This window comes from Lolium rigidum, chromosome 5 (genome assembly GCF_022539505.1).
Source record: "Lolium rigidum isolate FL_2022 chromosome 5, APGP_CSIRO_Lrig_0.1, whole genome shotgun sequence".
Taxonomy (NCBI): domain Eukaryota; kingdom Viridiplantae; phylum Streptophyta; class Magnoliopsida; order Poales; family Poaceae; genus Lolium; species Lolium rigidum.
The window spans coordinates 155,212,234-155,284,322 of NC_061512.1; the positions used below are offsets into that span (position 1 = coordinate 155,212,234).

Consider the following 72,089-nt stretch of genomic DNA (forward strand, 5'->3'; position numbering starts at 1 on the left):
TTCTTAGATAGCTTTAAAGCAATGAAAATTATACTTCAAAGTTCATTTATGACTTTCTGCATCATGACTTACTGCAAGCCTATGTAGTAGGGTTCATTTGGGCAAATGAACATTTGCTACGTTGGTCATGAAAATTTCTATCTGTTTTATTTAACATCCATATCTCTTGGTGCTTGCTTTGCAGGAGCTTCAAGGGCTGGCAAAAGAATGCTATCACAAGCTATTTGCAGGAGCAAAATATTAAAATAGGAAAACCTAATGATTTCCTCTAATATGCTGTAGCAGTTCTCTACACAAAATTACATTGGGCATCATGATATGGTTTTGCATTTGCTCGCATCGAAGTCACTTCAGTTCTAGGATCTGGCACATACAAACTGAGTAAATATAGAGCACTGTATTTTAACAATCCTATTTCAGATGTGATCCAAGCGCAAGAGCCACGATTTTGATGAATTGTTGTTTGTCCCAAATTTGTTTTTTTTTTTTTTCCTTTTTTGTTCCTGGAGTGTGCTAACCAACCGTTATATCCATTTTGTGTGTTGCTGTCTTCTTATATGCAGTATTCATTGCTCGATGTGTGCAAAATAAGGCAGTGTTTGATTGACATCATTGCTACCCTTTGTAAGTTTGCCGAGTGGGACACGCCTATCACGGTGTCATCACTTTGCATCCCCACCGTCAAATCGGTGAGCTATCTTTAGGGTAGGGCAGAGATCCGCATAGTTGGCCTGCTATCTTTGCCGCCACGGATCCAAATAGCGTCACTGCCTTGGGCCACTGGCTCACACTTCACCTGTCAACCGCTCCGCCGCAAGGAGATAGGCCCAGGTGCCCGCAGCCATAGGATCTGGAAATCCAGCTCCATGTCGTCGAGGCGTTGAGGCCAAAGCTATATCCCGTTCCCAGCCGCCTCCGGGCATGTCTTGGACGATGCCTCTGGTTGCCCTATCTGTCACAGTAGGAGGATCTTGGGTATAGTACTGTTGAAAACCGTACGGAGTTTGTCGATGGGGAGCACGGACCGCTGCCACCGTCCGTGGTGCGGGGTTTTCCCCCATGTCACTCGAGAGAGGACGGGCGGAGGACGCGGCTTAGTTTTTATCTCGTTGATGCCATGTAGTCTGGTCTAAGATATGCCATTATATTTTCAATTGCTTGTCATACAAGAACTGCGCAAATAATTAGTACGAGAGAATATGTCAATCCAAAAGAAAAAGGTCAAGGGCAAAGGTTGATATTGCTTGTAAATGACACGTCTGTCTGCAGCACCGTTGACGCGTGCGCATGAAAAGTGAGAAGGCAAGAATTATGGTTACGGAAGTTGACAGGCCATGATCAAGGGCTTGGCTATATCATTATCCGTATTTTATTTATGTTATCTAAATAAGGGCATGTACAATGGTAGAGAAGACATGCCTTTTTTTATCCCGCCACATCAGTTAGAGAAGACATTAGATATAAGTCATACAATGCATTATCTCTTACAGCCTTCTCTAGCAATTAATATGAATAATTAAATTTTGGTATGAAATTTGTTGCTAAGGGAAGATATATGTGATACAATGGAGAAAATAGTCTTCCCTTATTTACTAAGAGATGATCCCTTAGCTAAGGGAAGACAACCTTCTCTCTCTTCATTCTCTCTCCTCCAACTAAGCAAAAATCCGACGTGGCATCTCTAAGGGAAGGCTGACATCACCGCATTGTACGTGCCCTAATGGTTGACACTGGTACGTGCGCTCCTGCTGGTTAAGGCGTGTCAATCAATCGCGGTCACACAAGAGAGTTCGTCAAGTGAACTGTTAATTAATCGCCGGTTCCCCACACGACAAGCTACGGAGAAGTGTGGGCAAGTTAAACGCGCTGCCAACTGAACACGTTGGGACGTACGTGTAGTCGCTCTCTTCCAGGGTCTCTTCATTTCGGCCCGGTGCCAGGTAGCAATCGTGTCAGTACCAAAAGTTCGATTTTCTTCTTTTGAGAAACGGACCTTGATCTATTAATTATCATCAAACAACGGTATAAGAACACCAAAGATAATAAGAATTACAAATACGTCTTTAGACCACCTAGTGGCTAGCAAAGACTACGAGCACTGAAGCGAGCCGAAGCCGCACAACCGTCCTGACCCCTCCTTCACCGAAGCCATGCAAAACTTGTCGAAATAGAGCTTGCTGTAGAATGGAAAGTCATCGTGCTAACGTCCCAAAGGACCAACGCAAGAGAGCGGCAATCATCGCCACTAATGAGAATCATAGATCGGAAGGGCCAAATTTGCAACCACACCGAACACGAAGGCGGACCGGATCCCAATAGATCCGCCGGATACAAAACTCCACGCGCCCTCCGCTGATGGTAGGCGCACCACTGGAGCAAGGATAGGACGGGGATGATCTTATCCTGTCATCAGAATATAGCCACCGTCTCATCATTCCGAAGAAGACACTAAAAACAACCTAAAAAGAACAGGAAACCACCAGCCGAGAGGAGCAATGGTCCACCACACCTCCAAGATCCCAAGGCCACTGAAGACGGAATAGACTGGCAGCGTCCTCGAAGAGGGGAAGAAACCGTAGACATGTTTCACATAACGCCTCTCTCCTAGAGCCGTTACTAAAAATTGAATTTAACAGCTAGACCTTCGCTCTCTTATAAGAGGCAAATAAGGCTCTTAGTATTGTGAGGATTTGACCCATAATTGGACATTTCTTTTCGCTCCGTAGAAACAAAACTTCACGAAGTTCTTTCAGCTTAAGGAAAAATGATTTTATAACTTAAGGAATGATTAACGAACATGTGGGGAAAAGGGTGGTATGAACCATATCCAAACAACAACTCTTGCAATTTCTTACTCTTTAAAAAGTGCAATTTGAACCCAAAAATAATCGACACTGTTTTTTTCTCTTGAAGTGGTGCTTTTAGGCACGTGTAATTAACCTTTTGTTCCAATTGTCATCTTTTACGAAAAAAATCCAATTATTGACCATTTTTTGGATCAGGAAAAGGTTGAAATTTGTACTGTTAGCAAATCACATGCATGCAGTATGAACCAAATCTATTGTGTCATTAGTTCACATTAAGTTATCTGGCACTCAGTAATTTTGTGTGCCTATATATGCAAGAAACGTTGATTTATTTGTACCCCAATCAAAATAACAGAATACCATAAGCATTTCAGCAGAGATGTAAGCCCAAATTCATATGAGCGCCATGCGATGTTGCTATATGATGGTGTTGCTAGAGCAGATTCTTAGTTGGCCAATGTAGGCCAACAATTCTAGCAATAATTATTATTTTTCCACACTTTAATTTCGTGTAGTATTAATTGACTTGCTGGTCCAAAAAATGCTGTTTCGAATTTTACAATTGTTGGGGGGAGACCCCGGGTAGGGCAATGGACCCGGAGCGGCCGGCTTGAGGTCGGCCGGCTCGCGGCAAAGGCCGGCTGAGGAGCAGCCGGCTGGAGCCGTGGCCGGCTGCCTCGGGAGCCGGCTGATAAAGGATTACTTTGTCAATGCCTACAGATTGTAGACTAGGGTTTTGTTAGAAGTAGAGGGCAAGTAGATCTCGAAGGTTTCAGCCGAAAAGTACTCGACGATTATGAAAACTAGGGTTCTGTTGACAATAGATTCGATCCTTTCTTTGTTCCTCGACTCCCCCTTATATAGGAGGTGGAGCCGAGGGTTTCGTAATACACAAGTTTACAGAGTCCGGGATGGTTTCTAACTCATCCCGCCAGATTACAAATAACACTTCCTATTACAACTCTATCTTTCCTTAATATATCTTGGGCTTCCGAATCTTCTTATTCTTCGAATAGTGGGCCTTCATTAAACCCCGGGTACTATCTTCGGCAGGCCCATTTGGGATGCCTATGTCAGTAGCCCCCGAGATTTTGCTTGAATCGTAGAGTCAGGGAAAATCTCCACTGTTTATTTTTATTCGAGAACTTTAACTTTATACTTCCTCACATAAAATTCTATATTGTACAGGGATAATGGTAGTTGGGGCTAGTTCATCTGACGGATCAGGTACTAGTTAACTGCTCTAGTGGCAATCCGCAAAAACCTACTTCAAGATCACGTCCCTGGACATGATCCCGGGATACTGGTGTAAACTTCGACAGGTGCCGCTTAAGGTCTTACCATTCTGTCGAGTCCCAGTCAAATTTATCGAGTACCTAACGCGTCCGTTAGGATTTTTCTTCGTATCTGTTGATACGGATAAAAGTAGCAGAACGCAGTCTTTGGCGATGCCACGCCCAGCGAACGGATCCGGGGTCTTACCTTCGCAAATTTGCGGCATTCAGAAATTGATCGCAACTTTGGTGTTCTGAGAATATATTGTCGAGTGCTTTTCGGCTTTGGAATAGCACATTTTATCGAGTCATATTTGATGACTTATTTTGTCTTCCCGATGGGAGTATATGTAGAGTTATTGTGTAACTCGAAATATACTCACTTCTGTTTCTTTATTTTGATAAAAATTCATCGGGCACGCGAACAGCGTTCCCGATGGGAGTAGCCCCCGAGGCTACATCCAAGGACTTGTGCTTGGGTGTAGGCTCCACAGATTAGTATCCGTTGTCGCTATATTTATGATCCTTCTCGATAATTTTTTATTTATCGGGTGCGCGACCAGCGCTCCCGATGGGAGTAGCCCCCGAGGCTATGAACAAATGCTTGCATTTGGTCATAGGCTCTCGCCATTTTTATCTTGCCATACTCGAAATTTTTTATTTTTTCTGAAAGTAGCCCCCGAGCATTTGGGCAAAAACTTGTATTTGAACAAAGGCTCTCGAGATATCCTTGCTTGTCGATAATCTCTGCAAATTTGGTAGTCGAGCTTTTCTTTCACTTTGACGACGTCACTTCGCGATGATAGCCACGATTTCTATTTTGGAAACCGACCATTGCCGCCTCTTTCACTCGCCTTGTGGGTCCCAATTCCCGATCTAACGGACACGTCGTGCAAGTGGGGGACACATGTTCTCCCCTTTTTCGGCACACGATCCGTAACCTCGTCGATGTTAAAATACTTTTTACCCTCATCTCCACGTGGTTATCATCTCTCTCATATTTTTTCCATCCAACGGTCCGCCGCTTCACCGCACCTCTATATAAGATCCCCTTCTTCTTCCTCGAGCACTTCCGCTCGCGCCGTTCTCCTGCTTTCCTCTGCAAAACTGCCTCCTGCGCTCCTCAGCTCTCAAAGCTCCTCTCCTCGCAAGCTGCACTTCTCCACCATTGTTGATGCCACCGCGTCGCTTGACGAGGCACAGCACACCTGATTCGTCAATGGCTGCCGCGGATCTAGGAGCCGCGGAGTGGGAGAGGTCCAAGATCACCAACCAGGACCTGAATCTCTTGAAGAAGCTGGGGATCAGCACGAAGCCCCAGGCATTACGCTTCCCCAGTGAGGAGAGCTACCCTACCCCTCCAATGGGGTATCGGGTAAGTTTTGTTGACCATCTCATCCGTGGTCTTTCCGCCCCCATTCATCCTTTTCTTCGGGGATTACTTTTTGTCTATGGTCTCCAACTTCACCACCTCACGCCCAATTCTATCCTTCACATTTCCATCTTTATCACCCTCTGCGAAGCCTTCCTTGGTGTCCAGCCTAACTGGGCATTATGGAAGCGCATTTTCTTCGTCGCCGTAATGGCTCTGCCAATGTCGCCTATAATATAGGCGGCGTTGTTATTTCCGTGCGCTCCTCTGTCAATTACTTCGACGTCAAACTCCCTGATTCCGTTCAAGGATGGCGCAAGAAGTTGTTGTATATTCGAGAAGAAAACCATGGGTGCGCTGAAGACAATATCCCTCCCTTTGATGGTGCCGAGAAAATCTTTCGCCGCCGTTCTTGGGACGTAGAAGCCACCGAGGAAGAAAAAATTTCGACTGAGGCCTTGATGACCCGCATCCATGAATTGCAGAATACTCGCGGAAAAGAATTATCAGGCATCCAAATTACGGCGTATTTCCTTAAGACTAGGGTGCAGCCTCTTCAGGCTCGCAAAAACCCTTTCTGGAGTTATGCTGGCGATAAAGATGTAGATCGCTTGTCGACGAATTTGGAAGTCAAAGATTTGGATAGGCTTATCCGAAAGATTTCATCTCTCAAGAAGAAAGATTCTATCCCTTCCACTTATCGCGTACAACCATACAGCGCCGCCAATGCGCTTCCGAAGGTAAGAATTGTCGCCGTAATTTGTTGTTGTCGTGATATTTGTGTTGTTTCTCCTTTCTGACATTCTTCCTTCTTTTATACAGGACCACCCAAATCTTGTCTCACTTCCCCCTCTTCCTGAAGGTGGGGAAGTCGAAGAAAGGGCTGTTATCTCCGACGATAACCAAGATGCTCCGTCTTTTGCAAATGAACCCGCAGAATCTCGAAAATCTACGGGATCTGACGAAAAGGATGATGCCTCTGAAGCCACTGCGTCGGCTCAATCTCCTCCTCCTGCTGTTTCTCCAAAAAACAAAAGGAAAAGGAAAGACGCCGAAAGTTCCGGCACCTCCAAGGCCGAAGAAGCTGTTCCTTCTCGCCAAAAGGCAGCTTATGATCCATACCTCGAGACTCTCATCAGCTCGTAAGTACCTTCTCTCTGTTTGTTTTTACTTGAAGATTTTTGTCTATCTTGCTTTTTATGTTGTCGACACTTTCTCGTAGTGATGATGAAGAAGAAGTACCAACTGCTGATGTGGCTGCTCGAACGAGTACGTCTCATACATTGGTCGCCTCAGAGACGCCAGTTGAAGGAGAAGAAAATTCGCCTCCTCAACAGAACGTCGGCGCTGCTACTCCTCCTTCAAGCCCCCTTGTCCCTTCACCAAAAAGGGCAAGGGTTGAATCGATCCCAGAGCCTACTCTTCAATCGAGTAGCTCTTCTAACCCTCTCTTGGATGATGTAAGTTCTGAATTCGCTTGTTACTGTCTATATTTACTTCTTCGTGTCATCCTTTTTCTCATGCCGACATTTCCTTTCTTTTTCCTTCTTTGATAGCCTACGATCAAAGAACTTCTTCGCATTGGTGCTCAATTCATTGGGTACCGTGAATATCTGCGACAGAGTCGAAGGTAATGCTTCATTACTTCTTTTTTTGCTTGTGTTGTCTTGCTATCTTGTTGTCGACGTTTTTAACTTTCTTGACAGAGAAACTGGCGGAGGTCAATGAACGTGCCAATACACTTGCTCAAAAATTAGAGCAAAGTGAGGAGGCTCGTAAGAAGGCCGAGTCGGATCGTTGTTGAAGCTAGGCAAGAAGGCGACAAAGCTAAAGGCTGATGCTTCGTTGGTGTCGAAGATCTTCGGAAGCGTACGCAAGATGCCGAGACTTCGCTGAGCGATCACATAGCTGCGCAAATCGCTCGCGAAGAAGCAATTACGAAAGCGCATAAGGACGCAAAATCGTCGCTTTGTCGATGAAGTATCCGAACCACTTCATATCCTTTGAATTTTTCCTGTCTGCACTTTTTTGCTGATCGGGTTTTTATATTGACAGATAAAACCTCCCAAGAATTTGAACTTGAAGATCCCGACAATGATCCTCTTCTTGACGACGTTTTGTTCCTTGAATTTCATGGGACGGAATCGCGAGAGGGCATTGATGAAGCTAGGACAGGGTTATCGAAGCTTTTCCCCTACTTCTTCCCGAAGAAAGAGGAACCCGCAACCTTCCTTGGTCTTGCCAAGTGCTTTAATCCTCCCGAAGATCTTGGGCTGAAGATGCGCCATGAGAACATGAAAGTTGCCGTTGAAAGCACAGTCGCCCTAGTTGCCGACAGCCAACGGTCCGTTGGTCGGGCCAAAGTTGGCGACACGGAGCAGATAGAGCAATCAAGGTGGAGGTCGCTGATTAAGGCAGCCAAGCCCAACTCGAAGAAAATCTTGGCGTATCTCGGGATCAAGCCAGCTTCGACTCCTAGCTCATCGAGGCCGGAGGTCTAGTTTCATATTCTTTTGCTTTGTTTTTAGTTTGCCTCCTCCTTTTGGTATTGTCGCCATAGTGCTCCTGGCGATGATTAGATCTTCTAGAGGTCCTTCTGCTGTAATGGACATGTATATATTATGAGAATGAATGGAAGTCTATCTTTGTCCCAATGATTGATGTCGACGTTTTTCTATTTTTCAGTTGATTTTTGACAACTATACGCCAGTTCCTGGTCCTTCCGAAGTTTTTCCTTCGTCCCTGCCGAAGAAATTCGCTGTCCCCGTTAATCTTATTGATGATTCTGCGAGTAAGGATCTGGCAGAAGAATTGAAAGACCTTCGAGTACAACTCTAGTCCGTGAAGAAGCAATCGCTTATGCTTATGGAGCAATCTCGAGAATCCTCTGAAAGGGAGAAAATTGCACTTCAACAAGCTCGAGATGCCATGACTGAAAAGGACACCGCTGTTGCTGAAGTTGCCGCAGCCATCTCCCGCGAAAATGCTATGCTTCAACTGCTGACAGATGCTAGCTTGGATATGGCAGGTATGTTTCATTGTCGTGCTTTTCTTTTCCCTTTTGCTTGTCTTCTCATTGCGCACTGGTTCTTGAAGAAAAAATAGGTTCTTTTTTGGATGCTGCTACTGAGGATGAACGTGTCGAAGCTCGGTCCAATGTGCTTCTTCGTCTTGCCAAAGAGCATGGAGTACTATTTTGGGGCACGCTCGAACGAACTCGCCAAATTGTCAGATTTCAAGATCGCGCGCTTCAGGTTCGCAAGTATCTTGACTTCTGTACCAAGACCCTGTCTATGGTTTATAACTCTATGTTTCCTCGGAACATTCAACCAAAAACTCTTCCCGAGTTAATGGAGAAGTTTAAGGATGCCCACAGGATCCATAACTTTGTCCGAGCTCAACTCGTAGCTGGCGCCAGATTTGCTCTTATCATGCTTCAGATCTGCCACTCAAAACTTGATCTGACCCAAGTTGTTGAGAAAGTTCACGAGAAGGTGCGGCGCCGAAGAGTTGGTGTTGATCGAATTAACACGAAGGTTACACCTATAGCCAAGGAAATGATTGAAGACCTTCTTCGGATGGATGCCGACTTTTTTGCAGATGGTCATTATGCTGATTTTCTTGGCGCTGCTCCTGAAGAAAACAGAGTTACCCTTGATGATATATTGAATCAAGACTGATTATTTTTCCTTTGGTAGATAATTTTTCCTTGTAAATCATGATTGTGATTATACTGTGAAGCAAACATCATATTTCTATATTTGTCTAGCCCCCGAGTGTTTTCGGTGGCTATTCGCTGTATTTGTATAATGCGAGATTTTGAACCAAGGCATTTATTCAATATGTAGTTTTGGCTAACATAAGCCCCCGAGCTGCTTTGTTGGGTACTGCTTTGTATTTTTATTGACTCGCGAGGTATTTTAATACCAAGGCGAGGCTTTTTCTTTTTTCGAGCAACTATATTGGAATTCGTCGGGTCGGAGACTTTGAGCATGTCGATAAAGAGAAATTATATTGACACTATCTTTATTATATTGCAGCACCACGAGCCCGCCTCATTAAAAACCTTCTCCGGCCCCACTCGGTGCCCCGAAAAAGGAAAAGAGTGCGTCTGAAAACTCGCGGGCGTTTCAGTACATTGTATGTTTACAAAGTAGACTATATTTCGGCATCTAGGCGTAAAAACGCCTGAGCTGTGCCACGTTCCAGGGATTTGGCTCGGCAATCCCTGTCTTCTTGTCTTTGATTACGTATGCTCCTCCTTCGATTACCTCGTGACGATGTAGGGTCCAAGCCATGGTGACTCGAGTTTTTCGTGACTTTTTTGGTTGAGTCGCAGAACTAAATCACCAACTTGAAAAGACCTTGGGCGCAATCGTCGACCGTGGTAATTCTTCGAGTCTCGTTGATATTTGGCGACTCGTGACAGGACTTCATCTCGAGCTTCATCAAGTGCATCGACGTCGTCCTCCAAAGCTTCTCTCGAGGTTTCTTCATCATATTCTATGACTCTTGGAGAATCGTGCTCTATTTCTATCGGCAGAACTGCTTCGGCGCCATGGACCAGAAAAAACGGTGTTTCCTGTGTCGCCGTGTTTGGTGTTGTTCGGATACTCCACAATACACTTGGCAGTTCCTCCGGCCAAGTATGCCGAGCTTTTTCCAATGGTCCTAGCAGGCGTTTCTTGATGCCATTGCAAATAATGCCATTGGCTTTCTCGACTTGTCCATTGGTCTGTGGATGTGCGACAGACGCAAAACTCAATTTGATGCCCACTTCACGCGGTATGCTTTGAACTCCTTGGACGTGAAGTTACTTGCCGTTGTCTGTGACAATGCTATGAGGAACTCCAAATCTGAAGACGATGCTTTTTATAAACTTAATCGCCGATGCGCCGTCCGGTGAATTTATCGGCTTTGCTTCTATCCACTTTGTGAATTTGTCGACAGCAACCAGCATATATTCATAACCTCCTGGCGAAGCTTTGTGTAGTTTTCCCACCATGTCGAGTCCCCATTGAGCAAAGGGCCAAGATAATGGGATTGGCATAAGTTCTGCTGCAGGAGAGTGAGGTCTGGCGGCGAATCTTTGGCACGCGTCGCAAGTTCTTACTATTTCCTTTGCGTCCTCGATTGCTGTTAGCCAATAGAATCCTGCTCTGAAAACCTTAGCCGCGATAGCCCGGCTGCTCGCGTGGTGACCGCATATCCCTTCGTGCACATCCTTCAGGATAATTCGTCCTTCTTCGGGCGTAACGCATCTTTGTAGCACGCCCGAAATACTTCGTTTGTACAACTCCCCTTTTACCACAGTGAAAGCTTTTGATCTCCTAATTATTCGCCTTGCTTCAACTGGATCGTCGGGTATCGTTTTCCTTAGGATATATGATATGTAAGCCTGCATCCATGGAATTTGCACCATCATGACTAGCTCTTGCTCTTCTTCTTCTTCTGCTGTATCTTTGGTGATACTCGAGGTTTTTTCTTTCTTCTCCTTCTTTGTTTTTGCTGGCTTTGTTGACCTTTCGCTTATCTCTTCCCAAAACACGCCTGGAGGTATCGCGAGACACTGTGACCCGATGTTTGCAAGAACGTCGGCTTCATCGTTACTCATCCTGCTGATGTGGTTTACCTCACAACCATCGAATAACTTCTCCAGCTCATTGTACACCTCTTTGTATGCTATCATACTTTCGTTGACTGCATCGCATTGATTCATGACTTGCTGTGCCACCAATTGTGAGTCGCCGAAAATTTTCAATCTCGTTGCACCGCAAGCTTTCGCCATCTTCATCCCGTGTATGAGAGCTTCATATTCTGCTTCGTTATTAGACGCGTTTGGGGATGTCATCCGCAAAACGTACTTCAACTTGTCGCCTTCAGGTGATATCAATATCACGCTCTGCTCCAGACACCTTCCGATCTTTTGGACCCGTCGAAGTTCATAGTCCAAGTTCTCGATAAATCCGGGGGTCCCGTGTTTTGTAGCTCCATCCACTCTGCAATGAAATCTGGTAAGACCTGCGATTTTATTGCTTTTCTTTTTTCGTACGTGATGTCCCGAGGGGAAAGTTCTATTCCCCAAAGGGAGACACGACCCGTAGCTTCTGGGTTGTTCAGTATATTTGACAAGGGAGCCTCGTTGACCACTATTATTGGGTGCACTGAAAAATAGTGTCGCAATTTTCTTGCTGTCGTGAATACTCCATATGCCAGTTTCTGGTATTGCGGATACCGCTGTTTTGAAGGCGATAGTACTTCGCTGATGAAATATACTGGCCTCTGAACTCTATGAAGCTTGCCTTCTTCTTCTCTTTCGACTACTAGGGCCGTGCTGACCACCTGAGGTGTGGCTGCAATGTACAAGAGGAGAGGTTCTTTCTCTTTAGGCGCCACCAGGATTGGTGGTGTCGAAATTGCCCGCTTGAGATTCTCGAAGGCCCTATCTGCTTCTTCGTTCCATTGAAATTTTTCGCCCTGTTTGATCAATGCGTAGAACGGCAATGCCTTCTCTCCTAGCCTGGCGACGAATCTGCTCAAAGCTGTGACTCGCCCCGTTAATTGTTGTATTTCTTTTAACTTTGTTGGTTTTCTCATAGTAACGATGGCCTGGATTTTTTCGGGGTTGGCTTCAATCCCCCTTGCTGATACCAAGAACCCGAGAAGTTCTCCTGCGGGAACTCCGAACGAGCACTTTGTCGGGTTCAGCTTGAGACAGAACCTGTCGAGGTTGTCGAAGGTTTCCTTCAAATCTTCGATCAAAGTTGACCCCTTTTTTGACGTTATCACGACATCATCGATGTAGACTTGTACATTTTTTCCAATCTGTGTTGCTAAGCACTACGCATCATCCGTTGATATGTTGCTCCCGCGTTTTTCAAACCAAAGGGCATTGTTTTGTAGCAAAACACGCCGTAAGGTGTGATGAACGCTGTTTTAGCTTCGTCTTCTTCTTTTAATCTGATCTGGTTATAACCAGAGTATGCGTCCAGAAAGGAAAGACGTTCGCATCCTGCCGTGGAGTCGATGATTTGATCGATCCTTGGGAGGGGAAAGTGATCCTTGGGACAATGTTTATTGAGACACGTGAAGTCGACGCACATGCGAAGGACTATTGTGTGTTTTTTCGGCACCATCACTGGGTTAGCTACCCATGTGGCTTCTGTAGATATTTCTCTGATGAAACCAGCATCTTTGAGTCGATCTATTTCTGATAACATGGCTTTGCGGCTAGGCTCTGAAAAACGCCGCAAAGGTTGCTTTACTGGGTCTTGCGAGAGGATCCAAATTGAGGTGGTGCTCGGCAAGTTCCCCAGGTACTCCTGGCATGTCAGTCTGGACACCATGCGAAGATTTTCCGGTGCTCACGGAGGAACTCGACGAGCGCGCTTTCCTATGCGACATCCATGTTTGCGGCAATGGATGTTGTTTTCTTGGGATCCGTCGGGTGGATCCGTACCTCTTTTGAATCCTTTGTTGTATTGAAGGTTGGCTCCTTGGAAGACCTCCCTACCTCCGGCAACACATCATAATCGGTGAACCTTGGTGCCGCATATTCGCTTGCATCCCGAAAGTTTCTGATAGTCGATGAAAATCTTTGTCGCACTTATCAGATAACGCGAAACTTCCTTTGATTGTGATAGGTCCCTTAGGTCCAGGCAACCTCCACAACAAATATGTATAGTGTGGTACTGCCATGAACCTGGCGTATGCTGGTCGTCCCAATAAAGCATGATATTGTGATGGGAAATCCACAACTTCGAACTCCAAATTCTCTATCCTGTAGTTTTCTCGGGTCCCAAACTGAACGTCGAGGTTAATCTTGCCCAACAGATAACTTGGCTTCTCTGGTGTAATCCCATGGAAACGTGTGTCAGTCGGTTTCAAGTTTGCCGGGGATATGTTCATCTTCCTCAATGTATCTGCATACATGAGGTTTAAGCTGCTGCCGCCATCTATGAAAACTCTCGACACATCAAAACCAGCAATTACTGCGGGTAAGATGAGTGCTGATTGTCCTGGTCGAGGAACTTGCTGCGGATGGTCTGCAATTGTGAAGCCGATGTCTTGCCCCGACCAATTTAAGTACTCGACTGTTGGTGGAGGCATCTTCTCTGCCATGAACACTTATCGCGAGATTACCTTCTGCGCCCTGTTGGATGGCCTAGCTTTCTGAATCATCGAGACCGCACCGTTAGAATTAGGATCAACATATGGAGGTGGGTGTGGTGCTGCCGCTATTCTGAGCTGGTGTCGATTTTCGTCGGTAATTGCGGGAGGAGGTGGAAGGTGGATCTCGCTCCTTGGCTCCCGAGGGTTTCGTTGTTTGCACTGGGCATTTGCAATTCCTGCGGCTCGCAACATTGCCCGAAAATTACGGCGATCTTTACCGGAGATGTCCGATCGCCTCTTTCCATTGTTGTCGAGGTAAAAGTGCATTTGACACGGACCATTCATCATCTCCTCGGGAGACACGTAAGGTCTTGGAATCCTTGGTCCACTATTTTGCCTGTTGCCACGAAAATCACCTCTATTGTCGCCTTGTTGCTCATTACTCCTTTGATAGTCATCTCGACTATTTCCTCCAGGTTTTCCCCGAAATCCGGCTGATATATGGCCGGGAGCATCGTTGTTGTAGAACTGGCGAGAAAATCGCCTTCTATTTTGATAATTTCGACTACGGTCGTCTTCTGGCGACCTGTGTCTTTTATTATATATTGTGTCTTCTCCATCTGCCCATTTATTGGCTATCTCCATGAGTGCTGATATGGTCTTAGGGTTAGTTCTCCCCAAGTCCTCGACGAAATCTCCTCGCCGAATTCCTGCCACAAATGCATCTATTGCTCGCTCGTCAGATATATCTTCTGCCGAGTTTTTTATAATGTTCCACCGCTGTATGTATTTCCTCATCGACTCATCATGTTTCTGTCGACACGCTCTCAGCTCTTCCAATGACGCAGGTTTTTTGCAAGTGGATCGAAAGTTTTTGACGAAGATATCTTCGAAATTATCCCAGCTATCGATGGAGCCTGGGGGAAGTTTCTTGACACTACAAGAAAAGTTCTGATAGACAACGTCCCAAAATCGTCAACTAAGGGGCATTTTTCGTCGCCTATGGGCCTAACCCGACGATATGGGTTCCGTTGTCGAAACTGCGTCAGGCAAAGTCAACGACGATTTTTTCGGTCCGTCGCGCTTGGGCGCCCTTCCGCCACGGAAAATCGGACCGTTGCGGAAGTGTTTTCGGGAGCCCGTTGACCGCCGACGTCATGCAAGCCGACACGTGGCGGACGCCGTTAACCGCCGGTTAACGGCGTTAACCGGCCGAAACCCCGTGGTAGATGGTAGGCCCACACGAGGCTCGCCACGTCTTAAGCGGGCCGGGCCGGATGACATAGTTTGACCGGTCAACTATATAGCCGGGCTGGTCCATTAGTTACGTGGGCCGGGCCTAACCTCTAAGGTTGATCGGTCAAAACTTAAATGGGCCGGCCCATTTAACATGTGGGGTCCACCTTACGACGAATCGGGCCGGCCCAAGAAGCAAGTGGGCCGGGCCAAAAACACAGTGGGTCCCACATTCTCGTTAAAAGGCCGGCCCATTTAGTGTGTGGGGTCCACCGTATAGCAAGTGGGCCGGCCCACCAAGCTAGTGGGCCGGGCCAAAAACACGAGTGGGTCCCACTTTCCGGCTAAAGGGTCGGCTCGTTTAGTTTGTGGGGTCCACCATATAGCAAGTGGGCCGGCCCAACAAAACAGTGGGCCGGGCCAAAAACACGAGTGGGTCCCACTTTCTCGTTAAAGGGCCGGCCCATTTAGTATGTGGGGCCCACCATATAGCAAATGGGCTGGCCCACCAAGATAGTGGGCCGGGCCAAAACACAGGTGGGTCCCACATTCCTGTTAATGGGCCGACCCATTTGGTATGTGGGGTCCACCATATAGAAAGTGGGCCGGCCCAACAAGATAGTGGGCCGGGCCAAAAACAAAGGTGGGTCCCACCTTCCTATTAAAGGGCCGGCCCATTTGGTGTGTGGGGTCCACCATATAGAAAGTGGGCCGGCCCAACAAGACAGTGGTCGGGCCAAAAACACAGTGGGTCCCACCTTCCTATTAAAGGGCCGGCCCATTTACCATGTGGGACCACCATAGAGCAAGTGGGCCGGCCCAATAAGCATGTGGAGCCCATTATCGTGTAACCGGGCCGGCCTACTAAAGAAGTGGGCCGGCCCAAAATGAAAGTGGGTCCCACACTACTGTAAGTGGGCCGGCCCAATCGTTGTAGGGCCCTACTTGTTTGACTAGTCAACTTGCATTAAATTTCATGAGCCTAAAATCTGATTTCAATGATACACACAAGTACATACACAAATAAAACAAATAGGAACATTACAAGGCAATTAATGTGCCCAAATAAAAAAATTACATAGAATCATTGAGGACTTCTATTAGCATCATCAATAACACGTTGACATTTGGCAATCGCCTTGATTGAATCTTGTGTACTCTTTGTCAACATATCGGCTACGGATCTTAAAGCAACGAATACCATGTCTTTTATAAAGTACAGCCTTGAGATATTTACTTGTCCGATGAAAGAAATGGTCTAGGTTGACGGCTATGAGAAGATGCATCGGAAGAAAGATCGGAACTTTTTGTGGGCCTCACTCGGTAATGAAGATTGCTTCATCACAATCGCATTCTGATAATAATGCAAAAAGAGTTAAACGATGAACTATGCAAACATTTATTATGCAATGTAGATATAAGATAATAACAAGTTGCATAAATAAGACATGTATGGAACTTGTACTAAGCACAAACTTACATCATAATGTTGCACAGGGTCGCTACAGATCCTTTTTTGGCGACTATCTTCTAATGATGACTGCTTCATTAAAACTGCATTCCGGTAACATTGTAAACATAGTTACAACAATTAACTATTCAAACATGTATTACGCAATGTAGAGATCGGATAACAAAGCATGTAGCAGAAATAAGCACAAGATAAGATAAGATGCATGTACTAAGCACATACCGGCTCACTTGCAGTCCTTCTCTTGCGTGCACTAGTCGTGGTCAACATGCCTATCATTTTATGTTCAGCCATCAAGTGAAATGCTAATCCTCCTGCTCCATTGTCCTTAATCTGTGTTTAGATATCACATTTAAGACCAAGTCAGCTGGTTTCAAATAACAAAAAACTTGAGCTGCCAAATGAATAAGCCAATATTTACCAGATATCGGATTAAAACCAACTAGATGTTGCTTTGCATGAGATACGAATTTCGGACATTCGGATTTAGAGTAGGGTAATGCCAAGGTTTTACACATAAAGTAAACTGGCATTAAGAATGACCAAATGTCAGGTTCAAATCACCCTCGAAGTTTCTCCAAGACAAGCATATCAAATAGGCAGAAACATAGTAAAGCATGAATGGCATTGCTATGGCAGGGTTCTAAGTGTTAATCTCTTGCATAAGGAACAATGCATATAGGTTATAGATAATAACGGAAGTAAACTGCCAAAATTACCAACCACGAACTCAGATTCCAACCTTACCTAGCGTCCCCGCTGTTAATGTTGGATGTTCTAATAAGTGTTTCGCATGATCAATCCCTAGGAAAAATAACATTGACAAGTCGGTCTACGATAATACAAAGACCGGACATGCACGCAGACAATAACTATATAAGCTAAAGACGAGGTATAAGAGCAAGCAGATTGGAAATGCACATAGCATGATTATAAAAGGAGTGTGAGAATAGCAGACACGAGAAAACAGCTAGCGGTGAGCTAATGGCGTGGTATAAGAACAAGCAGATTGGAAATGCCCATAGCACGACTATAAAAGCAAGTGCGACAATAGCATGCAGTACAAAAACAAGTTGGCAGCAAATGAATGGGTACAAGGCTATAAATATGTGGATGCACACAGGTGTCAGTAGAATGAACAGGATGGTAGCGACCGGATAATGCTTTTGTACTCGTACAATATTTAAACAAACTTCATGCGAAGCAACACATCAAGAAAGTTAACGGCATATGAGATCTGCAAATAACTACACAAAACATGGCTAAAGAAACACCGCGATCTAACGGGCCAGCGTACTAACCAAGCCGCGGCGGGGTGGACGGGGGCGGCAACTTGCATTCCGGCGGCGGCGAACGCGGGAGACGATGAATCGACCCTGTTTCGGTAGAAGCGGGCGTTAGTGAAGCAGATCTGGTTGGCCGGCAAGGTATTCGGTGAAGTTGATACAGCCGGCCGCGGCGAGGTAGTCGGTGGCGAGGTCGGCGGTGAAGCGGATCCGTCGGTGGCGAGGTCGGCGGTGAAGCGAGATCCGTCGGTGGCGAGGTCGGCGGTGAAGCAGATCCGTCGGTGACGAGGGCGGCGGGGGAGCGGATCAGGAGGGTGGACAGCCAACACGATCAAGGCTACGCCGTGGAGGAGTATGCCGGCGGCGAAGCAAATCTAGTACCGTAGAGAGTCGAGCTTTGGCGTGTGAGAGTATTTTTGAGCTAATGGGGCGAATGGTTGGTGGGTGGGTGTGGGCCTGTGGGGAGGGTTCGGGATCTAGGCAAGATATTTCATTGTTACCGAATGAGCCCTCCATGGTCGGTGGGTTGTAGCTTCCGGACCAGGGTTAAAAGGGTAAAACTGGTCACGGGATTTTCGAATGGATGCGGCGGGATGATTTGGCGCGTGGCCGAAATTTTCAGTTTCAAGCTACGATACGAGCGTAACAACAAAAATAATGTTCTTCCCAGGGAGCTCTCATTTCTTCCTCTTCTCTTTCTCTCTCGAGTCTCTCCCACTCCCCCGGCTCCTCTCCCCCTTCTCTCCGGCGGCCTCGCCGGCCGGAGACGAGGCCGACTTCTCTATGTATATTGTACACCCTCCGAACTAAATTAATTGATTCAACTTTCCTTAGACGTGTATGTATCTAGAGTAAAAACATGTGTGGATACATCCATATTTAGATAAGCAAAGTTGAGTCAGCTAATTTGGATCCGAGGGAGTTAGTGTTGTTGTAAGCTTAGATCCGAGTGTTTCCCATGAGCGGAATGGCGCAATGGAGTCGGGGATCTCGTCATCGGCTTCGGATCCGGCCTATGGTGAATCCGGCGGATCTTGCCGGCCAAACCCCGATCCGGTGCCATCAATGTGATGGCGCTAACGGTGAGGCTTGCTTTGGTCGGTGCTTCGGATCCGGCCAATGGGGAAGTCAAGTCGCTAAAGTTCACAAGCTCGGGGCATACGACGGCGTCATCCGTCTTGCCCGTGCACATCTTGGACTTTCGGCGGCCCTTCTCGCAGCCAATATGCCGTTGCCGAGGCCCTTCTTCTCCTTCGTCCCGGCGACTACCGGCGACACCGTCCCAAGTGGTGCGTCCCCGGCGACGGAGTTGCCGGAAAGGATGCGGAGCGGAGATCCGATGTGCGGTCGAGAAGGACTCGATTGATTTTCTTCTATATGTTTTGGGGTCCTTTTTGTAAAGTTGCAGGTTCTATTAGTTATTGTCTAGTACTTTTGGTCCTCTATGTAATTTTTTGGACTAGTTTCCATTGGCACCGATAAACTTGAATTTTGACAAGTTCACGGGGAAAAAAATTCCTTTGCACATATGGCCTATCATGTATAAACATTCTTGAGATTTAAACTATATGTAATGTGCCATGCATTAACCCTAAACCATATATATGTAACTAACCCTAGCTGATCAAACCCTACTTAATTAAAACAAATAACCCTAAACTATACGCATGCACTTTATGCGCAAAGGCGCGGGTGCCTCTAATAATGTGTGTGCGCACTCGATCGATGATCCCTAAACCTTATACAACCCCGAAACCCTAATCCCTAATCCCTAAACCCTAAACACCCTAAACACTAAACCCTAGACCCTAAACCCTAACCCTAACCCTAAACCCTAATTAAACCCTATATATAGGCCAACGACACTTAATTGTGCATCAAGCGAGGCCAGGGGTGCCTCGCGGTCCTCTAATTAAATTAAATGTGCCATGCATTAACCCTAAACCATATATATGTAACTAACCATAGCTAATCAACCCTACTTAATGAAAACACATAACCCTAAACTATACTAGCTATAACCCGATCTAATAAAAACATGCTCTATATATAGCAGCTAGCTAGCAAACCGTAGATTAACACCAATTAATATATACATGGCCTATATCGATCATGTTGTATAACATATCCCCGAGATTCATTAATTAATTATATAATTATCGTGATAAATTAATTAACTTTAATTTTGACAAGTTCTCTCGAATGAAAACACATTTGATTAAGTTGCCTCATAATATATATATATATTTAGTGTGCATGCATGGCCTACCATGCATTCGTGCATATATTTTAATGTATATTTGAACATATTCTTGGGGATTTCAATCTCTCTCTCTCGATCATCTATATATCGTTGGTGGCCAAAAAACACACATATATATATATGCATGCAATTTATGCGTAAAGGCGCGGGTGCCTCTAATAATGTGTGTGCGCACTCGATCGATGATCCCTAAACCTTAAACAACCCTAAAACCTTAAATCCCTAATCCCTAAACCCTAAACACCCTAAACACTAAACCCTAAACCCTAGACCCTAAACGTACCCTAACCCTAACCCTAACCCTAAACCCTAGCTAATCCTAAACCCCAATTAAACCCTATGTATAGGCCAACGACACTTAATTGTGCATCGATCGAGCGGGTCATGGGTGCCTCGCGATCCTCTAATAAAATTAAATGTGCCATGCATTAACCCTAAACCATATATATGTAACTAACCCTAGCTAATCAACCCTACTTAATTAAAACACATAACCCTAAACTATACTAGCTAGCTATAACCCGATCTAATAAAAACATGCTCTATATATAGCAGCTAGCTAGCAAACCGTAGATTAACACCAATTAAAATATACATGGCCTATATCGATCATGTTGTATAACATATCCCTGAGATTCATTAATTAATTATATAATTATCGTGATAAATTAATTAACTTGAACATTGACAAGTTCTCTCGAATGAAAACACATTTGATTAAGTTGCCTCATATATATATATAATTAGTGTGCATGCATGGCCTACAATGCATTCGTGCATATATTTTAATGTATATTTGAACATATTCTTGGGGATTTCAATCTCTCTCTCTCTCTCTCTCGATCATCTATATATCGTTGGTGGCCCAAAAAACACACATATATATGCATGCAATTTATGCGTAAAGGCGCGGGTGCCTCTAATAATGTGTGTGCGCACTCGATCGATGATCCCTAAACCTTAAACAACCCTAAATTAAACCTTAAATCCCTAATCCCTAAACCCTAAACACCCTAAACACTAAACCCTAAACCCTAGACCCTAAACGTACCCTAACCCTAACCCTAACCCTAAACCCTAGCTAGCTAATCCTAAACCCCAATTAAACCCTATGTATAGGCCAACGACACTTAATTGTGCATCGATCGAGCGGGTCATGGGTGCCTCGTGATCCTCTAATAAAATTAAATGTGCCATGCATTAACCCTAAACCATATATATGTAACTAACCCTAGCTAATCAACCCTACTTAATTAAAACACATAACCCTAAACTATACTAGCTAGCTATAACCCGATCTAATAAAAACATGCTCTATATATAGCAGCTAGCTAGCAAACCGTAGATTAACACCAATTAAAATATACATGGCCTATATCGATCATGTTGTATAACATATCCCCGAGATTCATTAATTAATTATATAATTATCGTGATAAATTAATTAACTTGAACTTTGACAAGTTCTCTCGAATGAAAACACATTTGATTAAGTTGCCTCATAATATATATATAATTAGTGTGCATGCATGGCCTAGAATGCATTCGTGCATATATTTTAATGTATATTTGAACATATTCTTGGGGATTTCAATCTCTCTCTCTCTCTCGATCATCTATATATCGTTGGTGGCCCAAAAAACACACATATATACGCATGCACTTGATGCGTAAAGGCGCGGGTGCCTCTAATAATGTGTGTGCGCACTCGATCGATGATCCCTAAACCTTAAACAACCCTAAAACCCCTAAATCCCTAATCCCTAAACCCTAAACACCCTAAACACTAAACCCTAAACCCTAAACCCTAACCCTAACCCTCTACCCTAGCTAACCCTAAACCCTAATTAAACCCTATGTATAGGCCAACGTCACTTAATTGTGCATCGAGCAGCCCAGGGGTGCCTCGCGGTCCTCTAATTAAATTAATTGTGCCATGCATTAACCCTAAACCATATATATGTAACTAACCCTAGCTAATTAACCCTACTTAATTAAAACACATAACCCTAAACTATACTAGATATAACCCGATCTAATAAAAACATGCTCTATATATAGCAGCTAGCTAGCAAACCGTAGATTAACACCAATTAAAATATACATGGCCTATATATATCGATCATGTTGTATAACATATCCCTCGAGATTCATTAATTAATTATATAATTATCGTGATAAATTAATTAACTTGAATTTTGACAAGTTCTCTCGAATGAAAACACATTTGATTAAGTTGCCTCATAATATATATATAATTAATTAGTGTACATGCATGGCCTACCATGCATTCGTGCATATATTTTAATGTATATTTGAACATATTCTTAGGGATTTCAATCTCTCTCTCGATCATCAATATATCGTTGGTGGCCAAAAAAACACACATATATATATACGCATGCAATTTATGCGTAAAGGCGCGGGTGCCTCTAATAATGTGTGTGCGCACTCGATCGATGATCCCTAAACCTTAAACAACCCCTAAAACCTTAAATCCCTAATCCCTAAACCCTAAACACCCTAAACACTAAACCCTAACCCTAGACCCTAGACCCTAACCCTAACCCTAACCCTAAACCCTAGCTAACCCTAAACCCTAATTAAACCCTATGTATAGGCCAACGACACTTAATTGTGTGCATCGAGCGAGGCCATGGGTGCCTCGCGGTCCTCTAATTAAATTAAATGTGACATGCATTAACCCTAAACCATATATATGTAACTAACCCTAGCTAATCAACCCTACTTAATTAAAACACATAACCCTAAACTATACTAGCTAGATATAACCCGATATAATAAAAGCACATGCTCTATATATATAACAGCTAGCTAGCAAACCGTAGATTAACACCAATTAAAATATACATGGCCTATTATATCGATCATGTTGTATAACATATCCCTCAGATTCATGTTGTATAACAAGTTCTCTCGATGCGTAAAGACGCGGGTGCCTCTAATAATGTGTGTGCGCACTCGATCGATGATCCCTAAACCTTAAACGTACAACCCTAAAACCCTACATTAATTATCGACCTCCCAGTGATTCATTAATTAATTATATATATAATTATCGATGATAAATTAATTAACTTGAATTTTGACAAGTTCTCTCGTATGAAAACACATTTGATCAAGTTGCCTAGCTCATAATATATATATAATTAGTGTGCATGCATGGCCTACCATGCATTCGTGCATATATTTTGATATATATATATTTGAACATGCATATTCTTGGGGATTTCAATCTCTCTCTCTCTCTCGATCATCTATATATCGTTGGTGGCCCAAAAAAACACACATATATACGCATGCACTTGATGCGTAAAGGCGCGGGTGCCTCTAATAATGTGTGTGCGCACTCGATCGATGATCCCTAAACCTTAAACAACCCTAAAACCCCTAAATCCCTAATCCCTAAACCCTAAACACCCTAAACACTAAACCCTAAACCCTAAACCCTAACCCTAACCCTCTACCCTAGCTAACCCTAAACCCTAATTAAACCCTATGTATAGGCCAACGTCACTTAATTGTGCATCGAGCAGCCCAGGGGTGCCTCGCGGTCCTCTAATTAAATTAATTGTGCCATGCATTAACCCTAAACCATATATATGTAACTAACCCTAGCTAATTAACCCTACTTAATTAAAACACATAACCCTAAACTATACTAGATATAACCCGATCTAATAAAAACATGCTCTATATATAGCAGACTAGCTAGCAAACCGTAGATTAACACCAATTAAAATATACATGGCCTATATATATCGATCATGTTGTATAACATATCCCTCGGATTCATTAATTAATTATATAATTATCGTGATAAATTAATTAACTTGAATTTTGACAAGTTCTCTCGAATGAAAACACATTTGATTAAGTTGCCTCATAATATATATATAATTAATTAGTGTACATGCATGGCCTACCATGCATTCGTGCATATATTTTAATGTATATTTGAACATATTCTTAGGGATTTCAATCTCTCTCTCGATCATCAATATATCGTTGGTGGCCAAAAAACACACACATATATATATACGCATGCAATTTATGCGTAAAGGCGCGGGTGCCTCTAATAATGTGTGTGCGCACTCGATCGATGATCCCTAAACCTTAAACAACCCCTAAAACCTTAAATCCCTAATCCCTAAACCCTAAACACCCTAAACACTAAACCCTAGCTAGACCCTAGACCCTAACCCTAACCCTAACCCTAACCCTAAACCCTAGCTAACCCTAAACCCTAATTAAACCCTATGTATAGGCCAACGACACTTAATTGTGTGCATCGAGCAGGCCAGGGGTGCCTCGCGGTCCTCTAATTAAATTAAATGTGACATGCATTAACCCTAAACCATATATATGTAACTAACCCTAGCTAATCAACCCTACTTAATTAAAACACATAACCCTAAACTATACTAGATATAACCCGATATAATAAAAGCACATGCTCTATATATATAACAGCTAGCTAGCAAACCGTAGATTAACACCAATTAAAATATACATGGCCTATATTATATCGATCATGTTGTATAACATATCCCTCAGATTCATGTTGTATAACAAGTTCTCTCGATGCGTAAAGACGCGGGTGCCTCTAATAATGTGTGTGCGCACTCGATCGATGATCCCTAAACCTTAAACGTACAACCCTAAAACCCTAAATTAATTATCGATCTCCCTGTGATTCATTAATTAATTATATATATAATTATCGATGATAAATTAATTAACTTGAATTTTGACAAGTTCTCTCGTATGAAAACACATTTGATCAAGTTGCCTAGCTCATAATATATATATAATTAGTGTGCATGCATGGCCTACCATGCATTCGTGCATATATTTTGATATATATATATTTGAACATGCATATTCTTGGGGATTTCAATCTCTCTCTCTCTCTCGATCATCTATATATCGTTGTTGGTGGCAAAAAAATACACATATATATACGCATGCACTTTATGCGCAAAGGCGCGGGGTGCCTCTAATAATGTGTGTGCGCACTCGATCGATGATCCCTAAACCTTAAACAACCCTAAAACCCTAATCCCTAATCCCCTAAACCCTAAACACCCTAAACACACTAAACCCTAGACCCTAAACACCCTAAACACTAAACCCTAAACCCTAGACCCTAAACACCATAAACATTAAACCCTAAACCCTAAACACCCTAAACACTAATTAAACCCTAAACCCTAGACCCTAAACACTAAACCCTAAACCCTAGACCCTAAACACCGTAAACACTAAACCCTAAACCCTAAACACCCTAAACACTAATTAAACCCTAAACCATAGACCCTAAACACTAGACCCTAAACCATAGACCCTAAACACTAAACCCTAAACCCTAAACACCCTAAACACTAATTAAACCCTAAACCATAGACCCTAAACACTAGACCCTAAACCCTAGACCCTAAACACTAAACCCTAGACCCTCTAAACACCGTAAACACTAAACCCTAAACCCTAGACCCTAGCTAAACACCCAAAACACTAAACCCTAAACCCAGCTAGCTAACCCTAAACCCTAATTAAACCCTATATATATAGGCCAACGACACTTAATTGTGCATCAAGCAGGCCAGGGGTGCCTCGCGGTCCTCTAGTTAAATTAAATGTGCCATGCATTAACCCTAAACCATATATATATAACTAACCCCTAGCTAATCAAACCCTAGTTAATTAAAACACATAACCCTAATGGCGTTGTCAAAATTTATGTACAAATGATTTCTTTCCATCCAAAGTGCATAAAATGGGAGTTTTAATGAAGAAAGTACAAATAAAACAGCTCAACATGCTTCCACACCCCGATTTTCACACGAAGTAGAGCATATTTAAAGGATAATTCCAGAGTTTTACTATTTTTCAAGCAACTTTGCTAATTTTCCCCCACTCACATGACTTTATGTCGATTTAACGAAAATATGGCGAATTTAAACTACATGGGCGGGATAGTTTGAATTGTGCGCGCGGCAAAGGGAGCCGCCTATTCCTCAACCTTGTGCACGGCAAATTACACACGCAACTCCATTAAACGCCACCTACCGACCTTAATTATCACCCCGGCGGCCCGGCCGCATGACCCCCACCCACCCGTACACAACTTATCCCCGTCCGTGCGAAGAGCTTCCCTCCCCGTCCCGTCCGTGCGAAGAAGAAGCTTCCCCTCCCCGTCGTTCTTCTCGAGACGCACCGGCGGTCAAGTTGATCCACGGTAGGGCTGCTATCTCTAGCTCAATCATGTATCGGGCAAGACAGCCTAACGATTTATATTTTCTTGATGCTGCTAAAAAAATTCGTCAGTATGCTCGAACTAATTGGCACTTTATAGTTTTCCGCTCGATTTGTCATCGATCAATTTGTTCATTTGCGTGGGCATATAGAGTCAGTTCTGCACTCGATCCGTTAATTTGCTGAAATGCCATGGCAGAGTTTTGTACACGATCTGTTTGCTAAAATGTCGATGGGCATTTTTTGTTTTGTACTCGACATGATTGCTGAAATGCATAATCATGTAGTATAGTTTTGTACTCGATGGATATACATTTCCTACTTCGCCTTAAATTAATCACCAACCACCGTATCTCATAATTAAACGAGATGGACAGAACTTGGATACTGCATGGACACTTATGTTCCCCTTCATATATAAATGGTGTTCAACCCTTTATGGGGTTTATTAGAGCTCATGATGGTCACAACCTGGACGTGTATTGCCCGCGCTGCACATGTATGAATGGTGAGAAGAGGCCTCACCCCGTAGTGGCAGATCATTTACACATTTTTGGGATGGACCGCACATATGTTAGGCGGGTTTAGCATGGTGAACCATATAATGATCCTTTAGCAGGAGAAGCAGATCTTGCTCACACTGTATGTGTGCTGGCATATGTAGTTAATTATTTATATTGATGCTGCCGCTGTTTCAATCAATAGTTTGCATTGCTGTGCAAGGTTCTGTACTCAAATTTAACTTGTTGCAGATGGATGGACGGGAAGGAGAGAAAAAGCGCTTGCTTCAGGAAACGGGTTTCAGCTCGGGACATGTGCTTGTGCCGGATGAGAAGGTAAATATGTAAAACGGCATTTGTTCAGGTTGCATTCCTTAGATGTTTGTCTAATCGGTTGATGTACTAATTGCGAAGCATAGAGTTAAAGAGGTCTCTCGGTTTGATGGGAGATTTGAAGATGAATCTCGGTTTGATGCACTCGTGGATGGTACCGATGACGAGCCTTTCATAGACGAAGGTCCCGCCCCTGAGATTATCCAGTCTACAGAAGGAGGCCGTGGACCGAGTACACAGCTTTGCGTTGAAGTGGATGCACGCCCGGAGATCATCACGGGCGTCCGGGTAGTCTCAAGACCACCCAGCCCTGATGCACCCGTGGATGGTACTGATGACGAGCCTCTCATAGACGAAGGTCCTGCACCTGAGATTATCCAGCCTACAGAAGGAGGCCGTGGACCGAGTACACAGCTTTGCGTTGAAGAGGATGCACACCCGGAGATCATCGGGGCGTCCCGGTAGTCTCAGGACCACCCAGCCCTGATGCAAAATGTTGAGCTACTTTATGATTCGTACTCTTATGTTCTGGTGCTGTAGTATGTTATGATTTGTACGCCTTTGGCGCTAGATTAAGCATTCAGTGGATGATCGCGTTGCAAAATTCGACACCCACACAATCAGTTCATCGTACGAGTAGTAGCACAATTACTTCTACAGCGATTCCTGCCAGCGCATTAGTTGGTAGCATGAAACACTTTCAGGTACTCCCCTCTGATTCATATTAATTGACTCAATTCTATCTAGATATGGATGTATCTAGATGCATTTGTTAACTAGACTAACAAACTTGAGTCAGTTAATATGAATCCGTGTAAACCGCCCAAGTCCTCGAGCAGCTAGTTTATTGACTCTGGACTCCAAGCCTCTCGCGGCAAGCCATCGACGAAGCTTTGACCAGATCTTGGCCCGCAATTTTTTTTGTGTGGCGAATAGCAAAGCTTTGACCAGTTCCTCTCGGGATACAGCACGCCGGTGAGCTTGCACGGTTGCCATGAGCACTTTCCGGCGGAACTTCCTCTTCGGCGCCCTCAAGCCGGCTGCTGCGAGACAGCACGCGAGTGCCTCGAGGTGGACGGAATTCCGGATCTCGTGGCGGGTGGTCCGCATCGTCCGGGAACGATCTCCGGCGGGTTAACGAGGACATGCATGGCGGCCGGGGATTTGTTTTTTGTTTTTTTTTGGTTTGAGCTTGGGATTTGGGGTTTTTTCGGATAGGGGAGGAGGAACCGAGGAAGAGGAAGGAACAGCCGCGTGCTTGGCGCGTGGCGGTGTGCTTGAATTTCGAATTTTTGTGAAATGTTTCATTCCCCGCTACAATTCGGGGGTTTCTTGACGCGCCAATGCGTCCCGCCGGGCAGCTTCAAGTAAATTTGGGGTGCCACACTATGGGCCCTAGTTTCAGTGAGACATGTAATGACTAGTCACATCGGTAAGTTCACCGTGTAATAAAATATGTTACCCCTCCCCTTTATGTAGCACCCCTTCTCTCCCGATCGAGTGCCGATTGCCGACGGATGCAAGCCGCTAGCTCGATCCCCTCCTTTCGCCTCCACCGTCCAGGCATCCAGCTTGGAGGGGCAAGCTGCATCTAGCCCAAGCGGATTAGGTAGGACTAGTAATGTTCTCTCCTTTCTCGAGATCGGTTCTTTTTTCCTCTCCTCGATATCTTGCGCATCTCTTTCCTATTCTGGGCGAAGGGGTGTCTTTCTGGTCACCCTCGAGCTGGGAGTGATTGATGGGGGTGGGGGGCGGGGGCTACCTTTGCTTGGATTGGGGTGTTCTTCCTTTATTTGTCGACATTTGCAACCTTTGTAGTTTCTGCCGATCCTCACTGTATCTTTTGTCAGCTTGTACAGGAAAGGTAAGACCTCGGCGGTGGGGGCAATGGAGCGTAAGGCCACCACGCATGTGGGCGGTTGGCTGAGCCTGAGCTGCGTCCCCAGCCCCGCGAAGCAGGTACTCCGTTTGCTTATCCACTCTTTACCTTTTAAGTGTCTCTCTGGTCTCTGCATCCTCAATCTGTTCCTGTTCTGGAATATGCTTAAAGTAGCACATGTCTTCAGCTGTTTGTGCGTAAAGCCTCTGTGACACCATGCTCTATATTCTCTGTATCAGGTTGGTACCTCCAGGTTCCGTGCGGAGGCTATGGGGAACGAGAATAGCGCCCCACCTGCTGCAGGAGCATGGCCCGATCTGCAGCACAAGAAGCGAAATGCCATCGCCGAGCTGGGCGGGGACCGCCCGGGGGTAATTTTTTTTAACCAACTTACCATGATGTAGTCCGAATCCGATACTCCCTCGGATCCAAATTAATTGACTCAACTATCTCGTAGATACGGATGTATCTAGATGTGTTTTAGCTCTAGATACTATCGCCTCCATCCCAAAGCTTTGGGCTTATATTATTTTTAGAAAGTCAAACTATACCATGTTTGACTAAGCTTTTACCAAAAATCGGTAACATGCAAAATACAAAATTAATATCATTAAATAGATAATAAAATATATTTTCCTACGGTATCTACACAGTATTATATTTGTTGATAGAATGTTCTAAAATTTTGGTCAAACTTTGCTTGTTTTGATTTCTCAAAAATAAATAAGGCTTAAGCTTTTGGATGGTGGTAGTACATTCATATCTAGACAAAGCTGAGTTAACTAGTTTTTTTGTCTGTCCATAGCTAGTGTTCACGCTGCAAAAGGCTAAGAGCATCCACTATATGCATCAGTCTATCTCATACAGTAATTCAATATCACTGCTGAGGTCTGCCTTTTGTTTTGCTATTCATATGCAGACTGAAACTTTAGGGCCTTTACTCAAAAGGAAGATCAAAACTGCGGCTGATCGGGCTGCCGGTATGTTGATGCCGCCCCCATCTTCTAAATGCCTCTACAAGCACAAGGCCACGCACCAGGCTGGGTGGTGATCTTTTAATGAATATGGTATATTTTCTTAATCCACAAAACATGCCTTGATTTTTCTCTCGTTTATTGTCGGTTTTTTCTATGCTTGCCAAAAGTTTACAACAACAACAACAACCAAGCCTTTCGAGTCCCAAACAAGTTGGGGTAGGCTAGAGTTGAAACCCATAAGATCTCGAAGCCAAAAGTTTAGAAACACCAAATTCGTTTGCTTACAATCATCATACAGTAATGTTCATCTACTCCAGTTCCCCTAACCCAACATAAAATGATGTTAATTTCGATTTTTAGATTAAAAGAGCACCATTAGGCGCTGTTAATTACGACTTTGAGATTAAAATGTCATTTGCAATTGTTAATTACAATTTTGAGACAATTGGTTAGTTTAACCTCGATCTCTTCTGCTCTCCATTTTTCCCAACCGAACAAAAATGTAACCATTCCATTCCTCTGAAATGGAACCATTCCATTCCATTCCATTCCACGTTGTTTCAGAACCGAACACACCCTTGCATTGTTGTGAACTGTTGTCCATACACGGCCATACCCTTCCACTTACATCTAGCACTATATGCATCAGTCTGTCTCAGAGTCATTCAATATCACTGCTGAGATCTGTTCCCATTCTTATGCAGGCTGAAACTGCTGCGCCTTTACTCAAGTGGATGCAAAATGAGGCTGCTGTGAGGACGATGGTGCCGGCACCATCTTCCGAAAACCTCTACAAGCACGAGGCCATGGGCCAGCTGGGTGGTGACCTTTTAATGAATCTGGTATATCTTATATTTACTAATTGGAGGCCCCATAAGAGCCACCACATTAATCCACATCATCAGAATAATTAAGACAATTAGATCTAAAATTTACGGTTAGGATTAATCGAGAGAACCGTGTTTTATAATGTTACGTTGACACGTTTGTGTAATTATAGCAGACCATGTAACGTGTCAATCCCAATACGGCTAGCACGTTCAAGGAAATATCTAGCACGTCCGTTTAATTAAACTAGCAGATGGTGCAATAAAAAAAACAGATCGTGCAATACAAGAAAAAACTGGCACACGTCCGTTTAAAGAAGTTGCATGTCCGTTCTTTTTGAGAAAAAAGAAACTAGCACAACGCCGGGAATAGTCCATGTCTTGCACGATTGATTTAATCATCTTGCAAAAAAAAATTAAGGATATAAAAGCTATTGTGGAATTCCACGTAAAGAGGTTAGATTGTACATCTCTACCGAAAAAATATGAAAGAGTCCGAGTTATCTACTACTGCAGGTACTACATGAAAAAAAAAACCTAAATTTGTGTACCTTTTTTTTATTTAGATATACTTAGAAAAGAAAGGATCAATCATGGCTGACACATCTTCATGCCGCCGCCATGGCGCCATGAATATCTCGGTTCTTTTCAATGCGATCTACTCATCTCCCTTCTTCATGCTAGAAACCGATCCGCAGCTTTGCACCCCACGTTTGTGGGCGATCGCCAGCGGCCGGCCAACAACTCAGCAACTCAGCAACTCAGCACATACAAAATTTGCCTCTTCGACATCATGCATGCATACCAATCCAACGTACTCTAGATCCTCTCAGGTTTCTTCTCATGTACATTAATCTTCTATCCAAGTTATATTTGCATTATTGATCTATTGAAAACTGGAACTGTTGATAGAATTAGCTGATGCGTAGGTACATGGATGGTTGGATTGGACTCTTCATGTTTGGATCTTAGAAGGATCAATTGAGAGATGACTAACAGGACAAGGATCGAAGGAGCTGGCAGATGAAGATTAGTCACCGAGACACAGACTTGAGCGGGAGATCGCTTTGTTTTCCTTACGGAACACAACCGTCTCTCTTTACATCGGTGCCGTCCAGCCAAAACTCGACATAATCCTGCTACGTGTGACTGCTCATGTCCATATCGATCGATTTCTCTTTGGTCGACAGTGAAAATCAACTACAAGCAGCCAACACACCAGCCTGCCAGCGGCGCTGTTACCCGTCGGCCGTCCAGGTTGATGCATTACCCCCAATAAAAACGTGGTGCCTTCCTGGTGATTTTCTTGGTATCGTTCTTATCAATTTTCTTTACAGTATGATCACATCAACTGTATCAACATATCCGCTGCGCCAAGATTGTAGCAGGGATGCTGGGCTACCTTTGTTGGATTATTTCATTGCGCCTTATATCGTTGCCTCACTTGGAGAACATGGATTCCTAAGGACGTAATCTCCATAATTAATTTGATCAAGGGACAAAGCAATGTCCAATCAATAGTAACAAGGTGCGGTAGGGGTGATCGTGAAGTGTGAATGTCAACAATACAAATTATTGACTATTGTTTCATAAGGTCTTTCTTCTACAGCCAGCTCATTTCGTTCTTGGTTTGTTGTTGGTATTGACACCAAAATTATTATTCTGCTACAGGCTTTGGTACCAAGGAAACATCAAAAAATCGGAAGTTAAAGAATGTACGTAGGTAATAATGTTCTTTCTTTCCATATAGGGGACCATATAGGATAAAAATAAGAATTGCAAAAGCCAATTTTAGTCTGAAGTTTTTTGTTTTCAAATGTTTTGTTAACAGAACAAGGTTGACATTACAGCTGACCGATTTAATTTATTTCCAGGTGAAGATGTTAATTGGCTATATCCATCGTTCACTCTAAAGATAGAAAGTCTTATTTATTTTGATGTACGGAGATAAGGTAAAACGACGAGAAGAATCTTCATGCTATGATATCTCATTCTTTGCGTAGGGAAATAATTTCTAGGAATTTCGAGATCCTATTAGCAATAGGTGTGGAGACATTTGCATCATTCCATATGACACTATATAATTAATATTTTTCTGTTTTCCCTTCAATCAGAATGGAATCAACAAGAAGTGACGACCAGGAGTTAATCCACCGCCGCAAAATGAAAAGAAAAAAACACAACATCACCATATTTGCTAGCATATTATTATTGTATATACGGTTGTAGTTCTCTTAATGGTGGAAGAAGGAAAATACTTACTCGGACGAGGGCGGTGACCACTCTACATCTGTAAGTTCTGTTCCAGTGCAAATTATTTTCTCACGCTCTCTTAGTTAGATGACATGACTGGCTTAATGCGATTTTTCAGGTTTTATTTGATGAGGCTGCATGCGTGCAAGCAAGTAAGATGTTAATAGTGCTAGATATTTTGGCAGGTAAATTAATCCATCTGATACCATCTAAACTAGATGCTTTTAGTCTATATACATTTATTTCATTGGATTTCCTTTTATCTCACATGGTTGGATTCGTGGTACATAAATTAGCATCATAAATCCAAAGCATAAATATTTTCCAGTAATTCTGAAGAATAAATTAGAAGCATAAATCCGACGCATAAAACTCTTTTCTTGGTACATAAATGGTAGGTGCATATATTAGAGTTTATAAACTGGAGCTCTGTTCCGACAGTAAAAGGGGTAATATAAGAGTTTCAGATAACATGCTGGAATCAAATCTGTGTTCTATTATTTTTGCATTCATTCTTTTGTTTCTAGATTTACTATTGGCACATATTTGTATAAAGGAAAAGTACAGAGGGAAAATTTACTTACTACAAACCATATTTTATACTATCGGTTACTTCTCTGCTAGATGTAACTTCATAGATTCCATTGGCACATTTTCTCATTACAAGAGCAGTTAGCTAAATTGAAATATCCTATTTTTATGCATAGATTATAATAATATATACATACTTATTTAAAGTTCTAAACAAAATATGTGACTTCAAAGCCTCAGCAAGAATAGACCCCACATAAATGACAATGTATTGAGCTTTATGCAATGTATTTGTATTTAATTAACATTATATAGAACGGATAAATTTTCAGCCCGCAAGATGAAGAGCTATTTTTCTAAACATGAAGCATAGACTTAAATTACTTATATTTTCAAGAACCACAATATCATAACATATGAATATGGACGTTTGGATTATGCTAATTCCAAAATAACTTCGAGGAAAAACATGTATGTATAATGTAAATATAAAACATCATGTAATCAAGTATTATACTTTTTTGTATAATACCAAATAGAAATCGATGTACGCAATAAAATATACTAATTATAATGCCATGTAAGTTTCTAGCCTGTGCAGGTGCACGGGTTGACGACTAATTTTCTTAATCCACATACATGATTTCATTATTATCTGTTTAATTACTGTTGGCTTTGTCTAATGCTTACCAAAAGTTCAGAAACACTGCGTTTGCTTACAATCATCATACACTAATTTTTCACTTTTCAGTCTGTCTCATCCAGTATATAAACTGTTGATTTCCATTGGCTTCTTTTGTAATCATTTGCATTGTTGTCAACTGTTCTCTATGCACAACCCTATTCTTCCACTTACACCCCGCACTATTTGCATCAGTCTATCTCATAGATTTATTAAATATCAATGATGAGTTCTGTTGCTATTCATATGCAGGATGAAACTTCTGTTCCTCTACTCAAATGGATAAAAAATGATCCCGATGAGGCTGCTTGTGAAGACGATGGTGCTGCCACCATCTCCGAAAACCTCCTCAAGCACAAGGCCACGGGCCAGCTGGGTGGTACCCTTTTCAGTAAGCAGGTATATTTTCTTAATCCTCATACATGATTTGATTTTTGTCTGTTTATTGCCGGCTTTGTCTAATGCTTACCAATAGTTCAGAAACACACACACCTATTCTTCCACTTACATCCAGCACTATATGCATCAGTGTCTCATAGATTCATTTTATATATCACTGCTGATGTCTGTTGCTCTTCAATTTTTATATGCAGACTGAAACTGCTAAGCCTTCATTGGTCAAAAGGATTGCAACTGCTGCTGATGAGGCATCTGCAGAGGCTGCCACCAAGTTACTGTCAGCCCCACCTTCTGGATGCTTATATAAGCTCAAGTCCAAGGATCAGCCGGGCCGTAACCATCCAAGGGTTCGGGTATATTTTCTTAAGCCACATATACATGCCATGATTTATGTCTGATATTATCACTGGCTCTGTCTAATGCTTTTTGGAATTCGGAAACACCAAATTAGCATGCTTATATTCATCATACACTAATTTTTCACTCGTTCGGTTTGTAACATAGTGTTATGCACTTGCTTGTCAACATTTGCATTGCTCTGAACTATGCACTTTACACAACCTAATTCTTCCACTTACGTTCGGCGCTACGCACCAGTAGTACCTCCCATGTTTCCTTCACCATCCCGATGCCGAGCTTGCGGGAATATGGCGGGCCCATGTACATACCCCGCATATAACACCTCCTATGGCTCTATCTACCTTTCTAGTAGCTCCTTCACCGAGTTACAGGTATGTATTCTCAGTGGTTTAGCATGAATTGGCATATAGTAAAGTCTTGTTTTTAGTCTTCCTGCTTCTTACATTTGTATCAATTTTCACATGCGGATCGTACCTTGTGAACTTCGTCCAATGATTAACCGGATGTGTCCGCATGAAGGATCTTTCACTATGCATGGCAATGGCAAATTGATGAACACCTACACGGTCTATGAGGTGTATGTCTACAAGACGCAGGCCATCACATATTTGTATGGACATGATTGGAGAAAGTTTGCTTTTGACTACGGTCTGAAGAAGGGCGACGAGCTGAGGATCAGAAACTCAAACGGGCAGATATACGTAACTGCTTACAGAGTTGGAGACACTTCCAAATATATAATATGTAACTTTTTTCTACTCATATCTTTTGATAACTGCATTCTGAGCAGTTGTTCTAAACCATTCCCTCTGTTCTAGCTTGCTGGGTTTAACATGATCAAAGCTGCAGATCCCCTGATGGAACAGGAGCGGATGTCACAAAGGGCAACCACACCAGCACCGGCACCGGCTTCCCACTCTCCTGCATCAGCACCGGTTCCTGTACCAGCTCCGTTTACTGCATCTACCCAGCAGTCCCCTACATCAGCATTGGTTCCTGTAGAGGCCCCATATACTACACATGCCCAGCAGGCTCCTGCATCAGCACTGGTTCCTCTAGCTGCACCGTTTACTGCACCTGCCCAACAGTCTCCTGCATCAGCACCGGTTCCTCTAGAGGCACCGTTTACTGCACCTGCCCAGCAGTCTCCTGCATCAGCACCAGCTCGTGTACCAGCCCAGGCTCATGCACCTGCCCCAGCCAGATCACCGAGGTCTCAGCTCATTGCTGTGGCCACCCGTGTGGTGACCAGGACGCATCTGAAGGCTATGTTCGTGAGTATATGACAGCATAACTTCTCTTATCTTGATGTCTTCTCTGCTCAAAGTCTCACATGGTTCAGTGCATTGGTGCCATTGACTAATTTTTGGTGGTATCTCTTGCTTTGAATCAGAAATTGCCTAAAAGTATCTCCAAGGATCTCAATGCTGGCCGAAGGGGCAAGATATCCCTCGTCATGGAGAGTGAAGGTCTCACCGTGGAGGGACGGTACTCTGTCAGTCCCACAGATGGCCGCTTGGCTGTTACTTCCAGGTGGAAAAAGTTCATTGACGGTGCCAAACTTCGCATTGGATCAAAGTTGAAGGTCAAGATCTTTCGATGCCGCTGTGACATGCTGGTCATAAAGTTCGCGGTTGTCTAGTTCTGTTGTCCCATGAGCCCTTAGCAAATGCATTTGTAGTTATACTTATATAAGGTTATCTTATCTGAACTGCTAATTAATTGTATGGGTGGTAAAACTCTGGCAAGCTTTTGCTCTTAGCAAGTATGTATGTATGATCAGCTATTATGATAACTAATGTTTGTGTTCATCTTAATTTGCATTTCCCTTTTAGAAAAAAACTTAATTTCTATTTTGGCTGACCTGTTAGAGAACTATCAGATTGAACCCACAACATGATTCATATAGATTCATTACACCGAGCCACATGTCTTGACCTTGCGATACACTACTTCCATTAATTAGTGCAAGAAGGCTTACCTGAGCTGCCTGAACCATGGCAGATTCGAATCCACCTTATCTATCTAGAAATACAACCTTTGCAGAAAGAGGATTTGCAGTATGGGGAGGCTGACATTGGGGACCCATGAGCCGGCAGCGTCGTCAACGTTTTAAAGGTGGCAGGAGATCGAAAGAAAAAATAAGCCAAAAATCGGTTGGTAAACAAATTCAAGAAAAGAAACATTTACCTTTCTGAGAGGATGACATGCGGGACCCATGAGGCAGCAGCATCCTCAACTATTTCAAGGCGGCAGGGGATCAAAATAAAAAAGGAAATAGCTAGAAATTAATTAGGGTCAAAAATAAATCCATCAAAGGAAACTTTTATTGTTCATAGAGGATGACATGTGGGACCGACTTGCCAGCTGCGTCGTCATCGTTTCAAAGGGGGCAGGGGATCAAAAGAAAAAGACAAATAGCCAGAAATTAGGGGAAAAAAATAAATCCAACAAAGAAAACTTTTATTGTTCATAGAGGATGACATGCGGGACCCATGAGCCAGCAGCTTCCTCAACGTTTCAAAGTCGGCATGAGATTGAAAGAAAAAGTCAAGTGACATAATATCAGGAGCCAAAAATAATCCAAGAAAAGAAACTTTATTGTACATAGAGGATGACATGCGGGTCCCATTTTGTAGCAGCGGTCTCAACGCTTCCAAGGCGGCACGGGACCGAAAGAAAAATGAAGTAGCCGAGAAATCGGGGTGTGAAAAAAATCCAAGAAAAGAAAGATTTCAATTGGGCCGTATCCGGACATCCGGGCCTTCGAACTATCCTGCTTGGGCCTTTTGACTCGTACAATTTCAGCCCACTCCAAAACAGGAAAGGTCGGATTTTTCTCAAAAAAAAAAAACAGGAAAGTCCTATGCTTCGCAAAAACAAAAAACAAGGAGATTCAACATATAAGTTTGTTTATGTAGATATAAAGATTTAATTTATCCGTTTGCAATAGCTCAGAGCGAAATACAACGTTTATTGTCTGCAAAATAAAATATCACATGTTTCTTGTACGGGGAGGCTGACATCGGGGACCCATGAGCCAGCATCGGAGTCAATGTTTCAAAGGCGACAGGGGATCAAAAATAAAAAAAGCCAAAAATCAGTTGGTAAAAAAAATACAAGAAAAGAAAACATTTATCGTTCTGAGAGGATGACATGCGGGACCCATGAGGCAGCAGCATCCTCAACGTTTCAAAGTCGGCATGAGATCGAAAGAAAAAGGCAAGTGACATAATATCAGGAGCCAAAAATAATCCAAGAAAAGAAACTTTATTGTACATAGAGGATGACATGCGGGTCCCATTTTGTAGCAGCGGTCTCAACGTTTCCAAGGCGGCACGGGACCAAAAGAAAAATGAGGCAGCGACATTCTCAACAATTCCAAGGCGGCGGGGGATCAAAAGAAAAATAAAGGAAATAGCCGAGAAATTAATTAGGGGTCAAAAATAAATCCACCAAAGGAAACTTTTATTGTTCATAGAGGATGACATGTGGGACCGACCTGCCAACAGCGTCCTCATCGTTTCAACGGGGGCAGGGGATCAAAAGAAAAAGGCAAATAGCCGAGAAATTAGGGGTAAAAAATAACTCCAAGAAAGGAAACTTTTATTGTTCGTAGAGGATGACATGCGGGACCCATGAGCCGGCAGCTTACTCAACGTTTCAAAGGCGGCATGAGATCGAAAGAAAAAGGCAAGTGACCAAATATCAGGAGCCAAAAATAATCCAAGATTTATTGTACATAGAGGATGACATGTGGGTCCCATTTTGCAGCGGCGGTCTCAATGTTTGTAATGCGGCTTGAGATCAAAAGAAAAAGAAAGTAGCTAGTAATTAGGGGGTGAAAAAAAATCCAAGAAAAGAAAGTTGATGGACATAGAGGATGACATGCGGGTCCCTTGAACCAACAGCTTACTCAACGTTTCAAAGGGGCAGGGGATCAAAAGAAAAAGGCAAGCCAAAAATCAGAGGGTGAAAAAAAAACCAACAAAGGAAACTTTTATAGCACACAGAGGATGACATGCGGGTCCCATGAGCCAGCAGGTACCTCAACGTTTCAAACGTGGCATGAGATCGAAAGAAAAAGTCAAGTTACCAAATATGAGGTGCCAAAAAAATCCAAGGAAAGAAAGTTTTATAGTACATAGTGGATGACATGCGGGTCCCATTTAGCAGCAGCGGTATCACTGTTTGAGAGGCAGCGGGGGATCGAAAGAAAAAGTCAAGTTACCAAATATGAGGTGCCAAAAAAAATCCAAGAAAAGAAAGTTTTATAGTACATAGTGGATGACATGCGGGTCCCATTTAGCGACAGCGGTATCACCGTTTGAGAGGCGAGCGGGGATCGAAAGAAAAAGTCAAGTGACCAAATATGAGGTGCCAAAAAAATCCAAGAAAAGAAAGTTTTATAGTACATAGAGGATGACATGCGGGTCCCATTTAGCAGCAGCGGTATCACTGTTTGAGAGGCGGCGGGTGATCGAAAGAAAAAGTCAAGTGACCAAATATGAGGTGCCAAAAAAAATCCAAGAAAAGAAAGTTTTATAGTACATAGAGGATGACATGCGGGTCCCATTTAGCAGCAGCGGTATCACCGTTTGAGAGGCGGCAGGGGATCGAAAGAAAAAGGCAAGTGACCAAATATGAGGTGCCAAAAATAATTCAAGAAAAGAAAGTTTTATAGTACATAGAGGATGACATGCGGGTCCCGAGTTAGCGACAGCGGTATCACCGTTTGAGAGGCGGCAGGGGATCGAAAGAAAAAGGCAAGTGACCAAATTTGAGGTGCCAAAAAAACTCCAAGAAAAGAAAGTTGATTGCACATAGAGGATGACATGCGGGTCCCATTTAGCGACGGCGGTCTCAACGTTTCCAAGGCGGCAAGGGATCAAAAGAAAAAGGAAGTAGCCGGAAATCGGGGGTCAAAAAAAATCCAAGAATAGAAAGAATTTTGGTTCATAGAGGATGACATGCGGGACCCATGATCCTGCATCGTAAACGGCTCGATCGGAGAACGTTGAACGAGATGGCGCGATCTAGAAAAAAAACAATGCCAGAGAGGCTGCCATCCGGGCCCTACATCCCTCGGCGGTGCGGATTTGCGTTGACTCGGCCGGCGAACCCGAGATTTCGAGATGCACCACGTCCCGGGCCACCATACGCGACGTTTTGGCCGCTTTCGTCGGGCTAGGTGGCCTCAAAAACGAGAAAAAAAAGTTTTGACATGCACCACGGAGGGACCAAAATCGTCGGCCATGGTACACCAGCAACCACGGCGCGACTTCAACTTCGTCGGCCATGGCAACTTTTCTTGTAGTGTGATCCAAGATCTCGCGGCACCGCTCAAGTGGACTTGTATACTTTGCATAGCTGTTGCTCTGGTTCCTCCTACCAGCTTCACCATCTCGAGATAATCCACGAGCCAATCCTCGGGATCTTGCAGGCCGTCGAATTTCTTGAAATTTTCGGGTAACTTGAACCCTTTTGGGACTCGAGTTTTTCGGACTCTTCTCGTGAAACACGGGAGCCCACACATATCTTCGTCGGCAACCTCTGGTGAGTGCTGACGCTCCCTTCTTTCTTGTCGCGCTCTGTCCACTCTTACTTGAACTGCTGTGTCTCTTGCTCCACTTGTTCTTGGGGGGTCTTGAACTGCTGCAGTGGGTCGTGGACTATTTTGCCTAGGATTTTCTTCGGGAGGCGTTGTTGCAAACGCTGTTCCCATAACTCCTACTCCAGCCATCGCCATATTGAACAATGGTTCTCTCGGGTCCCCAGGAGGTGGTCTGGATGCGAGGATGTAAGCCTGTGTTGCCATGTAACCTGCTTCTGGTGTTTTTGGGATGATATTTCCCCTGTCATCGATCATCATGAAGGACATGTCGAGATTTTGAATTAAGTTTCCCCTCTCTCCTTCGGGTATATTTTGCAGCCGAGATCTTGCTCTCCTTCGAGCCTCTCTATGGCTATCTGCCGAAGTTTCTGACTGACGACTGAGTCCTGCTCGACGCCTGCTAGACGCGGAAGCCGCCTCTTTCCTCCTATTCAAGGATGCTGTCTCTTTTTCCAACTCTCGACTTATTCGAGCAAGTCTATATTGATATGCTTGTAGCTCTTGTGCAGTAGCAGTGGTGGTCATTGGTTCTGAACCATTCATAGCTCTTGCAGCCCTGTCCCATGCTGCTTGCGGGAGTTGTACTCTTTCTCGAGGCGAGGACCCGACGTATTTAGTGCCTAGGCCTCTCCTGAGATCAGCGGGATCGACGTATGGATTTCCCAAATTGTCGAAAGCCTCTGATGTTTCTGGCTCTGATCGGCCTGCCTCTTCGATCGCATAGATCTGATGATATTTTGAGCACTGATTTTTATCGGGATTGGTGACACCATCGTATAGAGTGGTGAAGACCTTTCCGATGGCAGCAGATTTGTCGATGAAGTTGAAGCTGTCGACGCTATCGGAGTCGCTGCTTATAAAGGAGTCCGCAGACGACTCGGGGGATGTGTCGCTGAAGATCTTGGCGAGCTTTCCCTTTGCCTTGGTGTCGATGAAGCGTGGCAAGGAAAACTCCTCGTCAGTCGACAAGAAATTAGAATCAACCGCTTAAAATTCCGACGAGATCGGAACTTCGAGACGGTAAGATCCGTCCTTGTTGACGCCAAATCGGAATTTTCCGAACGTCATGATGATGGGCTCCTCCAGATAGGCACATGCATCCATACGGGAGGGCGGGTGAGGAATAAAATTGACTAGATCAGTTTTTCCCTTGTTACCTCGATCCATCGCATTGCTTGCTACCGACGAAGTCGACGATCTTGAACGTGCCATCGAGATCAGCTTCTTGCAACCTCTAGTCCCCACGAGACGGCGCCAATTGACAAAGGATTACTTTGTCAATGCCTACAGATTGTAGACTAGGGTTTTGTTAGAAGTAGAGGGCAAGTAGATCTCGAAGGTTTCAGCCGAAAAGTACTCGACGATTATGAAAACTAGGGTTACGTTGACAATAGATTCGATCCTTTCTTTGTTCCTCGACTCCCCTTATATAGGAGGTGGAGCCGAGGGTTTCGTAATACACAAGTTTACAGAGTCCGGGATGGTTTCTAACTCATCCCGCCAGATTACAAATAACACTTCCTATTACAACTCTATCTTTCCTTAATATATCTTGGGCTTCCGAATCTTCTTATTCTTCGAATAGTGGGCCTTCAGTAAACCCCGGGTACTATCTTCGGCAGGCCCATTTGGGATGCCTATGTCACCGGCTGGCTCTAGGTCCTAGTCGGCTTGGCTGCGGCCCTCAACGCTGTAGCTGGGCCGGCTTCTACAAGCCATATCCGACTGGGGTTTATACCCTAGACCGACTCGAGGCTGGCGAGTCTTGCACTAGAAGGAACTGGGTAGGTGGTCCGGGTTCAAAGGTTCACGCTGACCTCATCTCCCGTAAAGCGCGGGGCACTGTGGAGCAACAGTGCCACGCGGCGGACAGGCCATCATGGCGTACGTCGGTCCGTACCGGCTACAGGGTATGATTGCGACAGAGACACCACCTCGCCATACCGCTGACTCGGGCAGGCGGAAGGGGCGTGCCACTACGCCTCAACGGCTCCCTGACGTCAACGCCTCGGGAAGGAGCGGAAGCCGGAGCCGGCCAAGCCGGCCACTAGACTATAGGGACTTCTATGTAAAGTGCCAGTACCTATATAAGCTGGGCTACCCTCTCGTGCGGGGGACGATCGATCACTTCTTACTCATTCTAGTCGTAGCGCTGCTCTGTGAGAGAGACCTTCGTCTACCTTAGCCTCCCAGGAGCAGCCGGATACAGCTCAAGGAGCACCATTGTACTGTGTGATCACCATATACACTCATAGCAGGAGTAGAGGTGTTACCTCCACGGGAGGGCCTCGAACCTGGGTACGTCGACCGTGTCACTCGTCCCCATACCCGCATCCGGATACCGCCGTGAGACCACTTAGGAACCACCTCGATTAGCCACCCTATGGCATATGTCATGACGATACCACGACATTTGGCGTCCACCGTGGGGCCTTCAGCGTCCGCGGCCGGTGTCTTCATCCGGACGGGCCTCACCACCACGACCGGCGAGCGGGTCGCTTCTGGCTTGATCTGGAGATTCGGCTCCCTCGACTGTGTTAGCGACAACGCTGGCTGCTTCGCCGACCGGCCATTCCCAGCTAGCGGCAACGTCATCAGCTTCGGCGGCTTCGATGTCTACGTCGCCACCATCGCACCACCGCGCTTCCCGCGCGAGATCGTGCGCTGCGCAAGCCCTCCTCCTGGAGCCGGCGCCAGCCTCACCACCGCCAGCCCCTGTGTCATGCAGGAGGTCATGGCAACCGGCGATGACGCCGGCGACAAGTCCACGCGCGTCCGCGGCCCCGAGTTGGAGCGCACCAACAGGGACGTCGGCGCATCCGGCTCGGGCCCAAAGGCCCCAGCACCACCATCCCGGCTGGATGAAGTCCGGGCAAAGTTGAGCTCACCGCTCACAGCCGGAGGCGACCCTGCCACCATCGAGAAAGACCTGGAGGCGCACCGCCAGCTCCTCCTCAGGCAGGCTGAAGAGCTGGCCGCTGCCAAGCGCCAGCTGGAGATCAACCGGCGCGAGTACGACCGCGCCCACGGCTTCACGCCAGGCGGCGACAACCCAAGCCGAGCCGGCCAGATACGCCGGAGGGGAGGCGGCCTGGGCGCCGAGATCGCCCGGGATGGCGCAGAATCGCCGGCTCCGTCCACGGAGCAACCCGTCTACAACACCCCAGACAAGAACATGCGCGCGGCGCAAGCCGCCGCAGAAGAGCTAAACCGCCTCGAAGGCGAAGAGTTACGCCGCCAGACGAAGCGGGTAACTGAGCTGCTCAACGCGGCTGCCAAACAGTCGGCCGACCCCAGGTACGCCACTGCCCCTAGAGCTTCTCACGCTCGCGGCGCTGCAGGCAACGACAGGGACGGCCCGAGGGACACGGCCGAGTCCGCCTCCCCTGCACCAAGCCGGCACCGGGACTCCCGGGCCACCCACGCAAGTTCCAGCCGCACAAGCCGGCCGCCCAGTGGCAACAGCGGCCGCAGCCGGCCACCATCAAGCCGGCGTGAGGAAGAAGAATCCGAGAGGCTGGCGCCAAGACGCCAGCACCGCGCGGCCCCGGAGGCCAGTGGTCACCGCCAGCCGGCCCACTCCCGGCTGGGCCCGCGCATCGAGCCGGCCGACGCCAGAGATCGCCTCGACCGGCTGGTCGAATCCCGCATTGCGGAGGAAGAAGGGCCAGCCGGCCCAAAGTGCTTCGGGCCGCGGATCCTCAACGAGCCCATGATTGACGGCTTCCAGCTCCCCCGTGACACGCCCAAGTACGACGGCACGGCCAAGCCGGAGGACTGGCTGCAGGATTACTCCACCGCAGTCGGCATCGCCAAAGGCAACAAGCGTTGGGCTGTGCGCTACTCCCCCCTCATGCTGCTCGGCTCCGCCCGCACATGGCTCAACAACCTGCCAGCCGGCAGCATCAATGGCTGGCTCGACTTCGAGGAGGCCTTCATCAGCAACTTCACCGGCACCTACCGCCGGCCGGGTCGCCCCCAACAGCTCGAGATGTGCAAGCAGGGCCCGGACGAGACGGACCGCGCATACCTGACGCGTTGGTGCGAAATGCGCAAATCCTGCGAGGGCGTGCACGAGATCCAGGCAGTCGGCTTCTTCATGGCCGGCTGCCGACCCAACACCATGTTGTGGCACAAGCTGCGCCGCTGCGAGCCCAAGACGATGGCTGCCTTGATGGCCATCGCGGACAAGTATGCGCTAGCTGAGGGAGCCAGCAGTACCCCGGCTGAGATTTCGCCGGCTCCGTCCAGGTGGGACAACAACAAGCCGGCCGAGCACAAGCCGGCCGAGGGCGGCCATCATGGCAGCCGGCGGGACAACTACCGCGGCAAGCGGCACAGCGACCAGCCGGACCGCCGGTACGGCTCCGCTCATGTGGCAGCCGTGTCGGATCATGCGGCGGCTGGCGGCAGCCGGCGCCAGAAACAAACAGACCGGCCCTGGAAGCCGAAGTACACCTTTGAGCAGATGCTCGACTCGCCGTGCAAGTACCACAGCGGCAAGAACCCCTCCAACCACACCACCCGCGACTGCCACTTCATGAAGCGGCTGACGAGCGGCGAGCCACTTCCGCCTCCACCCCCGCCTCCACCAGCCGGCGGGCCAGGTGGCCAAGCCGGCGCATAGAACGCCAACCTCGAGCACCACGAGGCTAACCAAGTGCACCATGGCGTCCGGTACTTGGCCGAGGATGCCACCTACATCATCTTCACCACCGAGCCGGAGGACAAAACGAGTCAGCAGCGCCGTTCCCTCAAAGTCAACGCGGTCATGCCGCCGGTCCCCCAGTACCTAAACTGGTCAGAGCAGGCCATCACATTTGATCGCCGCGACACACCGGCTGTCCTGCCAAAGCCGGGCAGCTACGCCATGGTCCTCGACCCCACCATCGGCACAAGCCGGCGCAGCGTGCGTTTCTCGCGCGTCCTCATCGACGGCGGTAGCAGCATCAACATCCTCTACCGCGACACCGCCCGCAAGCTGGGCATCCAGGAGGCCGAGTTGCGCCCCACCCCCACCGTCTTCCACGGCATCGTGCCAGGCCATTCGTGCCAGCCGATCGGCCGGATCACCCTGGAGGTCATGTTCGGCAAGCCGGACCACTTCCGCACGGAGAACATCGAGTTCGAGGTGGTGGACCTCGTCAGTCCCTACCACGCGCTCCTGGGCAGGCCGGCCCTGACCAAGTTCATGGCGGTGCCCCACTACGGGTACCTGAAGATGAAGCTGTCGGGCCCTAAGGGGGTCATTACCATAGCCGGCGACTATCGCCGCTCTATGGAGTGCGCCACCCAGAGCTCGAAGATGGCCCAGACGCTGGTCATAGCTGCCGAGAAGCAGCTCATCAACGACGCCGTCGCCATGGCTAAGGCCGCGCAGTCGGGCATGCCGGCTGTGGGCAACCTGGCTGGGACGACTCACTTCCAACCGGCCAACGACACCAAGAGGATCCCGCTCGACCCGGCGCAGCCGGACAAGTTCGTCACCATCGGTGCCGGCTTGAGCAGCAAATAGGAAAGCGAGCTCACCAGCTTCCTCCGTGAGAATCGGGACATCTTTGCATGGTCTCCAAGGGACATGCCGGGTGTACCGAGGGAGTTGGCTGAGCACCACCTCCACGTCAGGCCTGAAGCCAAGCCGGTGAAGCAGCCCCTCAGGCGCTTCGCCGAAGAACGAAGGAAGGCCATCGGTGAAGAAATTGCCCGGCTCCTAGCTGCCGGCTTCATCATGGAAGTGCTGCACCCGGACTGGTTGGCGAACCCGGTCCTGGTTTTGAAGAAGAACGGCTCCTGGCGCATGTGTAGCGACTACACGAGCCTCAACAAGGCGTGCCCGAAGGACCCCTTCCCCCTGCCGCGCATAGATCAAGTCATAGATTTGACTGCCGGATGTGAACTGTTGTCTTTTTAGATGCATATTCAGGCTACCACCAGATTCCTTTGAATCCGGCTGATCAAATAAAGACTTCGTTCATTATCCCGTATGGGGCTTATTGCTACACGACTATGCCATTCGGCTTGAAAAATGCAGCGCCACCTACCAAAGGTGCATGCAAAAGTGCTTGCAGGATCAAATCGGCAGAAATGTTCATGCATACGTGGATGATGTCGTTGTAAAAACCAAGGAGATGCCTACCCTCCTTGATGACCTGAGAGAAACCTTCACCAATCTGCGAAGATTCCGGATGAAGTTGAACCCGACCAAGTGCACTTTCGGCGTGCCGTCTGGCCAGCTCCTGGGCTACCTCGTCTCTCAGCGGGGAATCAAAGCCAACCCGGAGAAGATCAGTGCCATTGAGAAGATGGAACTGCCGCAGTGCCTCAAGGACGTCCAGAAGTTCACCGGATGCCTGGCCTCCTTGAGCCGCTTCGTCAGCCGGCTGGGGGAGAAGGCACTGCCCCTGTACCAGTTGCTTAAGAAGACAAACTCCTTCAGCTGGACGCCACAGACAGATGAAGCCTTCCGCGATTTGAAGCGCATGCTCTCGACTACGCCCATCTTGGCATCGCCGGCTTCGGTAGAGCCGATGCAATTGTACATCGCAGCCACCAATCGAGTGGTTAGCGTTGTCCTGGTGGTGGAGCGGAAAGAGGCCGGCAAGGAGTAGCCGGTCCAGCGCCCAGTCTATCACCTATGGCGTTTACATGGCGGCCAAAAAGCTCAGGCACTACTTCCAAGAGTACCCCATCAAGGTGGTGGCCACAGCGCCCTTGGCGGAGATCATTGGCAGCAAAGACGCCAACGGCCGGGTCGCCAAGTGGGCGCTGGAGCTGGCGGCCCATGCTATTCAATACGAGCCAAGAACAGCCATCAAGTCGCAGATCCTAGCCGACTTCTTCGTCGACTGGGCCGAGATGCAATACCTGCCGCCTGTGCCGGACTCCACGCACTGGAAGCTGCACTTCGACGGCTCGAAAATGCGAACCGGCTTGGGAGCCAGAGTCATCATCACCTCTCCTAAGGGGGACAGGCTGGACTACGTCCTGCAGATCCACTTCGCCGCATCCAACAATGTGGCGGAATATGAAGCGCTCATCCACGGGCTCAAGCTGGCCAAGGAAATAGGCGTCCGTTGCATCCTCTGCTTCGGCGACTCCGACTTGGTCATACAGCAGGCGTCTGGCGACTGGGACGCGAAGGATGCCAACATGGCATCATACCGCTTCCATGTCCAGCAACTAGCCGGCTTCTTTGAGGGCTGCGAATTCCACCATGTGCCAAGGGCCAACAACGAGGCGGCTGACACCCTGTCCAAGATAGGATCAACCCAGCAGGCAATTCCGCCGGGTGTGGCCTTGCAGCACCTACGCAAGCCGTCCATCACACCCTCCCCGGACTCGGACTCCATATTCGTGTCGGCTGACCCGGGGGCTTCACAGCCAAACCCGGGGGCTTCGCAGTCAAAGTCGGGGGCTTCTCAACCGAACCCGCCGGCTCCACAGCCGAACCCGGGGGCTTCTCAGCCAAACCCGGGGGCTCATCAGCCCAAGTAGGGGGCTTATCGACCAAACCCGCCGGCTCAACAGCCGAACCCGGCGACCACGCAGTCGAACCCGGAAGCTCCGAAGATGGAGGCCCTGATGGTTAGCGTATTCGAGATAAAATGCGTACCATCATGGGCACAAGAATTCCTCTCCTACCTCACCGATGGTGTGCTGCCCAATGATAGGGTTCAAGCCAGGCAGATTGAGAGAAGGGCCAAGGCCTATACAATCATCAACCACCAGTTGTACAAACGCAGTGTAAGTGGGGTGTTCCAGCGGTGCGTCGAGCCGGCTGAAGGGATTGAACTCCTCCGGGAAATCCATCAGGGAGAGTGCGGCCATCACGCCTCCTCTAGAGCCATAGTGGGCAAAGCCTTCCGGCACGGCTTTTATTGGCCGACCGCGCTAAGAGACGCAGAAGAACTGGTGAAGAAGTGCAACGGCTGCCAGCGCTTCGCAAAGCAAAGGCAAACGCCGGCTTCCGCCTTGAAAACTATCCCCATCACTTGGCCATTTGCCGTGTGGGGCCTGGATATGGTGGGCCCATTCAAAACAGCCCGAGGTGGCATGACCCACCTCCTGGTGATGATTGACAAATTCACCAAGTGGATTGAAGCCAAGCCGATCAAGAAGCTAGACGGCTCCACGTACTGTCACATTCCTCAAGGAGATAATTGTGAGGTACGGCTACCCCCACAACATCATCACCGACAACGGCAGCAACTTCGCCGAAGGCATATTCAAGCGCTACTGTGGGGAGATGGGGATCCGGATGGACCTATCCTCAGTGGCGCACCCGGAAACCAACGGCCAAGTGGAGAAGGCAAACGGCCTGATCCTAGCCGGCATCCGGCCCAAGCTGGTAGAGCCGCTCGAGCGGTCAGCCGGCTGCTGGATAGAAGAGCTGCCCTCCGTGCTTTGGAGTCTGCGCACCACGCCAAACCGCCCCGTCGGCTTCACACCTTTTTTCCTCGTATACGGGGCCGAAGCCGTCCTGCCGACTGATCTCGAGCACGACGCGCCAAGGATCAAGCTCTACACGGAAGCTGAAGCTAAAGAAGCTCGTGAAGATGGAGTCGACCTGGTCGAAGAGGCCCGGCTGCTGGCTCAGTCCAGATCGGCCATATACCAGCAAAACCTCCGACGCTATCACAGCTGGAAGGTGCAGCCCTTAGCATTCCGAGAAGGAGACCTAGTGCTCCGGTTGATCCAACGGACAGCCGGACAGCATAAACTAGCATCCCCATGGGAGGGTCCCTTCATCGTGAGCAAGGCAGTAGGCAATGATTCCTACTATCTCATAGATGTCCAAGAGGCCAAGAAAAACAAGGCGAACAAAACCGACGAGGAGACAAAACGTCCCTGGAACGTCAGGTTGCTTCGACCATTTTACACTTGAGAGCAGGAATGTATGTATCCCTTGTACTCCCTTTTGTAAGCTATGAAAAGGCAAGCGCTAAGAGCGCCGATTTCGACAAATTTTTCGCATACTCTATTCTTTTCGCCGATTGGCTAACACCCTCTCACGCGGCCGGCTCAGTAACGTGATCCGGTTTCCGACAGCCGGCTTCCGATCAGCTACAGACCGCAACCCGGCTGTCCGACTGGCGGGAGTAAGAGCCTAGGGAGCCGGCACGCGAAAGACGACTAAGAGAAAGAGTGAAAGTGAATTGACTTGCACAACTCTTCATAAAAGTGCCGGATCGCCGAATTCAGCTCGTTCGACTGAAATACTGTCGGCCTCACCCAGCGGCACGCTTTTGATCCGGCAACGGATCGCAAGTCGAACGTATGATCGGCAAGAGCAAAGCCAAAGAGTGGGGCAGATGGGAAAAAAGCGAACAAGTCGAAAGAAAGCAACCCGACACATAAATGATTAACAAAAACATTAAAGTGTGCCCTAATAAACGAATAATAACATTGTCATTACATATGCACCCGGCATCCCGGGGATTTAACAACTCGTCTGTGCAAAAGCAAGATTACATAAAGCAGGAAAGTCTAGGCGCCGGCTGGAGGAGGACCAGCCGGATCAGCACGAGGCGGCGGAGACTCCATCTCGATCTCATCTTCGAACTCCTCCTCGTCGTTAGACGGCGAGTTCGGGTCCTCGATGAAGATACGCTTGTCGACGAAGTCGGCGATGGCGCAGGCGCGGGCAAGCCGGGCGGTCTTGTTCTCCGCCGGGAGGTTTTCCTCCATGTCGGCCCGCCGGCACTCCAGCTGATCAAGGCTGACCTCGTCGTACCAGGAGAGCACGAAGGAGAGGGCCATATCGGCTCCGGCGCGTGCAGCCGAATCCTTCCAGTCGTGGAAGCGGTCAGGCGCCGTCTCCAGCCATTTGGCAAGGTCCTGCGGCAGCGTCTCGGTCGGCCACAGCAGCCGGATCAGCTCCTCCGCCGCCTTCCGGAGTTCCCAGCCAAGCTTCGTGATGGGCTCGACGCGGGCGGCCATGGACGCCAGGTAGTCGTCCATGGAAAAAGCAAGTCAGAAGCTTATCGAAGGCAGAAAAATACGAATTTTCAAAGTAAGACTGGCGGCAGCCGGCAAGAACCGACTGCCCCCAGCCTGAAGATGGAGATTTCGAAGTCCAAAGTAAGACTGGCGGCAGTCGGCAAGAACCGATCGCCCTCAGCTCGAAGATGGAGATTCCGAAGTCCAAAGTAAGACTGGCGGCAGCTGGCAAGAACCGACTGCCCTCAGCCTGAAGATGGAGATTTCGAAGTCCAAAGTAAGACTGGCGGCAGTCGGCAAGAACCGACTGCCCCTAGCCTGAAGATGGAGATTCCGAAGTCCAAAGTAAGACTGGCGGCAGCCGGCAAGAACCGACTGCCCTCGGCTCGAAGATGGAGATTCCGAAGTCCAAGTAAGAGCGGCGGCAGCCGACAAGAACCGACTGCCCCCAGCCTGAAGATGGAGATTCCGAAGTCCAAAGTAAGACTGGCGGCAGCCGGCAAGAACCGACTGCCCCCAGCGTAAAGATGGAGATTTCGAAGTCCAAAGTAAGACTGGCGGCAGTCGGCAAGAACCGATCGCCCTCACCGAAGATGGAGATTCCGAAGTCCAAAGTAAGACTGGCGGCAGCCGGCAAGAACCGACTGCCCCCAGCCTGAAGATGGAGATTCCGAAGTCCAAAGTAAGACTGGCGGCAGCCGGCAAGAACCGACTGCCCCCAGCCTGAAGATGGAGATTCCGAAGTCCAAAGTAAGACTGGCGGCAGCCGGCAAGAACCGACTGCCCCCAGCCTGAAGATGGAGATAACGGAAAGATCAATTTCTGCCGCCGGCTGCCAACCTAAGCTGACAGCCGAAAGCCGGCAAAGGGGAAGGAAAGAAAGAACGCAATGACTCACCCGCCAAGCCGCGGTCGAGCCGGCTAATCTCCTCCACCCACCGCTTGGCGGTGGCCGACAGCTCTTCAGACTTGGCGGTCACCTCTCGCTGAAGTTCAAGCCGCTGCCGCTCCACCTTCTCCAGTCGCTTGGACAGGCCCTCCACCTTCTCCTCCTCAGCCTTCCTGAGGGCGGCCAACTCCTTGAGATGGTTGGCCTCAAGCTTGCGCAGCCGCGTCAGCTCGCCGTCGGCCACCCTCAGCTTGGCAGCAGCAGCCCGGCCCGCCTCCTCGCTCTCGGCACACTGGGCGCGGGCGATCCGAAGATCCTCCTCTAGCTGCGGAACCCGAGCAGCTTCAGCTGCAGGACGACAAGAAAAATTATCAGCTGGATGAAATCAAAGAAAAAGAGTCAAGACAAAAGGAAGAAAATCTCACCCTTAACGGCCTCCAGCTCGCGAGCCAAGGCGGCCCGCTCGATCTTGGCCTTGTGGTAGCTGGTCACCACCTGGTTGTACAAGACGGTGCGTCGCTCCGCAACCGTCTGAGAGAAGGTTAGTTGTTTAGGCGAAACCCGGACCGGCTCCCAGCAGCCGGCCCATGCCTCGGAGGGCTACCAGGATAACAATAAAATTGCAAAAAACAAGAGAAGACATTTACCTTGTCAGCATCCTCCAGCGTTGCCAGCTGGGCAATGGTCTCAGCGGCTTTGGCCTTGAGGCTGGCGCGGAAGCCGGAGAAGAACATCTTCATGGGCGCCGTGCCTGGCTGCCCCTCCCGGCTGATCACCTCGCAGGAGTCAGCCTGGTGCCATGCCTTCTCCATGGTGCCAGACGAGCCAAGGCTGGAGTCGGAGGCGGACGGCACGCTCAACAGCCTGGCGCCCTTGGCCACGTGGAGGCCTGAAGGTGGCACCGACGGACCCTTCGTCCTCACCAACGCCCGGGAGTCGGCGTCCCTCGAGCGCGCTGGCTCCTCCCTCAACGGCTCCTTCCCGGCCGGCTCCCCCCTCGGCGGCTCCGAAGCCGGAGGCGGCGCAGTCGAAGCAGTCGGCCCGGTGGGGGCCGCCTTCTCCGGCGTCAGATGCATCCCCTCAGGCGGCGTAGCCCCGCCGGCTCCAGTTTCAGGCGGCGCAGCCCCGCCGGCTCCAGCTCCGGCCGCTTGCGGCGCACCCCTGCCAGCCCCGGCCGGAGGCCCCAACAGTGGCGCGCGGCGCGGGAACAGCTCGTCCAAAGTGGGCCCCTGGGCCGACTCACCCTGGGCACCGCGGCCTGGCGCTGAAGGAGGTGCAGCCGAAGAAGACGCCCCCGTGGAAGGCGGCGTAGTCACAGGCGGCACGATGACGACAGGCGGCGCGCGCGCAAGCATCGAAGGCGGCGGCGTCGGTTCCCTTTGCCGCCGGAGCGGCGGCACAACGCGAGCAGCCGGCTGAGGGCCGCCGCCCTGGGTGAACTTTATGGCAGCCCTAGTCGGACAAATAAAAGAAGATGAATACAAAGAAAGGAAAGAAAAGGAATCAAACAACGAAGAAAAAAAAAGACTCACCCGGTCGCCTCTGGAACCTTCTTGGGCCCCAGCTGGCGCTGCTTCTTGGCCCGGCTCTCCAGCGCGGCCGTGGACCCGCTGCCGGCCCGCTTCTTCCTCTTGGGCGCAGAAGTCGCCGACGCGGCAGGCGGCCTCGTGCGCAGAGGCACCGCGGGGATCGGCCCCGTGGCAGACGTCGCCGGCTCCTCCTCCTCCCGCTGCTCTGGCGAAGGCGGCGGGTTATGCTCCCCTTGGCCGCCCTGGTCGGGCACCTCAGGCAACTCGTCGTCGCCGGCTTGGTCAGCCGGATCAGCATGATCCGCCGTCCAGATCTTCTCAGCCAGGTCGCCATCCTCGATACCCTGGCGGTCGAAAAGCTGAAAACAAAACAAAATAAGTAAGTCGGCCATGCAGCCGCAAGCCGGAAGTCGGCCAAAGAACAAAGCCTTACCAACTCAGGCGGCGACGCTCGGTCGTGAGGCATCAGCCCCCAGTCCCAGTTCTTCGGCATGTTGGCCTTGGTGATGTTGTCCACCCGGCGGGCGACCTGGGCCCTGGTGAGCTCGACCTTGGATGTCCGGGTTGGATCAAACCGGCCAGACATGTGCCCAATTTTGTGCACACGCATCTGGAGCGGCAGCACCCGGCGCTCGGTGTAGGTGCAGAGGAGGTCCTCGGCGCTCAGCCGGCCCTCTGTGACGCTGGCCCCCAGGAAGTCCCACAGAAGGTTTACCTCTGCGTCCGGGTCCGCCGACTTGGCGTTGTGGCCCCAGTTGAGCCGGCTGGTCGGGGGCGCCGGGTTATACTCCGGCAGGTTGAGCCGGTCGAAGGCCGGGTTGTCGTTCCGCACGTAGAAGAACGACATCTTCCAGTTCTTCACCGAATCCACTGTCGGGATCTTCGGGAAGGACGTACCTGTGCGGGGGTATATCGAGGCGGCGCCGCAGGTCCTCAGCTGGCCGTCAGTCGTCTGCGCCTTGATGTAGAAGAGGCGGCTCCAGAACTCCACGTCCGGCCACAAGCTGGCGTAGCCCTCCATGAAGGCCACATAGCAGCAGAGGAGGATGCAGGCGTTGGCCGGCAGATGATGAGGCTGCAGGCCGAAGAAATCCAGGAACTCGCGAAAAAAGGGAGAAGCCGGCAGGCCCAACCCTCGATCGAGGTGCGCCCCGAAGACCACGCGCTCGCCGGGTTCCGGCCTGGGCTCGATCTCGTCGCCGGGCGCCCTCGTGGCCACCCCCGCCGGAATCCGGCGGAGGCGCACCAGCCGCGCGATGTCGTCTTCACGCATGTACGAGCCCCTCCAGGAACCGCTCGGCTGGGCCATCGACAAGGAAGAAGAAGAAGAAGACCAAGGGAGACGGAAGGGCGAAGAAGAGCCGCTCCTCACCGGAGGAGAGCGCGGCGGAGAAGAGCGTGCCGTTGACGCGCTCGGCCCCGTGACGCCGGTGTGGCGGAGCGGCGACGACGGCCCGGCAGAAGAACGTCGGGGCAGCTGCCCGCCGGAGTTCGCCAGGGAAACGGTGGAGTTACCGCGCCGGAATGGAGAAGAGCTCGAGCGAGAAGCAGGGGCGAAGCGAGAGCGCGAGGAGGAAGAAAGGGGCAAGTGGCCGCCTCGGTGCCTCCCCCGCGGCATTTATAGCCGCCTGCCACGGGCGGTTGGCCTATAAGTGGCGAACGTGGGCCACGTCCCCGGATTCATTGCGCCATAACTTCGCCCACGATCACGACGGTTACCGGAAATGGCCGCACCACGTCGCCCACGACCGCAAAGGATCCGGAGGGGACAACGATGTGACCATACGAAATGGCCACGCCGACCAGCCGTCAGAACGGTCAAGTCGGGCGCAAGGCCCGAGGCGGCGGAGACTCCGGCGCGCCCAAGCCGGAGCCGGACGTCGAAACCAATCCGACCCCAAACTCTTGTAGCAAGACGGAGGCATCATCGACACTTGTAAAACAGCAAAAGTTGCAGAAGCAAAAGAAACGTCCGGCTTGAGGAAGTCAGACGAAGCGAGCCGGATGAGGGCGCAGCCGGCTGAATGAAAATGCTCAGTCGGCCCCTCCAGGAGCCGCCAGACGCATGCGAGAGATATCTAGAAGCCAGGAAAACCTGCCTAGGTCCTTCTTAACGCAGGACCTTGCCAGCTTCGGGGGCTAATGTCGGGGGGAAGACCCCGGGTAGGGCAATGGACCCGGAGCGGCCGGCTTGAGGTCGGCCGGATCGCGGCAAAGGCCGGCTGAGGAGCAGCCGGCTGGAGCCGTGGCCGGCTGCCTCGGGAGCCGGCTGGCTCTAGGTCCTAGTCGGCTTGGCTGCGGCCCTCAACGCTGTAGCTGGGCCGGCTTCTACAAGCCATATCCGACTGGGGTTTATACCCTAGACCGACTCGAGGCTGGCGAGTCTTGCACTAGAAGGAACTGGGTAGGTGGTCCGGGTTCAAAGGTCCACGCTGACCTCATTGATACGTCTCCAACGTATCGATAATTTCTTATGTTCCATGCCACTTTATTGATGATACCTACATGTTTTATGCACATTATATGTCGTATTTACGCATTTTCTGGAACTAACCTATTAACAAGATGCCGAAGAGCCAGTTGCTGTTTTCTGCTGTTTTTGGTTTCAGAAATCCTAGTAAGAAAATATTCTCGGAATTGGACGAAATCTTCGCCCAGGGTCCTATTTTTGCATGGAGCTTCCAGAAGACCGAAGAGGGAAGGAAGTGGGGCCACGAGGTGGCCACACCATAGGGCGGCGCGGCCCAGGCCCTGGCCGCGCCGGTCTGTGGTGTGGGCCCCTCGCGCCGCCTCTTGACCTGCCCTTTCGCCTACTTAAAGCCCCCGTCGTGAAAACCCCAGTACCGAGAGCCACGATACGGAAAACCTTCCAGAGACGCCGCCGCCGCGAATCCCATCTCGGGGGATTCAGGAGATCGCCTCCGGCACCCTGCCGGAGAGGGGATTCATCTCCGGAGGACTCTTCATCGCCATGATCGCCTCCGGAGTGATGAGTTAGTAGTTCACCCCTGGACTATGGGTCCATAACAGTAGCTAGATGGTCGTCTTCTCCTTGTTGTGCTTCATTGTTGGATCTTGTGAGCTGCCTAACATGATCAAGATCATCTATCTGTAATTCTATATGTTGTGTTTGTCGGGATCCGATGGATAGAGAATATTATGTTATGGTGATTATCAATCTATTGTTTATGTGTTGTTTATGATCTTGCATGCTCTCCGTTATTAGTAGAGGCTCGGCCAAGTTTTTACTCTTAACTCCAAGAGGGGGTATTTATGCTCGATAGTGGGTTCATGCCTCGCATTGACACCGGGACGAGTGATGAGAAAGTTCTAAGGTTGTGTTGTGCTGTTGCCACTAGGGATAAAACATTGATTCTATGTCTAAGGATGTAGTTGTCGATTACATTACGCACCATACTTAATGCAATTGTCTGTTGCTTTGCAACTTAATACTGAATGGGGTTCGGATGATTACCTGAAGGTGGACTTTTTAGGCATAGATGCAGTTGGATGGCGGTCTATGTACTTTGTCGTAATGCCCAATTAAATCTCACTATATTTATCATATCATGTACATGCATTGTTATGCCCTTCTCTATTTGTCAATTGCCCAACTGTAATTTGTTCACCCAACATGCTTTTATCTTATGGGAGAGACACCTCTAGTGAACTGTGGACCCCGGTCCTATTCTTTACATAGCATACAATCTACTGCAATTGTGTTTTACTATTTTCTTTGCAAACATCTTCCACTCGATACGTTTAATCCTTTGTTACAGCAAGCCGGTGAGATTGACAACCTCACTGTTTCGTTGGGGCAAAGTACTTTGGTTTTGTTGTGCAGGTTCCACGTTGGCGCCGGAATCCCTGGTGTTGCGCCGCATCACATTTCGCGACCATCAACCTTCAACGTGCTTCTTGGCTCCTACTGGTTCGATTAAACCTTGGTTTCATACTGAGGGAAACTTGCTTCTATACGCATCATACCTTCCACTTGGGGTTCCCAACGGACGTGTGCATCTACGCGTATCAAGCTAAATTTCTGGCGCCGTTGCCGGGGAGATCAAGACACGCTGCAAGGGGAGTCTCCACTTCTCAAATCTCTTTACTTTGTTTTTGTCTTGCTTTATTTTATTTACTACTTTGTTTGCTGCACCTAAACAAAACACAAAAAAATTAGTTGCTAGTTTTACTTTATTTATTGTCTTGCTCTCTATATCGAAAACACAAAAAAATTAGTTACTCGCATTTACTTTATCTAGTTTGTTTTATTTACCGTTGCTAAAATGAATACCCCTGAAAATACTAAGTTGTGTGACTTCACAAATGCAAATAATAATGATTTCCTATGCACACCTATTGCTCCACCTGCTACTACAGCAGAATTCTTTGAAATTAAACCTGCTTTACTAAACCTGGTTATGAGAGATCAATTTTCTGGTGTTAGTTCTGATGATGTTGCTGCCCATCTCAATAATTTTGTTGAACTTTGTGAAATGCAAAAGTATAAGGATGTAGATGGTGATATTATTAAATTGAAAGTGTTTCCTTTCTCTTTAAGAGGAAGAGCTAAAGATTGGTTGCTATCTTTGCCTAAGAATAGTATTGATTCATGGACTAAATGCAAGGATGCTTTTATTGGTAGATATTATCCTCCCGCTAAAATTATATCTTTGAGAAGTAGCATAATGAATTTTAAGCAATTAGATACTGAACATGTTGCTCAAGCATGGGAGAGAATGAAAACTTTGGTAAAGAATTGCCCAACCCATGGACCGACTACTTGGATGATCATCCAAACCTTCTATGCAGGACTAAATTTTTCTTCGCGGAATTTATTCGATTCAGCTGCTGGAGGTACCTTTATGTCCATCACATTGGGGGTGGCTACAAAACTTCTTGATGATATGATGATAAATTACTCTGAATGGCACACGGAAAGAGCTCCACAAGGTAAGAAGGTAAATTCTGTTGAAGAAACCTCTTCCTTGAGTGATAAGATTGATGTGATTATGTCTATGCTTGTGAATGGTAGATCTAATGTTGATCCAAATAATGTTCCTTTAGCTTCATTGGTTGCTCAAGAAGAAAATGTTGATGTGAATTTCATTAAAAATAATAATTTCAACAACAATGCTTATAGGAACAACTCTGGTAATAACTATAGGCCATATCCTTCTGCTAATGGTAATGGTTATGGTAATTCTTATGGGAATTCTTACAACAATAATAGGAGTGTACCCTCTGGTCTTGAATCTATGCTTAAAGAATTTATTAGTACACAAACTTCTTTTAACAAATCTGTTGAGGAAAAGCTTGATAAAATTGATATTATTACTTCTAGAGTTGATAGACTTGCCTCCGATGTTAATCTTTTAAAATTGAAAGTTATGCCTAATAATGATATTGATAATAAGATTACTACTACAGCAAATGCCATCCAAGTTAGAATTAATGAGAATATAAGATTAATGGCTGAACTGCGTGCTAGGTGGGATAGAGAAGAAAATGAAAAACTAGCTAAAGAGAATAATGTAGCTAAAGTTTGGACTATTACCACCACTAGTAATGCTAATTCTTCACATGTTGCTGCACCTCCTACTATCAATGGTAAAATAATTGGTGTTGGCAATGTTTCTACTCCTAGTGCAAAGCGAACAAAACTGCCTGAAATTGCTAAAACTCGTCGAAACTGCTTGTGATAAAACTGCTGAAATTTTTTCCAACCTTGGGAACAATGATCCCATTGCTGTAGCTCATAATGATTTAGATTTTGATGATTGCCACATCTCTGAAGTTATAAAGTTCTTACAAAAACTTGCTAAAAGTCCTAATGCTAGTGCTATAAATTTAGCCTTTACAAAACATATTACAAATGCTCTCATAAAAGCTAGAGAAGAGAAACTAAAACTTGAAACTTCTATTCCTAGAAAGTTAGAAGATGGTTGGGAGCCCATCATTAAAATGAAATTCAATGACTTTGAATGTAATGCTTTATGTGATCTTGGTGCAAGTATTTATGTTATGCCTAAAAAGATTTATGATATGCTTGACTTGCCACCATTGAAGAATTGTTATTTGGATGTTAATCTTGCCGATAATGTTAAAAAGAAACCTTTGGGGAGGATTGATAATGTGCACATTACGGTTAACAATAACCTTGTCCCCGTTGATTTTGTTGTCTTGGATATCGAATGCAATGCATCTTGTCCTATTGTGTTGGGAAGACCTTTTCTTCGAACTGTTGGTGCTGTTATTGATATGAGGGAAGGTAATATTAAATATCAATTTCCTCTCAAGAAAGGTATGGAACACTTCCCTAGAAAGAGAATGAAGTTGCCTTTTGGTTCTATTAGAACAAGTTATGATGTTGATGCTTCTACTCTCGATGTTACTTGATTTGCACTTTCTGCGCCTAGCTGAAAGGCGTTAAAGAAAAGCGCTTATGGGAGACAACCCATGTTTTTACTACAGCAATTTTTTGTTTTGTTGAGTCTTGGAAGTTGTTTACTACTGTAGCAACCTCTCCTTATCATGTTTTTGTGCCAAGTAAAGTTTCTATGTCAAAGTTGATGTTATATTTGGGATCGCTGCGCAGAAACAGCATTGCTGTCTGTCACGAATCTGGGCACAGGCCTCTGTAGAAAATTCGAAAAAATCTGCCAATTTACGAGCGTGATCCTCAGATATGTACGCAACTTTCATTAGTTTTGAGTTTTTCCATTTGAGCAAGTCTGGTGCCATTTTAAAATTCGTCTTTACGGACTGTTCTGTTTTTGACAGATTCTGCCTTTTATTTCGCATTGCCTCTTTTACTATGTTGGATTCATTTCTTTGATCCATTAATGTCCAGTAGCTTTATGAAATGTCCAGAAGTGTAAAGAATGATTGTGTCACCTCTGAATGTGTGAATTATTAATTGTGCACTAACACTCTAATGAGTTTGCTTGAAGTTTGGTGTGAAGGAAGTTTTCAAGGGTCAAGAGAGGAGAATGATATACTATGATCAAGAGGAGTGAAAGCTCTAAGCTTGGGGATGCCCCCGTGGTTCACCCCTGCATATTTTAAGAAGACTCAAGCGTCTAAGCTTGGGGATGCCCAAGGCATCCCCTTCTTCATCGACAACATCATCAGGTTCCTCCCCTGAAACTATATTTTTATTCAGTCACATCTTGTGTTCTTTACTTGGAGCGTCGGTTTGTTTTTGTTTTTGTTTTGTTTGAATAAAATGGATCCTAGCATTCACTTTGTGGGAGAGAGACACGCTCCGCTGTTGCATATGGACAAATATGTCCTTAGGCTTTACTCATAATGTTCAAGGCGAAGTTTCCTCTTCGTTAAATTGTTATATGGTTGGAATTGGAAAATGCTACATGTAGTAATTCTAAAATGTCTTGGATAATGTGATACTTGGCAATTGTTGTGCTCATGTTTAAGCTCTTGCATCATATGCTTTGCACCCATTAATTAAGAAATACATAGAGCTTGCTAAAATTTGATTTGCATATTTGGTCTCTCTAAGGTCTAGATAATATCTAGTATTGAGTTTTGAACAACAAGGAAGACGGTGTAGAGTCTTATAATGTTTACAATATGTCTTTTATGTGAGTTTTGCTGTACCGGTTCATCCTTGAGTTTGCTTCAAATAACCTTGCTAGCCTAAACCTTGTATCGAGAGGGAATACTTCTCATGCATCCAAAATCCTTGAGCCAACTACTATGTCATTTGTGTCCACCATACCTACCTACTACATGGTATTTCTCCGCCATTCCAAAGTAAATTGCTTGAGTGCTTGTAACATCCCAAATTTCAATAAAAGAAAATTAGAAGAATTCCAGAGAGCAAAATTTCAAACCAACAAAAACTTTTTCTTACATATAGTATCATGCATAGGACTTGTGCATTTGAGTGATATGCCATGATGCTTGTACTTTGTGTGTGTGCTAAACCCTAAAAACCCTAAGGTGATCAAGTGAAGATCACAAAGAAAATAAAATAAAATAAAATAAAGGCAAATGCTAAAACCCTAAAACCCTCACATAGACTCTATGCCATCTTCATAAATTTTGACCCTAGACCAAATTGATCTTCACCATTAGTTGGAATATGTTATTAAACTCATATTACAACTTTGTGAATCATAGAAACACCAATTAAATCGAATTCAAATAAAAATTGAGGTCACATAGAATAATGGTCAAATCTGCCCATTATAATCTGGTCCCCACTTTGAGCCCCTACATTTCAAAATTTTCAAACTACACTCTTACCACTCTTTGCATGTCATCCAAGAGGACATCAAGGTGAACACTTTATGTGAAGAAATATATGCCAAATTCTTTTTGGATCAAAATCTACACACATGCAAAGTTGGAACTTTTTATTAATGTGAACAATCTCACACTTAGCATTTTGGAAATTCATGGAATCTAAAAATTCCACCATCACCTCAAATCCTCTCTGGTCATTTACAACATATATCAACAATCACATTTCAAAAACTTTCACCTTTTGAATTATTTCGAATTTGGTTATTTTTGCATTTTTCAAATTCGGGCACTATTTGCAATAGTTGCAAATAGTGAATCTACTACCCCTAAATTCACCAAACCTACTATACATGTTCCCCTGCCCCCTCTCACCATCAAGGAACCACAGCAACCCTAAGGGAAGAGGCTCACCGGCCATGGCCATGGCCATGCTCACCCATGCCGGCCATGCCGTGCCTCCCCTCTTCTCCTTCCCCCATCGCTGTGGCCCTGGTGTCCCAGGCCACCACCTCACCTCTCTACGACACCCTAACACCGCCACGATCACGGCCGACGACGACAGCACCCACACGACGCGCGCCCAGAACGGCCCAGCCATGCCGCTCGCGTCGCGCGTGCCGCGCCACAGACACGCCCTGGACACGCGCCGTCCCACGCACTCACGCAGCCCCTGGACCCCCTGCGAGCACCTTGAGCTTCACCGTGACACCGCAACACCGTTGGACACGCCCTCGACCACTACCCGCACCCGCCGTCGCCGGAGAAGCCAACCCTGGACCGCCGCGGCCGCGGCAGACGTGGAAGCAACGCGACCGCGTTAGGCACCGCCCGACCCCGCTGTCGCCACCAGGAGCACCGCCTTGACGTCCTGAACAGCGCCGCGTCGTCGCCCAGCCCATTAGCCCGCCGGAGAGGCCGCGCCATGGTCGACCACGCCACTGCCCCGCAGCACACTCGCGTGGCTATAAATAGAGCTCCCCCTTCGTCGATCAAACCACACCAGCTCACTCCCCACCTCTCACTGCTTCGCCCTCACCACTCCCCTCACTCGATCGTCGCCGGAGCTGCTCCAATTTGAAGATCGGAGCCGCCGTGTACCGGCGGACGCCGCCGTCGATTGGAGCCACCCCAGGACGAGCCGCTGCCACCAGTCGACGCGCCGTCGTCCACATCCACCTCGAGCACACTGCCCACCGTCTCTGGAGCCACGGTGAGCCCTCCGACCCCCTAGGCTCGCCGGAGCAGCGACGGCATCTCGTCGACGATGACGATGCATGTGAGCCGTTGGATCGTGTTCTGATCCAACGCGCCACAGCTCGCGTACCGTTTCGGGGTGAAACACCCACTGACGGGTGGCCCCCGCTGGCAGGCAGCCCGCGCGGCACTGGACCGTGGCTGGGCTGGCCTTGGGCCTGGTTATTCGTTTGGCCCGTTAAGTTTTTCCCGCCGGCCCTGTAAATTCAAACTTCATTTAAATAATTTAGTTGAATTACCCCACTGGACCCAACTTTGAAATTGCATAGAAATTGTTTGGCTTGGCCAAATTTAGCAAATTTTATATATTTGGAAAGCTATTGAAATTATCTACAATATGCCACTGGTCTCATGACCAGATTCGTTGTAGAGTTAATTCGACAAAAATAACAAGGCAGGGACTTTTCCCTACTCAAATAATTATTAAAAATCAAATAAAATAGATATTAAGTTAGTTCCAACTCTGGTAGTTCACATATTACTTACACTAATTGATTAGGCAATAAAATGGTGTGGTCACCTTGCATGATCATGCCCTAGTTTAAGTAGTGGACAATATGGCTATTTTCTCTAAGTGATATTGTCCTAAAATATTATGCAAATCATATGAGGTGTCATACTTCATTTAAATCTTGTCTCAAATGAGTTCATGTGATGTTTGGACCCCTGAACCAAACTCTCTTATATGAATTACTTGGAGATTTAAAGCATGTGTAGTATTATTAAATGGTATGAGGTGGTTTACCTCATTTAAATTGTGTTTCTCAATTGATGATCATGAATGGTAGACTTAGGTAAATAGAAAATTCATGATTGATTATTGAGAACTTAAATCTTAAGAACATTTCAATGAGAGGAAATTATTCCTCAAGAACTTTTATGGAAACTATCATTTACATATGTAATGAGAGGAAATTATTTTCTTCTCAAACAACACAACCAATGCACCCTAATGAAATTATTGGTGTGTGCCTAGAATAGCTTGTGTGATTATATGTGTTGTTTGGAATAGCCATTGAATTAGTGAGTGATTATACCTCGTATTCCAATTTAGACGCTAGTACCGGAGAATACCCGGAAGAGGAAGGTTGCTACCCAGAAGAGGAGGAGGAACAGTTTGAGAACTACCAAGGCAAGCTAATATTCTTGCAAGTGCAAAGTCCTACCAAGGACAAGGCACTCTCATCTTTTCTTATGAAGCATAAGCCTATCCCAAGTTTTGTTACAAGTTTTATTTGCAAGCTTTATTATTTTAGTTTATCAAAGTACTTTTTGATTCATGATTCAATGGGGTTAATGTTAGATTAGTACAAGAGTATCAAAATTAGCCTAGAAGCAAAGCAATATACTTAGCACCCCTCATCCCTAGATGCTAGTGCTAAATTAAAAATGACTACTCTAGATGGGAACATGTGTGGTGAAAAAATGATGATGATGAAATGTATGAAAGGAGTTTTGAAGGTGAATATGACCAAGAGAAGATAGTGATTTTTGATATAAAACTAATATTGGTTTGGATGCGATACCTTTCCAATTTATCAGTACCCCCACAATACCTCGATTATGGGTAAAGGCTTAACTAGAAGTTTATGTACATTAGTATGGGTTCCCTCTAAACACACATCATAGGGGTTATGCCGAGGCTGCCTCCGTTGTTGATGAATGATGTGAATTGAAGGTGAATTGTACGGCCAAGCCCTCGTGCGGTTCCCGAGGATGACGATTGGTCATCACTCTGGGAGGCCAAGCTCATGGGGAGAGGTGCTCATACTAAAGTTTGTAAATGAAAGGTTATGGTTGATGATCCGCGTACTGTGTTACGATGATTTGGGGTTATCCCGACGGATGAAATCAAATGTTGTGGCACAAGTGTGCAACCTCTGCAGAGTGTAAATCTATTCGAATAGCCGAGTCCACGGTTACGGACGGTTGGAAAGGCCATACAGTTTCCAGTATTAGATTCTTGAAAAGGTTGAGGATGAATGGTGACTTGGGTTTTTGAATCGCAACAATGTTGTGGGAATGACACTAATGTTCCCACTTGAGTTAGTTAGCACATGAATAATTATTGAGCAAATACTGGCAAATTAAAATTGGCTCTATGCAAAAGAGACTAGAGCTTAGCACCCCTTTTACTAGAAATGTTAGCACTTACACTAGTATTAGTTTGCGAGTACATAAAGTACTCACGGCTGTGTCCCCGGCTATTCAAATGGCCAGACTATGAAGAGGAGCAACGAGTACGAGGAGGAAGAGCAGCAGGATGTCTACCACAACTAGGAGTCTCGCCGACGTCAAACGTTGGCCTCGTGGACTATAGAGTCCTTGTATCTTACGCTTCCGCTATGAACTTGTGTTGTGTTCGTTGATCGGTTCGTTGATCAATAGATCAACTATTTATGTAATATGGATCATGTGATTCCAAGTTGTAAGACTTTATGGTTTGTAATGAATGATGATCAGTGATACTTAACTATTATGCCTCGCAACAACAATATTCCTGGGATTGCGATGTATGACATAATAGGCATCCGGGCTTAAAAATCCGGGTGTTGACAAGTTGGTATCAGAGCCATTGTTTGACCTTAGGAGACCCTAGTTTAGAATGGACGTCCTGAAAAATTTAGTTTCAAAAAGGAATGAAGTATTTCTGAAAAACTAAGTCTTTGTCTTCTCCTTAAAATCCGTTGAAAAATAAGAAGTCATGTTCTTCCTTAAGAAATATACCTAAAATTTTGCCACACTTAGTCACATCTCTAACTTACTCATCCATTTCACTTTCAGATGGAGCCCTACGTCCAGACGGAGACCTATGATCTGGAGAACGGAGGAAGTCTGGTATTCGAGCGCGACTTGTACCTGGTGTCCGAGAGGCTCGAACGCCCACCTCCCCAGTTCCATGGAGTCCGGATCCACGACACCCCCACCGGGGAACAGCGATGGATGATCACCGCTGACTTGAAGGGAAGTTCGGAGCCTCCCATCTCGGAGAGGATCCTTTTCTCCTTCAAGGCATGCAACTGGCCGGACGGGCTTGCTCACGCTCTTCAGGAGGGACTTGCTCGGGTGTGCGGACAGAACATAGCCGCACTCCGGGGAAGCCGCTTCGCCCACTTCGCGAGGCACGACACCATGGGAGAGCCCATGGCACTCTCTTCGCACCCAGTGCTCGGGATCCATGTGCAGCATCTGGACTTTATGCTCCATGAGACCCGAAAGGAACTGGAACTGACGCGTGTTCACAACCACCGTGCCCAGATGACTTTGGCTCACCATGCCGAAGCTATTCGGATGCTCGCCAAGGACCGCAAGTCACTCCGCCTGCAGCGCGCCAAGAAGGATGCCACGATCAGCCGTCTTCGCGAGAAGATCCGCACTTTGGAGGTGACTGTCCGGACTCAGCAGGACCAGATCCAGGAGATGGAGGAGGAGGGAGACGACATTCAGGGAGGTGATGACTTCCTGAGTGACGACAACGACTTTGAGGATGATGAGTTCACTGATGAGGAGGACTACGAGTTCCTTGAAGCCGAGGAGGATGGGATCATCACCATCGATGTGGACGTTGATATTGAGGGGTAGTTGCACTAGATCACATGTGTAGGAATGGCTTGTACCCCGTCCTTTGTATCGTAGCATGAAGGGTTCTTAAAACCCTGGGTATGAGTATGTATCCGGTCCCTTATATCGTAGAAGGAGGAAAAGGGTTCTTAAAACCCTGGTTATGTTCGCATGTAATCTGTGATGCATGAATGAATGAATGTTGTGTGCTATCATCAAAAACATTTACAAGTTTTTAGAAAGTTTTTCAAAAACTACCCCAAACAAGACATAGAATTTTTCCCTCTTATCTCATAAACTGTCTACCTGTTCAGATGACTCGTCCAAATCGCAACGCGAACCCGGATGCAATGATGCAACTGCTACAGACCCTGATGGCAGACAGGGAGACTGATCGAGCTGAACGTCAAGCCAACTTAGCAGCATTGCAGCAGCTGGCCAACAACAACTTTGGCCATGGCAACCATGATCACCCTGGGTCCAAACTCAAGAACTTCCAGAACACAAACCCCCCTGTTTTCAGCAAGACTGAAGAGCCCTTAGATGCTGATGACTGGTTGCAAACCATGGAAAATAACCTTGAGGTGGCTGGAGTAGAAGCCAATGAGAAAGTGCTGTTTGCCACGCACTACTTAGCCGGACCCGCTAGAGCCTGGTGGACTAGCACCCGTGCCATGAACGGGGGTCAAGTCATGACTTGGGCAGACTTCAAGCTCAAGTTCAGCAAGTACCATGTGCCCCCGGGTCTGATCAAGAAGATGAGAGATGAGTTCCGTGAACTCAAACAAGGCCGGATGACGGTGGTAGAATACCGCGACAGGTTCCTTACTCTGTCAAGGTACGCCCCCGACGAGACAGACACCACTGAGAAAAGGCAGGAGAGATTCCTCAACGGACTGCATGATGAGATGCAGACTGTCCTTGTCAACATACCCTTCGCAGACCTAGAAGCCCTAGTGGACTCTGCCATCCAGATGGAAGGCAAACTCAACCAAGCCAATGAGAATCGCAAACTCCGAATGATGCACCAGAGTGGGCCCAGTCATGCCCCTAAGTATCGCCCCAGCTCAAGTGGAGGTTTCACTCCCAGAAACAACAACAAACCCCCGATGCAGACTTCACGCCCGGGTTATCAAAACCGGAGTGGAGGAAACCCCAGGCCAGGAGGCCACCACAACAACAACCACAACTACCAGAACCACACCAACAACTTCAACCGCGCCCCGATGCGAGCCCCCAACACCAACAACAACAACACCAACACCGCGCCCAGGACTGGGAGCAACGCCATTCCCGTTGCGACCAAGGACAAGGCCACTATCACTTGCTATGAGTGTGGTGTAGTGGGGCACTACTCCAACGAGTGTCCCAAGAGGCTCGCCAAGCTCGCAGGCAACACCGCAGACACTCTGCTCAGCAGCAACGCCGTGTCTCCACCGGCAAAAAGTTCGCCCCTAACAACCCCAATAACCGCAGTGGCCGTCTGTTCCACATGAATGCTGAAGAAGCCCAGGAAGCACCAGATGTTGTACTGGGTATGTTTTCTGTTAATTCAGTACTTGCCAGAGTGTTGTTTGATTCCGGAGCATCTCATTCCTTTGTCACCGAAGATTTTGCATCCACCAGTAAAATTCAACCTATCAGCTTGAAACATGTTATGATAGTTCAAATCCCCGGATCAACCACCAAAGCCAGAAAATTTTGCAAAAATGTACCCATCAAAATCCATGAGGTAGACTTCTATGCCAACCTGATTATTCTGGGAACCAAAGGTTTGGAAGTAGTACTAGGAATGGACTGGATGGCAAAACACCATGGATTGATTGACTGTGCCAAGAAAGCCATCACCATGACCAGCAGCACCGGTATCCTAGTAGAACACATCTCTGAAAGATTACCCCGGAAATTTACCTGCAACCAAGGTATAGACAAACCAACACTGGATCAAATCAGGGTCGTATGCCGATATCCTGATGTGTTCCCCGAAGGTCTACCCGGTATGCCCCCAGATCGGGATATCGAGTTTATCATTGAGTTAATCCCTGGAACCGGACCTATAGCCCAGAGAGCCTACAGCATGAACCCAGCAGAACTGGTGGAGTTGAAGAAACAACTAGATGATCTTTTAGCCAAAGGTCTGATCCGACCAAGTGCGTCGCCTTGGAGATCCCCCGTTTTATTTGTGGACAAGAAAGATGGTGCCAGTCGTTTATGTACGGACTATCGTAAGCTTAACGATGTCACCATCAAAAACAAATACCCCCTGCCAAAGATAGAAGACCTGTTTGATCAGTTGACTGGTGCCACTGTGTTCTCTAAGATTGATCTTAGGACTGGTTATCATCAGCTGAAGATCCGTGCATCGGATATTCCCAAAACTGCCTTCACCACCAGATATGGACTGTATGAGTACAATGTCATGTCCTTTGGATTAACCAATGCCCCCGCTTATTTCATGAACCTTATGAATAAGATTTTCATGAACTTCTTGGATAAGTTTGTCGTTGTTTTCATCGATGACATTCTCATCTATTCCAAAACCGAAGAGGAGCATGAGCAACACCTGGAAGCAGTCCTAGATACCCTGAGGGAACATCAGCTGTACGCTAAGTTTAGCAAATGTGAGTTTTGGCTGAAGGAGGTAGGATTCCTGGGACACATCTTGTCTGCAGGAGGTATTGCCGTAGATCCCGCCAAGATCAAAACAGTGAAAGAATGGAAAGCCCCAACCACTCAGACTGATGTCCGAGCCTTTCTGGGATTGGCTGGATACTACCGTAGGTTTGTTGAAGGATTTTCCAGTATTGCCCGACCAATGACCCAACTGTTGAAAAAGGATAAGAAGTTTGAATGGACGGAGAAGTGTGAGGAAAGTTTCCAGACACTGAAAACCAGACTGACTACAGCCCCAATCCTAATCATGCCGGATATCACCAAACCCTTTGATGTCTACTGTGATGCGTCCAAGATTGGTCTTGGATGTGTGTTGATGCAGGAAGGCAAGGTGATCTCATATCTGTCCCGGCAACTAAAGCAGCATGAGCAGAACTACCCAACCCACGACCTCGAGCTTGCAGCTGTAGTATTAGCTTTGAAAGTGTGGCGTCATTACCTCATGGGTAATCGATGTGAGATCTATTCTGATCACAAGAGCCTGAAATACATTTTCACCCAGAAAGAACTAAACATGAGGCAGATGAGATGGTTAGAATTGATAAAAGACTATGATATGGAAATCCATTACCACCCCGGCAAAGCCAATGTAGTGGCAGATGCCCTGAGTAGACTGCCATGTCAGTTAAATTCCATGATAGCCTCCGAACAACCCAGCCTACACCAAGAATTTGAGCAGTTCAGAATGGAGTTAGTCAGTGAAGGATTCTTAGCCAGCATAGAGCTTCAGCCCACTCTGATTGGTCAGATCAAGGAAGCCCAGAAGGGAAATGCCAGCATTGACGGAATCAAGAACCAGTTGGCTGCAGGAAAAGCGCCGGGATTCACTGTAGATGAAGAAGGAGTTCTTTGGTACAAAGAACGCCTGTGCGTACCATCGGACTCAGAGTTGAAGCAAGTCATTCTGCAGGAAGCCCATGATACCCTTTATTCGATCCACCCCGGCGGTACTAAGATGTACCAGGATTTGAAGGAACAATTCTGGTGGCATGGAATGAAGAGAGAAATTGGAAGCTACATCGCCAAGTGTGACATTTGTCAGCGAGTCAAGGCAGAACATCAGCGACCCGCAGGACTGCTGCAACCCTTGCAGATTCCGGAATGGAAGTGGGACTCAGTAGGAATGGACTTTATCACAGGACTGCCCAAATCCAGCAGAGGAAATGATTCCATCTGGGTAGTTGTCGATAGACTGACCAAAGTAGCCCATTTTATCCCTGTCAAAACCACCTACCAGGGCCCAAAGTTAGCAGAGCTGTATATCTCTAGAATTGTCGCCCTGCACGGAACCCCCAAGTCGATAGTGTCAGATAGAGGATCTCAATTCACCTCGAGATTCTGGCAGAAAGTGCATGAAGGACTCGGAACCCGGCTAAATTTCAGCACCGCCTATCATCCGCAGACGGATGGAGAGACTGAAAGAGTCAACCAGATACTGGAAGATATGTTGCGAGCTTGTGTACTGGAGTATGGATCCAAGTGGGAAGATTGCCTACCTTATGCAGAATTCTCTTACAACAACAGTTACCAAGCCAGCTTGCAGATGGCTCCCTTTGAAGCCCTGTACGGAAGGAAATGCCGTACCCCCCTGAGCTGGTCGGAAGTAGGAGAAAGCCAAGTCTTCGGCCCAGATGTTCTTCGAGAAGCGGAAGAGAAGGTGCACAAGATCCGCGAGTACCTCAAGACGGCGCAGTCAAGGCAGAAGAGCTACGCCGACACAAGACGCCGAGAGATGACCTTTGAGATCGGAGACTTTGTCTATCTCAAGGTGTCACCCCTCAAGGGAATGCAGAGGTTTCAGCTGAAAGGAAAGCTTGCACCCCGATATGTCGGACCATTCAAAGTCCTCAGCCGCAGAGGTGAAGTGTCTTATAAACTGGAACTACCAGAAGAAATGGCGGCTGTGCATGACGTGTTCCACATCTCACTCCTCCGGAAGTGTCTTGAAGTCCCCGAGAAGACTGAAGTATTCAAGAACATCGACCATAGATCGGTGGATATCAACCCTGACTTGACATATCGCGAAGTGCCTATCCGCATACTGGAGGAAGCCTACAGAACCACCCGCACCAGAAGTATCAAGTTTCTGAAGATACAGTGGAGCAACCATACCGAAGATGAAGCCACTTGGGAGCGGGAGGAAGACATGAAGAAGGAGTACCCAGATCTCTTTAGTGCCTAATTTTCTTTTAGATCTCGGGACGAGATCTTTTGTAAGGGGGAAGGGTTTGTAACATCCCAAATTTCAATAAAAGAAAATTAGAAGAATTCCAGAGAGCAAAATTTCAAACCAACAAAAACTTTTTCTTACATATAGTATCATGCATAGGACTTGTGCATTTGAGTGATATGCCATGATGCTTGTACTTTGTGTGTGTGCTAAACCCTAAAAACCCTAAGGTGATCAAGTGAAGATCACAAAGAAAATAAAATAAAATAAAATAAAGGCAAATGCTAAAACCCTAAAACCCTCACATAGACTCTATGCCATCTTCATAAATTTTGACCCTAGACCAAATTGATCTTCACCATTAGTTGGAATATGTTATTAAACTCATATTACAACTTTGTGAATCATAGAAACACCAATTAAATCGAATTCAAATAAAAATTGAGGTCACATAGAATAATGGTCAAATCTGCCCATTATAATCTGGTCCCCACTTTGAGCCCCTACATTTCAAAATTTTCAAACTACACTCTTACCACTCTTTGCATGTCATCCAAGAGGACATCAAGGTGAACACTTTATGTGAAGAAATATATGCCAAATTCTTTTGGATCAAAATCTACACACATGCAAAGTTGGAACTTTTTATTAATGTGAACAATCTCACACTTAGCATTTTGGAAATTCATGGAATCTAAAAATTCCACCATCACCTCAAATCCTCTCTCGGTCATTTACAACATATATCAACAATCACATTTCAAAAACTTTCACCTTTTGAATTATTTCGAATTTGGTTATTTTTGCATTTTTCAAATTCGGGCACTATTTGCAATAGTTGCAAATAGTGAATCTACTACCCCTAATTCACCCCAAACCTACCCTACTGGTTCCCCTGCCCCCTCTCTACCTCACCTCACTACAGAAACCCTAAGGGAAGAGGCTCACCGGCCATGGCCATGGCCATGCTCACCCATGCCGACCATGCCGTGCCTCCCCTCTTCTCCTTCCCCCATCGCTGTGGCCCTGGTGTCCCAGGCCACCACCTCACCTCCCTACGACACCCTAACACCGCCACGATCACGGCCGACGACGACAGCACCCACACGACGTGCGCCCAGAACGGCCCAGCCATGCCGCTCGCGTCGCGCGTGCCGCGCCACAGACACGCCCTGGACACGCGCCATCCCACGCACTCACGCAGCCCCTGGACCCCCTGCGAGCACCTTGAGCTTCACCGTGACACCGCGACACCGTTGGACACGCCCTCGACCACTACCCGCACCCGCCGTCGCCGGAGAAGCCAACCCTGGCCCGCCGCGGCCGCGGCAGACGTGGAAGCAACGCG

General features: G+C 47.1%; 1 protein-coding gene across 1 annotated transcript in view; it reads left to right on the forward strand.

Annotated features, from left to right (window-relative positions):
- Window positions 1-412, forward strand: part of LOC124653368 (D-aminoacyl-tRNA deacylase-like) — a 6,910-nt gene extending 6,498 nt beyond the window's left edge. Inside the window, exon 9 of the mRNA XM_047192434.1 lies at window positions 185-412. Within this exon, the coding sequence (XP_047048390.1) occupies window positions 185-272 (88 nt within the window). The 3' untranslated portion in view covers window positions 273-412. The remainder of the gene's footprint in view (window positions 1-184) is intronic.
- The last annotated feature ends 71,677 nt before the right edge of the window (window positions 413-72,089 follow it).